Source organism: Euphorbia lathyris, chromosome 7 (assembly GCF_963576675.1).
Source record: "Euphorbia lathyris chromosome 7, ddEupLath1.1, whole genome shotgun sequence".
Lineage (NCBI taxonomy): Eukaryota > Viridiplantae > Streptophyta > Magnoliopsida > Malpighiales > Euphorbiaceae > Euphorbia > Euphorbia lathyris.
In genome coordinates, this window is record NC_088916.1 from 58,366,631 (window position 1) to 58,438,719 (window position 72,089).

Sequence of the window (72,089 nt, forward strand, 5' to 3'; positions counted from 1 at the left end):
AGGTGCTTGGATGCGGGAGAAGCCCGTGAGGTAATGGAGTCAGTACACTCAGGAATTTGTGGAGCCCATATAGGAGGGGCGGTATTGGCAAAGAAAATCATAAGGCAAGGCTTCTATTGGCTCACCATGGAAAGAGATTGTAACGAATATGCGAAGAAATGCCATGATTGTCAAATCCACGGAGATTATAATCATTTACCAGCTATGGAACTGCACGTGTTAGCACCCATTTGGCCGTTTGCGGCTTGGGGCATTGATATTATTGGAGAGGTGAGGCCTAATGCTTCAAACGGGCACAAATTCATTGCAGTCGCTATTGATTATTTCACCAAGTGGGTGGAGGCAGAATCATTTAGCAAGTTGGGGTCTAAACAGATGAGGAAGTTCATTGAAAAGCACTTGATCACCAGGTTCGGAGTGCCTCATCATATGATCATGGATAATGGGGTCCAGTTTCAAGGAGAAGTGAAAAGTCTATTCCAAGAGTACGGTATTGAACATCATAGGTCTTCTCCGTATCGTCCGCAAGCTAATGGCGCAGTAGAGGCAGCTAATAAGAACCTTAAAAGGATACTCGTAAAGACAGTAGAATCGCATCGGAACTGGCACGAACAGCTTCCGCTCGCTTTATGGGCTTATCGCACGACAGTTAGAACGTCAACTGGGGCAAGGCCGTTCTCCTTGGTATACAGCGCAGAAGCCGTTCTCCCGATTGAGGTTGAAAGGCGATCGTTGAGGATCGCAGTAGAAGCAGAGATTCCCGAGACGGAATGGGTGAAGAAGCGGTATGAACAGTTAGCATTGGTGGACGAGAAAAGGATGGAGGCCCTTTACCACGTGCAGTTATAACAGCGGAGGATGGCCCGAGCCTTCAACAAAAAGGTCAAGGCCAGCCCTATCAAAGAAGGGGATATGGTGCTAAAACAGATCCGTGTGACGCACACCGACCCGAGGGGCAAGTTTAGGCCAAAATAGGAAGGGCCGTTCTTCGTGAAGAAGATACTAAGCAAAGGAGCGGTGAAGTTAACTACTATGGACGACATGGAGTTCTCCGAACCTACCAATCTGGATAGGCTTAAGAAATACTTTTCGTAAAAAAAAAGAAAGAAAAATTCCCGATAGGTTGAAAACCCACAAAGGGCGGCCTATGCAACAATAAGGGACATCCCAATGGGTGAAAACCCGAAAGGGCACTCATTTGAAAATTCCGGGATAGTAAAAGGAGAGATGAAAAATCGCCGGGATCTGAAAACTGAAAAAAGGCAGGTCCTGGTAACGGTAGTTATATCTTGAGCAATTACAAAAATAATGTATAAGCGGCTAAGTATTTCTGTTGTTTGTAAATAAACAAAGGCATGAATATATTTGAAGAGAATGATTGGAATCGTTATAATCTACTGAATGCATGGTAATATGAATCATGAGTTATACATTTCTTACCTTTCTTTTCACAATAAAAAGCCTACGCACTATCTACCCCACTCCCTATACACAAGCTATACATCGGGGCAATTCTAATAAAAAGCTACGAAGCTGTACATAATAAGCTTAATAAGGAGGGAAATTCTAGTGAGCCTCAAAGTCCATCAGATGAGACGCCCGCTCCGCAGATAGGGTCTCCTCGACAACTCGAAGTCTCTCCTCGGCGGTAAGGCGCCCCGCAGTCTCCTCTCGCGCTCTCTCCTCGGCGGCAAGGCGTCCCGTGGTCTCCTCCCGCATCCTCACCTCGATAGCAAGACGTCCCTCGGTCTCAGCTCGCATCACCATAGACCAATGATCGTTCCTCTCCCGATACACCTGGCCGACCCTGGCATCGGCCTCCCGCAGCGCTTCGCTCCATCTCAGCTCATGTGCACGGAGATCACTCTGTAAAAAAAAAAAAAAAAAAAGAAAAGAAGAGAAAAAAAGAGAAAAATATTCATTCATAATCATGTGCATACATATCACTACACTAGGTCATACCATAAAAATATTCACCAGGTGATGGGCGTGACTCAAGTCAAGCCGCATGCAGAAATACTCGGATAGCTCCAAGAAATCCGTGCGAGTTTAGGCAGGCTCCGATAGGTAAATTAAAATTCGATCAATGGGCACAGGCCCCGCTATGGATTGTGGTCTACGGCATTATCAATGGGCACAGGCCCCGCTACGGACTGTGGTCTACGACATCATCAATGGGCACAGGCCCCACTACGGACTGCGGTCTACGGCATCATCAATGGGCACAGGCCCCGCTACGGACTGCGATCTACGGCATCATCAATGGGCACAGGCCCCACTACGGACTGCGGTCTACGGCATTATCAATGGGCACAGGCCCCGCTACGGACTGCGGTCTACGGCATCACCAACGGGCACAGGCCCCGCTACGGACTGCGGTCTACGGCATCATCAATAGGCGCAGGCCCTGCTACGGACTTCGGTCTATGGCATCATCGACTCCGGTCAAACGCAGATGATCCTGGTAAAAAGAAGCGACTACGGTCACAAACTCTCGGACGAGTGATAAAGCCCAAATATCAAAGCGACTGCGGTCAAAAACTCTCGGACGAGTGATAAAGCCCAGCTATCATCAACAAAGGACGCCTGTAATCGATATAGAGATTAGGGTCGAACGGTTGATTTGGAGATGTGCAAACGAAAGGACGCCTGAAAATCGATGTATAGATTAGGGTCGAATGTTCGATTTGGAGATCTACAATACAAGAAAACGCCTGCAATCGATGTAGAGATTAGGGTAGAACGATGGATTTTGAGATATGCAAAACAAGAGGACGCCCGCGATCGATGTATAGATTAGGGTTGAACGGTTGATTTAGAGATACGCAAAACAAGAGGACGCCCGCAATCGATGTATAGATTAGGGTCGAACAATTGATTTGGAGATATACAAACGAAAGGACGCCTGCGATCGATGTATAGATTAGGGTCGAATGTTCGATTTGGAGATCTACAATACAAAAAAACGCCTGCGATCGATGTAGAGATTAGGGTAGATTTTGAGATATGCAAAACGAAAGAGTACATGCGGTCGAGATAAAGACTAGGGTCGCTAGAAAAAGCAACTTTACCTGCGGTCCAGATAAAGACTAGGGTCGCTAGAAAAAACAACTTTACCTGCGGTCGAGATAAAGACTAGGGTCGCTAGAAAAAGCAACTTTACCTGCGGTCGAGATAAAGACTAGGGTAGCTGGAAAGAGCAATTTTACCTGCGGTTGATTTAGAGACTAGGGTAGCTGGAAAGAGCAATTTTACCTGCGGTTGATTTAGAAACTAGGGTAGCTGGAAAGAGCAATTTTACCTGCGGTTGATTTAGAAACTAGGGTAGCTGGAAAGAGCAATTTTACCTGCGGTTGATTTAGAGACTAGGGTAGCTGGAAAGAGCAATTTTACCTGCGGTTGATTTAGAAACTAGGGTAGCTGGAAAGAGCAATTTTACCTGCGGTTGATTTGGAGACTAGGGTTTCTAGAAAGAGCAACTTTACCTGCGGTCGATTTAGGCTAGGGTCGCTAGATAGAGCTATATACCTGCGGTCGATTTAGAGACTAGGGTCGCCGGAAGGAGCGTTCGTCTGCAGTCGATTCAGAGGTAAGGGCAGGACAACCGAAGCGAAGATCGAAGACGAAGCCGGAGCATGCGGCGTGGAGATCAGGTATTCTTCCTCCTACTCTATATGTGTCTTTTACTTTAATATATTTCCATTGCATGTGCCGTGTTAGCAAAAAACGTTTTCAAAACACACACATCACTGTCAAAATAGAAAAGTAGGGGCAACTGTAGACACCGAGTCGGAGGACCTGTGACGAAAACCTGTAAACAAGACGGTCGAAGCGGTTGATTCCGGAAGTTTTAAAACAAAAATATATAATAAGAAAAGAAAAGTTAATGTGAGTCGCGGTCGTCAAGTGGACGGCTCACGAGTGCTCAGCGACATGGTGCGAGCGCCTAGCGGCAGCCGACGCGTGTCCGACGATAGTTGGACGCACGCCCGGCAGCGCGGGGCACACGCTCGACGTCCGTTGGGCGCGCATGCCCGGCAGCGCGGAGCGCGCGCGCGCCCGACAGCGCGTGGCGCACGCCCGATGGCCGCTGGGCAAACGCGCCCGGCAGCCGCTGGGCAAACGCGCCCGGCAGCCGCTGGGCGAGCGCCCAGCGACGTTGGGCGCACGCCCAACGACCGTTGGGCGAACGCCCAACGTCAGTTGGGCGCGCACGCCCAATGCTGGTTGGGCGCGCGCCCAACTGAAGTTGGGCGACGCCCAATTTTCTTCAGGCGTCGCCCAAAGTTTCCGGGGATCCGTTGCCTATATAAGGCACGGATCCCCATGCATTTAGAGGGGGGGATTTTGGAGAGCTTCTCACACTAGAACATTTTCTAGAGAGAGAAAGTTGATTTTTTTTTGGGAGAAAACATTTTTTTTCCTAAAAATTGAAAATCTCCAAAAAGTTAAATATTTTATCAAAAACATAAAAAATACACCGGAAAATCACAACTCGTGGAATCGACCGACTTCGACTGTCAGATACCGAACTTGAGGTATTATCCGAGGACTAGACTCGTTTTATTTTATTTTATTTATTTCTTTTATTTATTTATTTTTATGTTATAATTTTATTTATTTAGTTATTTATTTATTTATCACGTTTTATTTAATTTTTTGTATTTATTTAATTTTCGTCTCGTATTAGATAAACGTTCGGTTTTGTTTTTAAAATAAAAACCTCGTTTTAATATCCCAATACGAACCGTGATCCGATTCAAATGTAGTTCGGGTATTAAAAACGTTGTAATTATAAGTTTTAGAAATTTTTTCTAAATAACGTTTTAAATAAAAAACATCGTTTAAGAACCTCCGTTATAGACTATGATCCATTTTTGGTAGTTCGGAGTTCCAAAACGATAGAATAGATCTAATTTAAGGTGTTTGGATAAATCTGGAAATAGTTGGAGCAGTTCTGTAATTTTCCGTTTTCTGTCGCTAAAGGCTGTTTACCGACGGATTTTCCGTCGGTAAAGCTGCTGAAATGTAAAAAATGCTGTTTTGGTCCCTCTTTCTCAACTTTTAGACCTTTGGTCCTTTATATATATATGTATATTTATGTAACACATACTTTCAAGCTATTTTTAAATACTTTGTACATATAGTTATTTAATGTGCTTATATATTATTAATTTGATTTAATAAAAGTATATGTATATATATATTTTTTCCTTTTTATTCATTTAAACTAGACCTATTTGGGCATTTTGGGGTCAAAAGCTAATTTCTCATTATTTGGGGATATTATTATCATTTTTATCTATTAATCAAAGTCTTTATTTTTTATCTTTTAAATATATATGTATAGTATCATTTCTATCAAAATATGTATACATATACTTTTCTTCTTTTCCTTTCAAATTTCTTATATATATATTATTTGGGAAAATGTTTTGATGGGTTGGATTTGAGATTCAATTTATCATTTGTTGTTATTATATTCAAGTAAGGTAATTGAGTGAAAAAAGGGAAAATAAATCATAAAAAAAGAGAGTTTAATTGGTTGGTTTAAATTAAAGCTTTTTAGATGTTCTTAAGGTGTAAATAAAAGGTTTTCTTATCGCTTTAAACCGTTTCTAAAACATCACGTTTTAAAACCTTAATTCGTTCCAACGACGGATTAAGCGAACCTTGTAATTAAAACCGTTTCTTAAATTGTACGTAATGGAGTTTTGAATTGTTTTCCTAATTAAATGGTTTTTGTACAAAATAAATTGACTTGTATGTTTAATCATGTTTTCTAGTTAAAGCTTTTATCTCAACATTTTCAAACGCTCGAGTCGTTCCAACGGCGATTCGAGTGAACGTCATTAACAGGGTTTTGAAACGTACCTAAATCGTTCCAACGGCGATTAAGGTACGAACCATGTAAATAAACTCATTTTTGGGAAGTGAGTTTAGTTTAGAGTTAGTGTGTAATACGAAGGATAAATCACATTGTAAACAAATCAATTCTTTCTTCTCCCCCCTCTCTCTCCTATGTATTTTGAACTGATGTAAATGGGTGATTCTTTACCAAAATGGCTTTCGATAATATATGCTCAAAACGGTTTTCAAAATGAGAAAGAAAAGGTTTCAAATGAATTTTAAACTTAAAGAAATATGCGATTAGTCCGTTATCGCCTAACACGCTGAGTAGGAGGCCGGTGGTTCATAACCGGGCGATGTCGGGGTGCCTAGTAGCCTTTCTCCGGAAAGGAGCTAGCCTTCTCGGCTCGTACCTAAGTTTCCCGAACCCTCACCGGTCTCCCGCAAGGGATCAGTGTTCATTTTCCCATTCGTGGGTGGCGACTCTTCCATACTCCGAGCTCCGGTCCTGTCGAGCAGTTTGATTCCACGATTGGTTGCTTTCAGTGCCAATCAACGCTTACGTCGCCATGAGGTGTCCACCCCCCGGTCCGCCCGGGAGATTAGGCCGCGGCACCTCGTCTAACAGCAGGCTTCACAAAATGTGAAGCAACATCATTCTGTGAAGTTATTTTCTAGAGAAAATACTACTTCAGAGGATGATTTTGCTTCGCATGCTTCACAAAATGTGAAGCAAACTCGTTTTACGAAGCCATTTCTGGAAAGAGAGAAAGATGAAATAGGAGAAATACAATAGATACTTACCTTATTTTTGCCTTTTCCATTGAAATCGACAATAAACATATGATAAACACAGAAGAACGTCGAATAACGATGCCTTCGATTCGCACAAGAGAAAACAAACAAAGAGACAGAGAAGAAATATGAAGATAAAGAACCATGTCTTCACAAAAACAGAGAGACAAAGAGAGAAAGAAGAGAAATGATGATGAAAAAATGGAGGTGATTCGCATAATATAAAGAAAGAGGGAAGATGAAACGATAGACATGAAAGGGGAGATGAAACGATTAAACCGATAGAAAAGAAGGGGGAAGATGAAAGGTTTGGGGTATTTTGGATAATTGGTCTAAATATGTAAATGGACCTCCTATTTGACCCAGTTTTGTAATTTTTCCTAATTTTAATTGAATAGTTAAAATTATTTCACGATATGTTTACTTAATTAAATACTAAAAGTTACTCCCTCATTACCTTATATAAATAATTCTAGCAAATTAGTTTTTTCCCCCCAAAATGGCACACTTCATCCCGTGCCGTAAGACAAATGATGACACGACGATTGCCAAGTTGTTCTTCCGGAAAGTAGTAAGGTTGCATGGTGTTCCTAAAATCATAGTATCAGATAGAGATACGAAGTTTATTAGTCACTTTTGGCGTACTCTATAGGCTCTTCTCAGTACTACTTTGAAGTTTAGCACTACCGTACAACCGCAAACTGATGTGCAAATAGAAGTGGTCAACCAAACCTTGGGTAACCTCTTGAGAAGAAAGTGTAGGAACAAGTAGAAGATGTGGGATTATATATTGGCCGAAGCTAAGTTCACTTATAATGCAACTGTAAGCTCAACAACGGGGAAGATGCCTTTTGAAGTGTGTACACTAAGACCCCGAACCATATGCTTAATATTGGGGACACCTCAAATGGAGAGAAGAAGAGCATAGCAGCCCAAACCTTGCCAATGACTATTACCAGATGCACCAAAAGGTGAAGCAAAGCATCGAGGAACAGAATAGCAAGCTAAAGGCTAAGGTGGATGAACATCAGAGAGATCTCCAATTTGAAGCCGAGGATGAGGTAATGGTTCATCTAAGCAAGGAGAGGCTTGCTAGCGCCACGAGTAGTAAGCTCAAACCGAGGAAATATGGCCCTTACAAGGTAACAAAGAAGGTGAATGCAAACGCTTATCATATAACCCTTCCAATTTCCAAATTACCTAGGGAAAATGTTAACTTCATTCAATATGCCGGATTTACGCCTATGGAAGCTGGATGGTCCACTTGTGACTACCAAAGATGAGTCAAAGTCCAACTTCTTTTAAGAAGGGGAGAATGATGCCACAAGCAAAAATTGGACCCTGACTCGTCCTTGGTAGTCACAAGTTGGACCATCAATTGAGTGAGCTTCAGTCTCAACTTTCAGTTAACATTTTTGCTTTCATTGTTAGTAATCATTCTTCTTGTTGTCCGACGAGTATGAGTCAAAGGCTGTGAACTTTCAGTCTCAACTTTAACCAGCTCTTGTGCATTTCCAAGTTCATCGAGCCCTTCAACATTGTGAAGAGCTTGGAGAGCATCAGCCATGGTGACACTAGTCAAGTTGGCTCGGATCGTGTTCTTTTTGCAGAGGGACTGGAGATCTTTCCTAGCAAGGCTGTGAAAATCCATTTCGGATGGAAAACAAAGAAACAGAAATCTCCGAAAGAGGTGAGGTGTTGAAGGACTATTTGTTGCTGATGCAAACAACACATGTCATACACTTATATTTACCTTACTTAAAAAAACCCTCCAAACAAACGAATATGTATATCGTAATCCGTCATTCGAATCCTGATTGAGTGCTTTTGTTCTTAAGAAGTCTGTCTTCTCTGCTGTGCTTGATCGAAAATGCTCTTCTTCCTCCTCTTTTCTTTTAGATTACTCACTCTGATTCTTTCTTCCATAGGATAGAGGTCGAAAATGTACAAAACAAGGCTGCAAGAGTTGTGCCATCAAAAAGTGTGGAATTTGCCTGAATACCATAAGCAGGGATGGCCCTGATCATTGTGCTCGCCTAAAATGGGCGTCCTGCCCAATTGGGTAGGCCGTCCATTTCAGTCGGACACCCAAGTTGGAAGAGGTTTTTGAAAATATTATATGCGTATACATGTTTGCTTGGCTGTTCGTATCCCCCTTAAACGATGGAAGAAGATTAAGTTACAATCCGGAGATGCCAAAATTGTTCAGTTTAAGTATGAAATATTAAGGTCCAGTCCTATATGTTATTTATGTGGCGTTTTAGGCCAGGTTTTGGATTCTGATGGGGAATTAAAGCTTGAATGGGGACATTGGATTCGTGCGGCTGATCGCAGACTTGGTGCTAGTGGCGGTGAGAGATGGCTAAGGGAGGATCATGAGTTAGGTAATTCTCATGGAAGGAGGAAGGAAGTGGCAGTGGACATGGATACTAAAGGAAGTGTTACCATGGATACTAAAGAAAGGGAGAAGGACTAAGGCCCCAGCTTCCCGAAAAAGAAAAACTGCTGAGACTCCTTCCAAAGATGTTGAGTCTCCAGCTAAAAGGCAGAAGTCAGCTGGTAAGTCAGCTGAGAAACGAAACAGGCAAGGTGAGCCTGGAACTGAGGAAACTACTGAGCAACCTCAGAAGAAGCAGAAGCCTTCTACACTGACTCCCATCGATGCCATAACTACTGACATCGTTGTACCCGATAACTCTCACTTCACCCAGTGTCAAGGTACAGTAGCTGAGCATGACGAACATGAGGTGCATTTGGATGATCATTTCATCTCCCAAGTAGAGGAAGAACTCGATGGTGACAGTACAGAAGAAGAAGAAGAAGAAGAAGAGGCTAGCGGTCAGGATGACGCTGAGGACACTGAGGAGACAGCCAGTGAACATGAGACTGAGCAGGCCAATACTGTGTTGGCTACTGGAGAAGAGCAAGTACTTGACCAACACAATGTTGATCAAGTCCAAGTGCAAACTGACCAACCTAATGATGAGCAACACGAATCTTCTCCTTCCCACTCAGGAGATGCTATTCATGGTAACACTCCACCACGAAGAAGAAGAAAATTGGTTAAGGCCAGTGAGAAGACTGTCAGTGAACCTCATGTGCCACCACCAACTCTTCTTGACTTTGTTATTTCAAAGCCAACCAAGGACCCCTCCACAGTTAAGCTCAAATTTTTCAAACGCCAACCCACTTCTACTGCATTGGCGTCCTTAGAAAAGCAAGCCTCTGTTTCTTCCCAACAGGAACATGCCAACCAAAATGCTTCTGCCACCTCAACCAGTCAGGTTGAGCCGATTACTGTGAATGCTATTTCTTCAAGCATGGTGCTGACTCCAAACACTTATGCCCCCGTCAGCACAGACAGTATTCATATTACTACTTCCCCAACTCATCTATCTGCCGGTCAATCAACTATCCCAGAACCTCAAGTGCAGATTGGTACAACACTTCCAGTCACTGACCATGTCACTCCTTTCACTCCTCTTCCTACCGGTCACACTGATGTCCCTGAAGGCTCTCAAAGCTATATGAATGCCACTGAGTCCGGCAAAAGGATAATTGACTCAGTACAAGCGTTGATCAGAGACCTTCAACAATCCACTCCTCCTGCTGCTGGGTCTTCATCTATTGAGACTACTCAGCTCTCCCAGGTCACTCAGCTTCTCAACGAAGTTAAGGGACTCAAGGACCTGCTGAACATCATCATTTCTTTTCAAGCACAGCAAGCTAAGCAGGATTCAATCGCCAAGCTGGCTGAGATCTAGCTGACAACTGTGCAACACTTGAACTCTGTACACCAACAAGTTCAGAACTTGTCAGTTGTGAACCCCGACTATGCCACTTCATCTGAAGTCAAGATGCTCTTTGCTCAGCTTCACACCGAGCAACTCAAGACCAATGAGCAAATGGTTTCTTACAATCAGTGCTCAGTAGAGCAAATTGGTGAGGCTATTCGCTTGCTGAATCTGAATAAGCAAGAGATGGATACTGACGCAATGAAACAGAATGAGATGATGTCTATCACACGACAAACCTTCAACCACATTCGTCATACCAATATTCAACATCAGTATTACGACACAGCCCTTTTAAAGACCTTTCACCAAGTCTTTGCTGGTCTTACTGAAGCACTCATCTGGCAAGGCAAAGCTCAGGCGTTTAACGTCAACATGATCAGTGCTGCTGAACTCAACATACTCGAAGAGGTATCCACTGATGGAGTTGCAATTTTTTACGGCATCAATGAAAGCGCTGAGAAACTTAAGGCGCTGTCCCAAGAACTGACTCGAGCTGTCTTAACTGATGCCTTCAGACTTCCTCCTCCTGATGCTGACAAAACGGGGGAGAAAGAACAAGCAGCTAGAGCTCAGCATGAGCGTAGTCAGTCTCAGCAAAAGAAAAAGAAATAGAGATAGGCTAGAACTAGAACGTTTTTTTTGCTATCCCTTGTACCTATTTCTGTTATTTCTAATGCACTGACTACTTATATAATTACTTGCATCGTTCATTATATGAGTTATGAGTTATTTTACCTTGATGCCAAGTATTAAGTCATTATGTATCTTCAATTAATCAGCCATGTTTAATACTTATAAAACTTATTGATTGAATCAAATGCTGATAACATGTTTGACATTGACCTATATGTTTATAAAACATTGTCTTATAAAACTCATTGAACCAACAAATTACTCAGCGCACTCTAAATGATTAAACCTTCCGCTTAATACTGAGTAAATAGAATATGTTGAATAAGCTGACCTATATCTGAAAACTGACCTTAGACTTACTCGATCAAACCGTTAAATGTTTAGAGTAAAACTAAGTCAGTAGCTCAACCCTTACGGGGGAGTTTGCTAAGTTATACTAGGTCAACTATCATGGGGGAGCTCAATAATGAGTTCCTCGCTGAATAGTTTTGCCAACATCAAAATGGGGGAGTTTGTTGAAACACCTTTCCACATAATTTTGATTTGACAAAATTGTTTAAGTATAATTGAAATACATATTCTAAACACACTAAGTTTAAATGCTTTGATTTATTCTACTAATGTGTTTGTTCAATGTTGAGTTAAAATTGTTTATAAGACACAAGAATTAAAAGGCCCAAGCCCAATACGGAAGTCAAGGCCCAAGTCAAACAACTCGGCCCGCGTTTGTTAAAACGTTGTCGCTTTGGACAAAACGCAACTCAGCAAGAGAAGGATCTAGAAGACCTTCGGGAACAACTTCAAGATGAAGCTGCTGAGTAGACTCGACAAAGCGTACAAGACAGCAGCTGGCTAAGGAAAACTTCCAGACAAAGTATTTCTACTTTGGGTGAAGTTCAGACGACACAGTATGTTGTCTAGTTGACTTTACCATAAAAGGAGAGACAGTCTGTTGAGCTGATCGAGGACAGAAGATACACAAATCTGATTGGCCGAGAGCTCTGAGCAAGTCAGGATGACAACGATAGGAAGTCATTTCCCTCCAACGGTTATTTCGAAATTCGAAATGACCGATGCCCAGACGTCTCTATAAATAGGGCCATCAGAAGCTTCATTCAACACAGAACTTGATCAAGCCATTACGCTGACCAAATTTCTACACAAGTTCTGCAAGCAAAGAAGCAAAGCAAATCTTACACTACAATTCATACATTTGTGTAAAAGTCTAGAGTGATTATTTCAATCGTCTAAAGTGTCTTAGCAAATCATTGTATAGGACAAAACACTTATCATTTCTAGAGAATAGAAAGGAGAGGCTGAGTACTCGGTTATAGTACTCAGCAAGAGATTAGGATTGAGTAGAGGTATAGAGGAAGGTACTCTTGTCATACTCAGTTACTAAGATTGTAAAAGGTTTGAGGCTCTACCTTTAAAGAGCTTAGTAGAGGATTCGAAATCTCGGAACGTGTTCTAGGGATAGGACGTAGGCTTAGAAGAAGCCGAACCTGGATAAATCTGCTGAGTAAAGTATTTCTTACCTTTAACTCCTTATATATATTGCTTGCTTAAAATAACCAAAAACTGACCAAGTAAAGAGGTCAAGTTGAGTTGTGCGTGTTGAACATCTGAGCTCAGGAATAGACTCTAAGTGCTATCTCCTGACTCAAGCTAAGAAACTGACCTAGTCACCAGTTGACTAAGCCAGTATCTTGCTGTTTACTCAGCGCCGCTGTTAAAACCTTTTTCCTTGGAAAAAGAAGTCTGCCCTAGTTGCGAAAAAGTTTAAATAGTTCCTAACCCCCCCTTGGAACTATACTTGCAACCCTACAAGGGACCAACAAGTGGTATCAGAGCTTAAAAGCTCACTGTAAAAGGTCTAACAACCTTGAGCTGATCCCTACCATGGGCGAAAACAGCACTCGGTTTCTCCTTGGAAACCAAACAACTCAGATATTGCCTGAGGGGCTGTCCATTACTAGGCCTCCCCTATTCTTTGGGTCAAACTATACCTTCTGGAAGAATAGGATGAAAAATTTCATTCAGGCTACAAACATGAGTGCCTGGCTATCTATAGTCCAAGGCCCATTTGTACCTGTCGAAGTTGTGGCTGGCCAAACAGTTGTAAAAGCTGAGGCCAAATGGACAGAGGATGATCTTAAGAAGCTTCAAAATCACACTTCGGCTATCAATATGCTTCACTGTGCGCTCGATGCTGCAGAATATAATAAAATCTCAGGTTGTGAGTCAGCGCAAGAGATCTGGAAAAAGCTGGAAGTCACCTACGAGGGAACCAATAAAGTAAAGGAGTCCAAGGTGAATCAGCAGATGAGACTGTACGAGCTGTTCGAGATGAACAATGATGAGGGCATTTCAGACATGAATGCAAGGTTTACCAACATCATTAATGAGCTCAAGAGACTTGGGAAAATCTTCACTGAGGAAGAACAAGTGAAAAAGATACTCAGGAGTCTTCCTAAAGACTGGCAAGCAAAGAAGACAGCTGTTGAGGAAGCTCAGGATTTAACCACCTACAAATATGACGAACTCATCGGCGCGTTGCTGACCCATGAGATATCTATGAAGAACTTCAAGGTGAAGGAAAAATCTGAAGACAAGAAGCAGAAATCTCTTATCATGAAAGCTGACTCCACTGACGGGAGCTCAACTGATGATGAGGAGATGGCTATGTTCACAAGGAAGATGAAAAGGCTATTCAGGAAAAATGACAAATACTCTAAGAAGCCTTACAGAAAGTTTGATAAGTATAAAGCTGACTCAAGCGACAGCAAATACAAAAAGGACAGCTCAAAGCCCATTACATGCTTTGAGTGCCATCAAACCGGCCATATTAAGTCAAGCTGCCCCACACTGAGGAAATACAAGAAGAGCGGCAAAGAGGCAATGGTGGCTACATGGAGCGACAGTGATGAGTCTTCATCTACAGAAACTGAGGCCACCGAGTCAGCGAAGATTTGCTTCATGGCTGACGAACTTGCTGAGCCGTGCGTCTCTGAGCATGCTGACCTATCCGTTGCATCAGATGACGAAGAGCAATCAAATGAGGTAATTACTCTTCCCCAGCTCAGAAACGATATGGTTAATGCCCTGAGTGATCTCTACACACTTGTCAAGAAGTGTAATAAGAAAGTTAGAGCACTCAACAGGCGCTGTGACGAAGTGGAAGAGGTCGAACTGAGTGACCTCAGATTACTTCTTCAGGACAATTCAACTCTGCATGATAACATGAAGATCATACATGAGTCTGTCTCTGAAGTCCAATCAGTTTCAAAGAAACTGAGAAAGGACGTCACAACTATCCAGAACCAACTAAAGGTTCCAAATAAAATAAACTTTCCTCTGAGAACTCAGTACCAAGGTACTCAGCAGAGATGGAATCCCCAGCGAAAAGTCCAGTGTGACTTTTGTGGGAAGAAAGGACACACCACTAAGGTGTGCTGGCACGCTCAGCACTGGGGTGCTGACAAGTCAGTGAAACATCCTAAACAGAAGGTCAACTGTGACTTCTGTGGAAAGAATGGCCATACTGTCCAAGTATGTCGCCATAAAATAAAATATGATGCTTTACCTATTGCACCTAACAAGCAAGGACCCAAAAAGAATTGGGTACCTAAAAGTAACTAGTTACAATGCAGGTAAGCCTGAGATGTGCCGAGAAGTCAAAGATGTGGTATATTGACAGCGCATGCTCAAGGCATATGACTGGTGATGAAACTCAGTTCATCACGTTTGAGCGTAAACGAGGAGGAAGTGTAAGTTTTGGAGACAACAAGACATAAATCTACCTAAAGAGATAAGGATTCCAAGAGGGCACTCAGAAAGTGCAATCCTTGATTCTGCTGGGAATACCCTGATGACGAGGAATCAACTCAGGAAGTACCTCAGCAATGTTGCTTTCGTCTCAGTTCAAGAACCGAAGAATTTCGCTGAAGCTGAGTACGATGAATTCTGGATGAACGCATGCAAGAGGAGCTCGATCAATTCAGAAGAAACGATGTATGGGAGCTAGTGCCTCATCCAAAGAGTCAAAAGACCATTGGAACAAGATGGGTCTTCAGGAACAAGATGGATGAACAAGGAAATGTAGTCAGGAATAAAGCAAGGCTTGTAGCTCAGGGCTACAGTCAGCAAGAAGGTATTGACTACGGTGAGACCTTTGCCCCAGTGGAAAGGCTAGAGGCAATTAGAATTCTATGTGCATATGCATCTTACATGAACTTTAAATTATTCCAAATGGATGTCAAAAGTGCATTTCTTAATGGAGTTATAAACGAGGAGGTTTATGTTAATCAACCTCCAGGTTTTGAGGACCATAAGTTCCCTAACCATGTTTACAAACTCAAAAAGGCTCTGTACGGCCTCAAGCAAGCACCACGTGCTTGGTATGAGAGGCTGACCAGTTTCCTGCTGACTAGAAATTACGTCAGGGGCAAAGCTGATACAACCTTATTCATTAAGAGAAAGGGTAAAGATACCCTGCTGGCCCAAATTTATGTTGATGATATAATATTTGGTGCAACTAACGAATCAATGTGCAAGGAGTTTAGCAAACAAATGCAGACTGAGTTCGAAATGTCCATGATGGGAGAACTCAACTTCTTCCTCGGTCTTCAAATTAAACAAGGAAAGAATGGCATCTTCATCAGTCAAGCCAAATATGCCAAGGAGATATTAAAGAAATATGACTTGGAGAATTGCAAGCCAATATCCACTCCTATGGGCACTGACACTGTCCTCTGCGCTGACGAGAATGGTAAGTCAGTAGACAACAAATTATATCGAGGTATGATAGGCTCTCTACTTTACTTAACAGCCAGTAGACCGGACATTCAGTTTTCAGTATGCTACTGTACTAGATATCAATCTAACCCTAAGGAATCTCATTACATTGCTGTAAAAAGAATCCTTAGATATTTGCAAAGCTCAGTAAACGCAGGTTTATGGTATCCCAATACTCATGATTTCACACTCATCGGATACACTGACGCTGACTATGGACGGGATAAGCTGGAACGTAAAAGCACCTCTGGAGGATGTCACTTCTTAGGAAGCTGTCTTGTATCCTGGTTCAGCAAAAAGCAGGCGTCAGTAGCCTTGTCTACCACTGAAGCTGAGTACATTGCTGCTGGTCATTGTGTTGCTCAAGTCCTATGGATTAAGCAACAGCTTGAAGACTATGGTGTTCAAACGAAGACAATTGAAGTCAAATGTGACAACAAAAGTGCAATTGATCTTTCAAAGAACCCAATTCAACACAGCAGAATGAAGCATGTCAGCATCAGACATCACTTCATTAGAGACCATGTACTCAAAGGTTAGATCAACCTGACCTTTGTCCCAATGGACGAGCAGCTTGCGGATATCTTCACGAAGCCACTGGCCCGTGAGCAGTTCAGCATACTGAGAGAAGCTATTGGTATGTTTAATCCTCTTCAGTAAATTCCTGAACTAAATGAATATGCATGCTGAGTGAATTACTATGCTGAATGATTGTTTTTTGCTGTGTACTCATTGAAATCAATTAAACAGCAAATACTGAGTAAACTTGCACACTGAGTTAGTTAGTCTTAAAACTTAGAAATCATCCCTTTATGCAATACTGACCACTCAGAATATCAAATGCTTGGCATTCTAAACGCTGAGTGTTAGATCCGTTAGAATAATTGCAAAAGCACGCGTATAGCCACCTAGGATGACGTACGCCGAATGTGTCATAAATGCCAGGATTATTGTTGGTTCACAATCCCGAGGCAAAACTGACACATGGATTCGATAAGATCCATTCCTCACCTCTATAAATAATGGGTAATTCCCCATTTTTATTCTTTACGCTTATCGAACTCTTTGGCAAAGAAATTCTTTCTCTCTAAAAACCCCTCTAAGCTTTCCCATCCTCAACTATGACTAAGGTTTCCTACAACATCTCCGGTGCCGGCCACCAAAAGTCCAGCTCCGGTGAACCTACAGGGAATCCTCCCACACCCAGCAAAGGAAAAGCTGGCCATTCCCCTTCTGGTAAGGGCAAGAATGTCAGGACCTACACAAAGGTCTTCAAAAACGTACGGGAATGGAAGGTTGAGCCCTCCAGATGGGTATCTGAAGCCTTTGTACAGAACGAACAACCCTTCTGTGAGTGGATTTCACAGAATGGATGGACTGAGCTGTTTTTTATTAGGGATTACACCTATCCTGACCTGGTAAAGGAGTTTTACCACAACCTCCGTGTTGCAAATGACAATCCTGACTATCTGTGTACAGTGGTGAAAGAGAAAACCATCTTCATCAACCCTCTCTACTTAGGAAATCTGCTCAAATTAAAAACTGAGGGAGCAAGGCTGAGGAGATCTGGAGATCAGGATGGAACTGGGTATGCACTAACTTCTGTAAACCTGAGGGTCACTCAGGAGAAGTCTCAGCTTCATCTATGGGTCAGCACCAGAAGATGGCTCATTACTTGCTGACCTACTTCATCTACCCGAAGATCAACTGCACTACCTCAGCAACAAACTTCGAGCAATGCTTTATATGACATATGCTGACGTACACACCAATCAATATGCCAGTCTTTCTTGTCGCTGGCTTCCTACGAAGTACTGGTACGCTGAGGCTAGGATCAATCATCATAAGAATCCTCATTGACCACAAAGTTGATCTTGTCGATGAGGAGATGACTCGAGGATCTGAGATCACAGCGGCTTCGCTGAGAGCATTAAAATTCGGACAGCCTTTGAAGAAAGGTAAAGCTGTTGCTGCTGCTGGACAAGCTGAGGAAAATGCTGTCCCAAAGAAAGGGAGAAGGAATAAGGCCCCAGCTTCCCGAAAAAGAAAAGCTGCTGAGACTCCTTCCAAAGATGTTGAGTCTCCAGCTAAAAGGCAGAAGTCAGCTGGTAAGTCAACTGAGAAACGAAACAGGCAAGGTGAGCCTGGAACTGAGGAAACTACTGAGCAACCTCAGAAGAATCAGAAGCCTTCTACACTGACTCCCATCGACGCCATACCTACTGACATCGTTGTACCCGGTAACTCTCACTTCACCCAGTGTCAAGGTACAGTAGCTGAGCATGACGAACATGAGGTGCATTTGGATGATCATTTCATCTCCCAAGTAGAGGAAGAACTCGATGGTGATAGTACAGAAGAAGAAGAAGAAGAACAAGAAGAAGAGGCCAGCGGTCAGGATGACGCTGAGGACACTGAGGAGACAGCCAGTGAACATGAGACTGAGCAGGCCAATACTGTGTTGGCTGCTGGAGAAGAGCAAGTACTTGACCAACACAATGTTGATCAAGTCCAAGTGCAAACTGACCAACCTAATGATGAGCAACACGAATCTTCTCCTTCCCACTCAGGAGATGTTATTCATGGTAACACTCCACCACGAAGAAGAAGAAAATTGGTTAAGGCCAGTGAGAAGACTGTCAGTGAACCTCATGTGCCACCACCAACTCTTCCTGACTTTGTTATTTCAAAGCCAACCAAGGACCCCTCCACAGTTAAGCTCAAATTTTTCAAACGCCAACCCACTTCTACTGCATTGGCGTCCTTAGAAAAGCAAGCCTCTGTTTCTTCCCAACAGGAACATGCCGACCAAAATGCTTCTGCCACCTCAACCAGTCAGGTTGAGCCGATTACTGTGAATGCTATTTCTTCAAGCATGGTGCTGACTCCAAACACTTCTGCCCCCATCAGCACAGACAGTATTCGTATTACTACTTCCCCAACTCATCTATCTGCCGGTCAATCAACTATCCCAGAACCTCAAGTTCAGATTGGTACAACACTTCCAGTCACTGACCATGTCACTCCTTTCATTCCTTTTCCTACCGGTCACACTGATGTCCCTGAAGGCTCTCAAAGCTATATGAATGCCACTGAGTCCGGCAAAAGGATAATTGACTCAGTACAAGCGTTGATCAGAGACCTTCAACAATCCACTCCTCCTGCTGCTGGGTCTTCATCTATTGAGACTACTCAGCTCTCCAGGTCACTCAGCTTCTCAACGAAGTTAAGGGACTCAAGGACCTGCTGAACATCATCATTTCTTTTCAAGCACAGCAAGCTAAGCAGGATTCAATCGCCAAGTTGGCTGAGATCCAGCTGACAATTGTGCAACACTTGAACTCTTTACACCAACAAGTTCAGAACTTGTCAGTTGTGAACCCCGACTATGCCACTTCATCTGAAGTCAAGATGCTCTTTGCTCAGCTTCACACCGAGCAACTCAAGACCAATGAGCAAATGGTTTCTTACAATCAGTGCTCATTAGAGCAAATTGGTGAGGCTATTCGCTTGCTGAATCTGAATAAGCAAGAGATGGATACTGACGCAATGAAACAGAATGAGATGCTGTCTATCACACGACAAACCTTCAACCACATTCGTCATACCAATATTCAACATCAGTATTACGACACAGCCCTTTTAAAGACCTTTCACCAAGTCTTTGCTGGTCTTACTGAAGCACTCATCTGGCAAGGCAAAGCTCAGGCGTTTAACGTCAACATGATCAGTGCTGCTAAACTCAACATACTCGAAGAGGTATCCACTGATGGAGTTGCAATTTTTTACGGCGTCAATGAAAGCGCTGAGAAACTTAAGGCGCTGTCCCCAGAACTGACTCGAGCTGTCTTAACTGATGCCTTCAGACTTCCTCCTCCTGATGCTGACAAAACGGGGGAGAAAGAACAAGCAGCTAGAGCTCAGCATGAGCGTAGTCAGTCTCAGCAAAAGAAAAAGAAATAGAGATAGGCTAGAACTAGAACGTTTTTTTTTGCTATCCCTTGTACCTATTTCTGTTATTTCTAATGCACTGACTACTTATATAATTACTTGCATCGTTCATTATATGAGTTATGAGTTATTTTACCTTGATGCCAAGCATTAAGTCATTATGTATCTTCAATTAATCAGCCACGTTTAATACTTATAAAACTTATTGATTGAATCAAATGCTGATAACATGTTTGATATTGACCTATATGTTTATAAAACATTGTCTTATAAAACTCATTGAACCAACAAATTACTCAGCGCACTCTAAATGATTAAACCTTCCGCTTAATACTGAGTAAATAGAATATGTTGAATAAGCTGACCTATATCTGAAAACTGACCTTAGACTTACTCGATCAAACCGTTAAATGTTTAGAGTAAAACTAAGTCAGTAGCTCAACCCTTACGGGGGAGTTTGCTAAGTTATACTAGGTCAACTATCATGGGGGAGCTCAATACTGAGTTCCTCGCTGAATAGTTTTGCCAATGTTAAAATGGGGGAGTTTGTTGAAACACCTTTCCACATAATTTTGATTTGACAAAATTGTTTAAGTATAATTGAAATACATATTCTAAACACACTAAGTTTAAATGATTTGATTTATTCTACTAATGTGTTTGTTTAATGTTGAGTTAAAATTGTTTATAAGACACAAGAATTAAAAGGCCCAAGCCCAATACGGAAGTCAAGGCCCAAGTCAAACAACTCAGTACAACTCGGCCCGCGTTTGTTAAAACGTTGTCGCTTTGGACAAAATGCAACTCAGTAAGAGAAGGATCTAGAAGACCTTCGGGAACAACTTCAAGATGAAGCTGCTGAGTAGACTCGACAAAGCGTACAAGACAGCAACTGGCTAAGGAAAACTTCCAGACAAAGTATTTCTACTTTGGGTGAAGTTCAGACGACACAGTATGTTGTCTAGTTGACTTTACCATAAAAGGAGAGACGTTCTGCTGAGCTGACCGAGGACAGAAGATACACAAATCTGATTGGCCGAGAGCTCTAAGCAAGTCAGGATGACAACGACAGGAAGCCGTTTCCCTCCAACAGTTATTTCGAAATTCGAAATGACCGATGCCCAGACGTCTCTATAAATAGGGCCATCAGAAGCTTCATTCAACACAGAACTTGATCAAGCCATTACGCTGGCCAAATTTCTACACAAGTTCTGCAAGCAAAGAAGCAAAGCAAATCTTACACTACAATTCATACATTTGTGTAAAAGTCTAGAGTGATTATTTCAATCGTCTAAAGTGTCTTAGCAAATCATTATATAGGACAAAACACTTATCATTTCTAGAGAATAGAAAGGAGAGGCTGAGTACTCGGTTATAGTACTCAGCAAGAGATTAGGATTGAGTAGAGGTATAGAGGAATGTACTCTTGTCATACTCAGTTGCTAAGATTGTAAAAGGTTTGAGGCTCTACCTTTAAAGAGCTCAGTAGAGGATTCAAAATCTCGGAACGTGTTCTGGGGACAGGACGTAGGCTTAGAAGAAGCCGAACCTGGATAAATCTGCTGAGTAAAGTATTTCTTACCTTTAACTCCTTATATATATTGCTTGCTTAAAATAACCAAAAACTGACCAAGTAAAGAGGTCAAGTTGAGTTGTGCGTGTTGAACATCTGAGCTCAGGAATAGACTCTAAGTGCTATCTCTTGACTCAAGCTAAGAAACTGACCTAGTCACCAGTTGACTAAGCCAGTATCTTGCTGTTTACTCAGCGCCGCTGTTAAAACCTTTTTCCTTAGAAAAAGAAGTCTGCCCTAGTTGCGAAAAAGTTTAAATAGTTCCTAACCCCCCCTTGGAACTATACTTGCAACCCTACAAGGGACCAACAGTGTGTTTGGAGATTTTAATGATCTTTTATTTACTTCTGATAAACTTGGGGATGCTCCGCATCCTGAGTGGTTATTTAGAGGCTTTCGTGATACTGTTTCCTACTGTAATCTATGTGATTTATCGCTGCAAGGCTATGACTTCACTTGGGAAAGGGGTAGAGGCATGAAACACCTGATTGAGGAATGTTTGGACATGTGCATTATGGATCCGAGGTGGGTGGGTCTCTTCCCCGAGGCTTCTCTACACTGTTTATTTTCGAGTGTATTTGATCACCACCCAATTTTAATTCAAAAGTCAGCTCGAAAACATTACTGTGTTCAGCCTCATCGTTTTAGGATGGAGAACGCCTGGCTCCGTGAGCCTGAGTTTATGGATGAGGCGACAGTCACAACTGATTGTGTATGACTATTTTGCTAATTTATTTATGGATGAGGCGACGGTCACAGATTTAAATCTTGATTTTTTACCAGAAAAGGTTACTTCTGAGATGAATGATCAATTGCTTGTCCCATTTGATATTGAGGAATTTTTTGTTGCCGTGTTTTCAATGTATCCGGATAAATCTCCTGTCCCTGACGGTTTGAATCCAACGTTTTTCTAGAAATTTTGGCCATCTATTAGGCAGGGACTGTTTGATCAATGTATGGAATGGCTCTCGTCTGGGGTATTTCTTTCTCATCTCACTCAGACGGCGGTTGTTCTTATACCAAAATTTGATTTGCCAGATAATATGAAGGATCTTCAGCCTATATCCTTGTGCAATGTGCTTTATAAAATTTTGGCCAAGGTCTTAGCTAATAGACTTAAGCGTATTCTCCCTGATATTATTACTGAGGAGCAATCTGCTTTTGTCCCGGGTAGGGCTATTACTGATAATATTATTGTGGCTTTTAAGATTATCCATTCTATGTGAAGACGACAGAAAGGAAATCATGGGGACGTGGCTTTTAAAATTTACATAAGTAAGGCCTATGACCATGTTAGGTGGCCATACCTAAAGGCTATTATGACTCGGCTTGGCTTTAGCAGTACTTTTGTTAATTGGATTATGATGTGTTTGTCTTATGTGAGTTAGAGATCCTTCTGAATGGAGATTTGATTGGCCCAATTATCCCGCAACGGGGTCTTAGACAAGGGGATCTTTTGTCTCCCTATTTAGTTATTTTGTGTGCTGATGGACTGTCTTGTCTGATTAAAAGCGGGGAGCAACTGATGCGCCTCCCGTAGAAGGCTCACTAAGGGATAAGTGTACCTCATCGTTATCAAGTAATAAAATCTGGACAAGTCTAGGTATCGAATCCACATGATTTATTCCTGCAAGTATCGAGCTACTTGGTCTCAGGTGTTATCTAGGATATGGGGGGTTTGAATTGGTTTTGATTAAGTTAACATACTCCTAATTAAGTTACTTATACTCCTATCTAAGTTATTCTACTCCTAAGTGATCTTTTACCAAGGTAATTGCCCGAAGGTACATGAGGTGATACGATAATAATGAAAATAGATTATTTAGACAACGGAATTAAAACCTAATCTAAGTCACTTGTGTCCGAGGCGATTAACCCTACCTATCCTCCTGAGGTACCTAGTTTGTGATTCCCTTGTAAGGCCGAAACTAGCTCTAAGGCTCAGCAATTTGGGCTTAACCTTCTATAGGGTCGTCAATCCTATAGGCACTGACTAGGTCAGATTCAGCTCGCAATATGAGCCAACTTAATTTTGGGATTATCGAATGAGTTAAACCAATTAGACAAAGCGTAAGACAAAGATTTAAGCAATAGAACAATTGAATAAACAAAACTATAATATATATTAAAGATGAAAAGTATTGTCACGAAGATACAATGAGCCTAGGATTCATAACATGGATCAAAGGCTAGACAGAATATAAAAGAAGAATAATCCCTTTCATGGAACCTGTCTACCAATGCAGGCGTCTTCCTAGGACTTAAGGATGGGACTTGAGCAATCCTCGATGAACGGAGCTTCGGAGGTGTCTTGAATGGAGGTTGAAAGAGATGGAGGAGGTGGAGAGGGTTTCTCAAGGTGGAAGCTAAGAAAATTACAAAGATAAAAGATATAAATAATTCCTAACAAATGGAACTATTTATAATGAAAAACTAAAACCTATTCCTGATGAAAAACTAATTAATAAAACCTATTCCTGATGAAAAATTAATTAATAAAAAGTTTTCCTAACGAAAGACTAATTAATAAAGAGATATTCTAATGGAAAAATAACTCTCCAATTATTATCTAATAAAAACTAATTTATCTTTGGGGATAAAAAATCTAATTATTTAAATACAAAAAGCCCAAAGATAATCCCTAAAAATTTGTCAAAATATTCTGCATGACTTTTATTTAAATTTCATGCGCTGAGTGGGTCCTTGATTCTGATCCTTAAAAAACTCCATTTTTATCTCTAAAAATCTGCACATAATCTCATAAAATATTATTTAGATAATTCACCAAAATTAATTAATTAATTATCCTACCAAAAATCCTTTTTAATTACCAAGTCAAATTTGATTTATTTTTTGTAGGTTAATTTCTTAATTTTGGGTACAGATAAAGCTCAAAATAACACATAGAGATTAATTTATTAAAAGTGACAAAATACTTGACAAAAGTTAGAAATATTTAATAAAAAGCTAAAAAGTAATTTAAAAACCTAAAATTGACAAAACAATAATAAATTGCTATTAAAATAAATAAAAATAAAATAAAAGATACAAAATAGTCCCTAAAACCGTACTAAAAGATAGGAGTTTTTGACCCCTATCAGCAACATGAGGCTATTCATGGGTGTCAGGTTAATCGATACGCGCCTCGTGTGTCCCACTTACTATTCGCTGATGACGGTCTTCTCTTCTTCAGAGCTTTTGTTGATGAGTGTGTTGCCATGAATTCTATACTTGATCGCTAGGAGGTGTTAGAAGTCTGGAATCATGTTTAGTACTAATGTGAAGCAGGATGTTAGAAGTCATATTCACGGTACTCTCTAGGTGTCTTGCCTTCCTATGTTGGGAGAAGGAAAGCTAGTATCTTCAGCTGTCTTAGAGAAAGAATGTGGAATAGAATTTTTGGTTGGGGAGGTAAAATGTTATCGCAGGCAGGGAGGGAGGTGCTTCTGAAGTCTGTGGCCCAGGCAATTCCGGTTTACTGTATAAGCCTGTTCAAGCTTGCTTTGTCTATCTGCGATGAGCTACAGAAGATGATGAACTCTTTCTGGTGGGGTTCGAAGCAGGACAAAAAGAGGATCTATTGGTCGTCTTAGGATAGGCTGTGTAGTCGTAAGGAATGTGGGGGCCTTGGTTTCAGACATCTCGAAGCCTTTAATCTGGCTCTCTTGGCAAAGCAAGCATGGATTTTAGTTTCTGATCAAAATGCTCTCGCTAATCGTGTTATCAAAGCTAAATATTAGCTTCATGAGAATTTTTGGACAGCTCAAGTGGGTCATAACCCGAGCTTTATTTGGAAGAGCATTATAGAAGCAAAGGCCATTATTGTTGAGGGAAGTAGGTGGAGGATTAGGAGGGGTCTGGGAATTAATGTCTGGCGTGATCCTTGGTTACCGGGAGAGGGAAATTATAAACCACAAACCCCAATGAGGGATGGATTGGATGATTTTAAGGTTAGTGACCTGATTGCGGAAAATGGAGAAGGATGGGACTTGGATAAATTGCAGGTGGTCTTTAATCCTCCGGATGTTGCAGGGGCCTGGACATCTTGTTGGAATCTAAATCTACCTCCAAAAATCAAACTGTTTATGTGGCGTGTTGGTAGCGGAACGCTTCCCAATCGGCTTTTGTTTAGAGGTCTCCCTATCTCTCAAGACTGTGTCCTATGCCATCAATCAGAGGAGCATGAGTTTCACCTATTCCTGGATTGCGATTATGCTCGACTGTCGTGGGAGGCAGCAAATATCACTATCGTCAATTTTGACGTTGCGGTTTTCCAGGACTGGCTATCTGAAATGATAACGAGTTTAGTGTTGCGAGGGGAGAATGAGAGGTTCTGTATGGTTTTGTGGTGAATTTGGAGAAATCTCAATGAAGCCGTGTGGAATGGTTCCTGCAAAGCGCATGGGATTGCGGTTCGTTTGGCTCTGGGTCTTCTCTTTGAGTATGCTACTGCTGCGGGTTGTTATCGTAATATTCCCAGAAATACACGTGATGTTCGCTGGAAGCCGCCGGGTAAGGGGTGAGAAGAAACTTGATTTTAAATATATAAAAGAAAACTCGATTTCACATATACAAACGCAAGAAAGAAGAATAACAATTTCTTAGCTTTATGTTATTATTATATGACTTGAATTGTTAGTTACTATTTATTATTTCTAAAATAGTATTAAATTTAGATATGAAAAAAAAGTACACAATGTGCTTAGGGCCTCCAAAATACTAGAGACGGCCCTGGGTTTTGGCTGTGTTTGCAGAGATTCTCTGGGCCGCATTATCGCATGTTGGACGAAGGTTCATACGGCTCGCTGGTCTGTTGTGGTGGCTGAGGCGTTATGTCTAAAAGAGGTTCTCTCTTGGCTGAAATCTGTGAATTGGCATGGTGTTACTGTCGAGTTGGATGCCCTGCAGGTGGTTTCTGCTATTTCTAGAAATATGCAAGATAAGTCTGAGTTTGGAGGAATTATCAGGTCGTGTAGGAATATTTTGAGGGATTGTTCTGGGATTTCTGTTGTGTATGTGGCTAGGCAAGCAAATTATGTGCCTGATACCTCGGCAAAAAAATCAGTCATTTTCCCGAGTCCGTCTGTTTGGTCCTCAGCTCCTCGTTTTGTGAGGGAGTTAGCTAAGTTGGATTTTATTGTTTGATTCTTTTTTTATATATGATTCTGGTTTGATTCAAAAATAATAAATTTATTTCTAACGTTATAAATCGTATGATTATACTCTTTATATTTAAAGCCTAGACAATTTAATATATTAACCGATAATACATTTGCATGATTAGCACCCGCGTCGCGCTTAATTTTTTTTATCTATTTAACACTTATTATAATTATAGTAATTAGAAAGGGATAAAATTACTTCAAGATATATGATATATGCACGGTGTTAATGAATAGGATATACACTATTATATATATATATAGTTGCTTCAATACTCAGGTTATACATTCCATTAAAAAAAGTATGACCTGCTAAACATTGCCGGAACTGGAGCCGAATCTGGAGCCGAACTGGGACCTGAAGCCGGAGCCGGAGCCAGAGCCAGAGCTGGTGTTGCTGTAGGTGATTTTAATGATTTTAACGAGCTTGGGTTTGTTGCACTTGACGCTAACCCGTAGCCTCTGATATCAAAACCAATTTAAAATTTTAGTTAATTTACAAAAAATATTAGAAATAATGTATTAATTTAGTTTAATATAAAATAGTGTAATGCAGTGATAAAAAAAAAATAATAATCTATCCTTATTAAAATATAGGTGAATGTTAACTTTAATATTGCAATGCATAATTTTGCGGTTTGATGTCCACTGTATTATGGAACCGATTTTTATAGTTAAGGCCCAATGATAAATTTTATATTAATCAATGACACCCCCACACGCAAATGTCCAGCGGACTTGCAGCGCGTACAACACAGACTCATCCCACTATTTGTTTTTAATTTCATAAATTAATGAGGTTGCCAAGATTCGAGCCTTCAACCGTTTGGTCCAAAAGACTTTGATATTAATATCGTGGAACCAATTAAATTAAAAGCTCAAACTTATACTCATAGATCTTTATATTAATATCTGACACATTCAATACTACCTCTTCCGAAATGTATCTAGAACATTTCAGGATTGCACCAATGGTATAGATGTACATAATGGGTCATGATGAGTCTAGAAACAGCCCCAAGAGGGAAACTGTGACAGTGGGTCCCACATTTCCCTCGAGTACAGGGATATCTCGGGTGGGGTAGATTCCTCCCCCACCGGATGCTCCAGTAGGCTTGTTTCTTGTCAACAAGCCGAGGTTTGAAATAGTTCACAGGATAGCCGAGTACTTGAGAAACATATCCTACCATCGAAAGTTAACAAGGCAAAACTTTAAATAATGCGTTGCTGATATGATGGCCATATAGATACAACCGGTCCAGTTATCATGAATCATCAAAACAACAACAACATGTAAAATCCGCATCGACCTTTTATGTAATAAATGCATCCCTTCTATCGAAAAATGCGTAATAATAAAAAATAACAATAACCTTAGCAAATTATTCAGCGCATTGGTGTTGGCGTTGGCATTTACGCTGAGCTCGGCCATTCCAGACCTTAAATCCTGGGTAGCTTTGCCAATTTTATCAAAGAAGTTAGGCTGGGTAGCATCAATGGGAGATGAACATAACACCATACATACAGCCACCACAATAGTAGCAGAATTAATTTTCCCCATATTAATTCTGCTTTTTTATATAATCGAAATTATTCCTAATGCTCATATAATAATAAGATTATGAGTTTGCCTTTGTATTTATATACATTTTATGTTTTATATTGTGTGGCTGAGAATTAATTGTGGAAATTCATAATCTATTTTTAATGCTTATTTCTATATATGGTTCTTTGAAATGTTCAATAGTTGTATTTTATTTTTTTAATAATGATTTTTGCTATAAAGATGGTAAAAGTTTAGGATTCTGTTCAAATCGATGTTATTAATTAATTCTGTTTTTTTTTTTTTTGAGAAAAAATTAATTCTGTTTTTGATTGGTTGCTAAATTTCATGGTAATTTTCTAATAAAGTGAAAATTCTTTAGTGCAACTTTAGAGAAATTATTGTCAACATTTGGTGAAACTTAGTATTACTCTATGAAACTCAGTGAAACTTCATGAAATTTTAAGGACATGAAATTTTAAGGAAACTCAGTGAAATTTTGATATAACTTTCCAACATATTGGTGAAACTATGTGGGACATTGATGAAACTATATGACACTTGGCGAAACCTTTATGTAACTTGGTGAAACTCTTTGAAATGTTGATGGGACCTTTGTGAATTGATAAAACTTTAGGGAAATCTTAGTGAAACCGCTGTATAACGCGTTTATGATTAAAGGAAGTACTTGCCTTTTTATATTTAGGAATAATTATAATACTTTACTTATACTGAACATTAATCTGTGTAACTAACATTAATCCACTGAACGATAGTTTGTTGGCTGAAGAGAGGGCTATGAATAATTTTTTGAGGTAACTAATGTGGCAAGAAGAAGCTTTCTATAAGCAGAAGGTCAGGATTGATTGGATTCCGCTTGGAGATTGTAACACAACCTTTTTCTATAAACAATGTCAGCTCAAGAAGTCTAAGAATAAAGTTGCTAAGATTAAGGATAGTACTGGCAATATTATTAATGATCGGAGCTGCTATAGTAGATTTCTATAAGGATTTATTGGGGACTCATAAAAAAAGAGAAAGCATTGCGATGTTTCAGTATTTTCGTTTGGAAATTATATTCTACCTGAAGAGGCTCATTCAATGATTCAGGAGATCACTATGGATGAGATTAAAGATGCACTTTGGAGTATTGGAAATGATAAAAGTCCAGGTTTGGATGGGTTTAACAGTTTATTCTTTAAAAAAGCTTGGTCATTTATGGGTTCAGACATTTGTAAAGCGGTTCAAGAATGTTTTGTGCATGGAAAATTCCTCAAACAGATTAATTCTACGTTGTTGGTTATCATTCCCAAGGTACCTAATGCTGAAAACTTGTCTGATTTTCGCCCTTTATCTTGTTGTTCTGTTCTTTACAAAGTTATCTCTAAAGTGCTTTGTAATAGATTAAGTTTGATTTTGTCTCGCCTTGTTGCTAAGAATCAGTGTGCGTATATTAAAGGGAGAAAGATTACTGATAATATTTTAATTGCGCATGAGTTGGTCAAAAATTACCATAGGCATACTGCCAACAGTAATTGTGCTTTAAAGATTGATCTAAGAAAAGCTTACGATAGTATTTGTTGAGATTTTTTAAAGGAAGTTTTACTTGGATTTCAGTTTCCTAGTAAATTTATTGGGTGGGTGATGCAATGTGTTAGGAATGCAACCTATTCTGTGGCGCTTAATGGGCAATCTTTTGGTTATTTTAAAAGAACAAATGGTTTAAGACAAGGTGATCCATTATCTCCGTTACTATTTGTCTTAGTTATGGATTACTTATCTCGATTATTGTCTGCTAAGATTTCCTCTAATTCTCAATATCATTGGGGGTGTAAGCAATTGAAGTTATCACATTTACTGTTTGTAGATGATTTGTTTTTATTCTGTAAGTTCAGATTGGTTCAGTGGGGGAGTTGGTTGATATTTGGGGTTTGTTTAGTGATATGTCTGGTCTTCAGATTAATAAAATAAAAGTGAGATGTTTGTTAGTGGGTTGAATACTGCTCAAAAGGAAAGTTTGGTGCAGAGGGCTAAGTTTAAGCTTGGGTCTCTTCCGGTGCGATATTTGAGGTTACTCTTAGTGTCTTCGAGATTGTCGAGAACTGATTGTCAGTTGATTGTTGTCCAAATCAGTTATTAAAGATATTGATGCTAAATATCATAATTTTCGTTGGAAGGGGAAAGGAGAGATTAGTTTGGGGGCTTTAGTGGCTTGGAATGATATTTGTTTTCCAAAAAGGGAAGGAGGTTTAGGTATTAAAAATCTTGTTATTTGGAATAAAGCTGCGATTGCTAAGCATATTTGGGATTTGCTTGTGAATAAAGAGTCTTTGTGGGCGATTTGGGTTGGCCGGATTAAACTCAAGCTGCTTAGTTTTTGGGGTATTTTACGTCCATTTGATTCTAGTTGGAGCTGGAGATGGATTAATAGGATAAAAAATGAGATTAAGCCGTTATTGGGTTATAAGTTAGGGAATGGTAGATTGTTTTCATTCTGGTTTGATCCTTGGTTCAAAGGTGAAGTATTTCTAATTGATATCCTCAGTTGATAACTGAAGATAGTGACATTTCTTGGCAGGCCACTGTGATGGATATGTGTAGAAACTATAATTGGCGGTTGTCTGATCCTTGTTCTGAGTTAATGGATAGAGATTGGCAAAAGATTCAATTAATACAGGTACATAATGATCGTGAGGATTCAATTTTTTGTCTTGGTAACAGTTCTCATATATTTTCTATTAATTGTGCTTATAATGCTTTGAGGGAGAAAAGGCCTCATGTGACTTGGTGGAAAATGATTTGGGGTCCCTCTCATATTCTGAGACAGAGTTTTATGGTTTGACTTATTTTGCAATGAAAGATTGTTGTTCGAGTTCATTTAAAGAAGTGGCAGACTACTATTAGTGTTACTTGTGGTCTCTGTAATAAAAAACCAGAAATAATTGAACATTTATTTTTCAGGTGTGATAAAATCAAAGGGATTTGGGCTGTTTTGTAAAATCGTTGTTGTATTCCCAAAAGAATTGACATGTGGCGCCGTATTGTCAGCTGGACTTGCCGAAATGCTGTTGGAAAAATGATTCAAGCTCGGATTAGAAGAATTGCTATTATTGCTGCTGTCTATTGGGTGTGGTTAGAGAGAAATAAGTTTTAGTTTGCCAGGAATATTTTAGTGTTGAAAAAGTTTTGGCTCAGATTTCTCTGACGGTGAAGAACCAATTGTGTTATAGGTGAGGTGTTAGATGTAATCAGTATTTTAATTGGAGTGCTTGATCTCAGATGACCTTTTAATGAATTTATTGTATTTGGAGTTCTTTCTTTCAATCTAAGATATATTTAAAAAAAAAAAACTTATACTTCCTCCATGAAGGTATCAAGAGAGGGAAGGGGGACTTAACAGAGTTCGGTGCTGTCCTAGAATCAATACGTAGTTTCATGAGTAACCATCCACATTGGAGGGTGAATTTTGTTCCAAGGTTAGCGAACTGTGCCGCCCATACTATGGCGCGGAACGCATGTTCCTATGCTAATTCTTTCATTCATATTATTTGTCCTGTTTTTCTTAACAGTATCCTCATTCGGGATGCGTCACATTCAAATTAATAAAGAGGCGAGATGTTTTTCCTTCAAAAAAAAATAGATGTTGTAGGTAAAAAAACTTGTACCAAAATAAATAAAGTTTCAGAAACCAAGGGTATTTTTCTTAACAAAAAAAAACATTTTTTAGCTCATTCCATAAATGCACAACTCCCTAATCTTAATGATTTTTTGAAATCTTCAACGTTGATAAATTAGTCATTATTAGTTGTAATAAATTGAGTTTCTTAATTCTTGAGGAATCTTCTAAAACGTCTATTAAAATGGAAATGAGAGAGTAGCACTTTACATGCGAGAAATATCATCACATCAATTTGAGAGATGATTGCAAGCTAAAATGTCATGAGAAAAAAAAAATTATTTCTCAAACCCAATAATAATCTTATGTTTACTTTCACTGAAATTAGAGAGAGAAAAGTATAAAAATAAGAGCATTAGTAAAGACATACTAAACTGAGTAATGAGTGAAAAAAAAAAAATGAAACGACATGAATATCATTTGACCTTTGACTTTTATTGGCATTTTGACTTTTTCTTTTAACATTGTTAGCGGAGATTGTTCAAGTTGGAGTTGATTCCTCTTACTTTAACTACAAAGCGGGCCATAAAGAGGTCCTTAAGGAGGTCGGAGTCGATGAATTTAGGCGCCAACCCCTTGTACCATTCTTGTGCACTACTGGACAGAGTTATGGAGAATACTTTGCACATTATGTCTTCATGTTTGGAGCACAGATTAATGGCTCTCATAAAGGAATCTACGTGTCCGTTGGGATCCTCTGTGCCCGGGTAATAGATCAACTAGAGTTTTTTCCCATAGAGAAACAAGTCTCTCTGATTCTCTAGACCAGTAGGGTCTGGCTAGAGGTGACTTTGTCGCCCAATACCCCGTGGGCTCTCGTGTCCAAGGACCCCCGAAAACTTATATTATAGCATTTCATCGACATATAGAACGACGACAAGCCCAAGGGAAAGGGTTGTTGCTGTGGGGAGAACTGGTTGCACAACTGATAGGGTTACCTCAGTGACTGGCATTGGTACCCAGACCCGTGCCGCTGGTTGGGCTGAAGTGGAAGTTTGTTACTCTGCGGACATCTAGGACCTTAAAAACTCTCAAATCTTTTTATTGTCATCTCAAAGGGTTTGCTGTTGATCAAGTCGCTTTATTTGTGTTGTAGTTTGAATGGATTGAGTGGTTTGGAAGCTCCTCGTCATGTTGATGAGTTGTCTCAATGATTCTGTAGTTTCTTCGTCTAACATGGTTTCTATAAGCAGGGGACCAAAATTCTACTATGGCATTTCATGTCCCTGAAGGTTGTCAGCAGAGGAGAGCTCGTGCTTAGGTTCAAGGGATTCACAATTTCCTTTACTAGAGTAGAGATTACTTGAGAATCAGCCATCCATTTTGAGAGAAAACTAGCCGTTGGAAGGAAAAGAGTTTGAAAACAATACGAACAGAGTCTTATACTACTCCACGCTTACCGCACCATTTATTGGTCCACTAAATGCACTCTAACATCAAGTTAGTTTCGAACAAAGATAAATAACCGAGTAATATTTAAATTGAGAGAAAGAGTGAGATTTCAATCCCTTTACCATTAATGGTCTTTCCAATTTAGAGAGGTTGGATATGTAGTGTAATGTCTTTTATGCCATTGGCTTTTTGGTTAATTGGCCACGTGAACCTGCTCTTTGTTGGGCCTGCTTTTGGGCTAGTAATGCACTCATCGGATACTATTAACAATAAACATAAATTGGAAGTGAGCTTTTTTGTATAATATAACAATGAGGTATAAATGCTCTCTTATTAGAAACAAATCTTCCCCTCATCACATGAATTCACCTTTTTATATTAAATATGAGTAAAAGCAAAAACCGAATCAGAACACTCAACCAATACCAGTTCAAACTGGTTACAATTGACACAATCAGTTTGAACAGTTCTATCCGGTTTTTAGAGACATAAAAATTTAGCACCAACCAGACCGGTCTAATCCAGTTTTTAAAACACTCTTGTCAATTGACATTTTATCAAATGGCTTTGGAAGTGAGATGCCAAAGGAATTTTTAGAACCCAGTTTCTTATGAGTTATGCTAAAGAGTGCATGTATGTTCTTAATGGGAGAGTGACCAATACTGCTTACAAGTCTATTTGGCTTAAAAATGAAATTGCTAATTTTAACAACTCCTTCAGTTCAGTTCAGTCTAACTAAATAATAAATCATATATAAGAAGAGATGCTTCAAATGTTTCTGACAGTAAAAATGTGGTTCTACTTATAATTTATAGTACAAAACCAACCACTAAAACATTGAAGCTCTTAAACTCTACAACGTTCCTGTACGAGATTTTTGACGACAACACATTGTTTTTATTTAATCTCAAACCAACTTAAGACAAAATACACTTCTCAACTCCATCACTAATCACTACTACCTCTTCTTACCTTGCTTTCTTTGTCAAACTAATTGCTGGATATCAACAAAATTCCTCTTATCATTGTCCCCAAGCACAGGCCCTGAATCACATCACATTAAATAACGTCATCACATCAAAATAATTAACACATTTCTGCAGTCTAAATTCTTCCTGTACCATCGTAAGACTCGACACGCTAAATAAAAATAAATGGGAGTTCTAATTTCTGGTGATCGGAAACCACATTGCAAATTAAGTAGATTCGTCCTGATCTTGTATGCGCTATTCTCAATCCACAAGAGCCCCAGATTTGAGGAGTGTTGTATATTAATTTAATGACATTAGGTTGTTCCCTTGACCGCACTTAGTAAACTTCCAATCGGAAAGGGTAATATTGTAAAGTATCACCACTGTTTCAGCTAGTTTGATTAAGGTACTACTTGTTAGTATCCTATTTTCTTTCTTAAACTTATACCGCATTTATCTAATGATTTATTTAGGCTGAACAGTCAATTTTATCACAGTAAAGACTCGCTGCCCTCCTATTTGTGATAGCTGCTAGCAACACCTAAAACTATACTCGACTCACTTTTAGTTTTAGCCTTTTAGGTGAGTGAGGATACTAGATTTTAAACTTCTTTGGCCTCCTCATTTCTGTCTATGAAATGGACTTTATGTTCTTGGCTAGACTTAAAACTAGTATAAGCCAAAGGAACATTTGTACTTGAACAAAATAAAATTAAAAATTCTCCAAAATTGAGCAGTGTGAAGGACATCATCATAGAACAAAAATTACATACAAAAACGGCAACAATTTGACAGTGATATATATAAAATATTTGATGCATATCTTGATCAGAAATTAATCATGAATCTCCATTACAAAATCACCCATATGACAATGTTCAACTGTGCATTGGGGATCACATAGATAGACAAATCATCCTATCTCCTATACCCCACTTTAAATGCCATTCAGCAATTTAATAAGAACATTGCAACTTAAAAGACAAAACTAATAGGCAACATCAAAGCACCTAAAGCTAAAAAGGGCTAACATAGATCCCAATAAATGATTGTGATGAAGAACCTTGTGCAAGTTAGGATAAAAAAAAAAAAAAAACGTGAGTAGCCAAATACCTCCATGAAGTTATGTGCACTTCCGTGTTAAAGTTCTACGATAATCGATAATAAAAATGAAGAACACAGGAGACTGCTTGCAGTCTGTATGAAAATGCACATGTTACTACAGCTACAACTCCTTAATGAACTTATTATTTTAATCTAGGGTGCCAAATGAATAAATATCTTCCTTATTTTGGATTCTAAATGACCATTTATTTGCAATGGACAGTCAGTAGATATTGTCAAAGCCTTCATCTTGTTGGGGAGTTTTAATGATTCTTAATTTGATTAGCTCACTATTTGACAGGATGACTTTGGAATAACATCATCTAGCAAAAAGAATTAATATATAGTGGATGGGATAAAGATAAGAAAATGTCAGGCAAATTAATTTGAAGTTGACAACTTTGTTGGTGTTTCAAAAGAAAATGCAATGCAGAAATTGTTATTGGTCTTAACAAAAAAAGAATGACATCCAAGGTGCCGTGCATTACTGTGTCTTGTTCAAGGACAAAGACAAGAAACTGTAATGCCCCTCGACTAGGCCTTTTCTTTTCAACTAATAAGTGTAAGATAACATCACACATTCATAACTTCTGCTTTCCTATTAAATAGTTAGAAGAACATCACACATTTCGATATTCATTTAACTCTTTATCACACCATCCCCCAAGTCAACGGAAGAAATATAAATTACAGTCAAAATGTTGTAATTACCACCCTAAGGCTATGTTTGGTTCAATTCCTTTGTGGAATTTCATTTCATTTAGAAATGAATTTAGTGATAGCACTCATTTTCAAATGAATTTTTTTGTTTGTATTGCCATATATAAAATATGGAATTCATTTCAAATGAAATGAAATTTTGTTTGGTATAATTGTGAAATCCATTTCATGTTTATTAATTTCCGCTAGCATTTTTTCTTGTATTTATTATATAATATTAATAACAGAAATAGAAATATTATAATCTTATATAAATAACACTATTTACTTAAAATTTCTAAATTACAATGCAAATAACTAAATTATAGATGAAACACGGAATATGCAAGAATAACTGGTTAATACAACCATAAACAACTAGCAATTAAACCAAGGAACAAGTTGTTTACCAATCAGAATATAGCAATTGAATTAATTAAATATTGGCCTATGCTTCTATGGGTTCTCACTCAACAAAACAAATTGAAATGCTAATGAAACCAACGGATGGAAACCAGAAAATGCCACAACATAGCGAAAGAAACAGGCTTATAAGGCTGACGAAGAAAATGGTAGGTGTCCATAAAAGAAAAAAAAAACAATTTATAGCTAGACAGCGTATGAGCAGTAAACAAGCAGACTAATTATGGCAACCATGGTACATAGAGGAAGAGCACCAATGAAATGCACATTGAAAATAGGGTTTTAATTACCTTGATGATTGTTTTGTGCAATCTAATCGTTATATTTCTGTGATTGTTTTTCTTGGTTCATATTATTTGTCACTTCCCCTTTGGGGTGAGAGAATAAAAGACCGTGTTGGTTTCTGAAGCAGAGGAAGAGAAAACGATTTATATCTAATTCATTCCGAGTTCTGATCAAGTTTGATAGAATTTGAACTATTTATATCTAATCCATGGAATGGAATTCATATTAACAAATTCCAAATAAATTCTACGATTTGTATTCATTTATACCAAACCAAGGGCAAGTAAACAGCATCCATAAAGGTTTGATATTCTTGTGCACTCAATAAATGTAATGGACAAAATGACATACAACCAGCACATTGTTAGAGGGCGAGTGTAATGTGGGGGGGGGGGGGGGGGGGGGGGATTTGTTGTAACAATAAACATTGTAATGGGGAGAGTGAAGATTTTGTAATGGGGGAAAGAGTGCGGGGAGTGGACTTATGTAATGGGGCAAAGAGTGGGGGAGTGCGCCAAGGCATTTGGGGCGATGGTGAGTGAGACGTTGTAACGTCCACTGCCCCTGTGAGATCTATAAAAGAATAATAACTCTATGTAAAAAAAAAAATCATTTTTGGGTTTGCTCCCATTGACGCCTGCGGAAGAGAGCTCCAACTGCAATTTTCAAGCTGTTTGTCGAGGAAGGAGAGAAGATGATTAGATCAGGTATAGTTGTAATTTTTTTTATTTCTTTACGACATCGTTTTGTCTAAAATAAATAAAGAAAAGTACAATTACACCCTCGGGCTCTCACTCTCTCATTTTGTCGAGCTACACAACACTTTGGGCTCTCATCATGATCCAATCTATTATTTGGGTTTAAAATTAAATAGGGAGCAAACCATATCAGTTTTTATTTTCTTTCTAAAAAATTAGGGAAATTTAAAGTTTAAAATTTATATAGAAAATTTATAGCTATGTCAAGTCATAATTTTGAATTATATCAAACTAATAAAATTATTATTTTTAAGATTAAAATTTATAAATTAAGGGTCTAGAATATATTGTCAAGAGTTTGAGATTTATGAATTGGCGTTTAAACTTTTTAAATTAGGTGTAAAAGCATATTTTATTTGGTATATATAGAAAAAAATGACATATTGAAAATTAAGTTTGATAATATGATTCAGGATAATTTTGTAGTCAATTATGATATTTATGTTAGAAGACGAAAAAATTACATCATAGAGTTTGATCTTATAGAAAATATTTAAGCTAAAAAAAACAGAAATCGTCTTCAAATTAGGATTAAATTAAGGTTTTTATTTGTGTTCCTAAGTTGTTTCGTTACCTGCTGAATTATGGTTTAAATTGTTTGCTGCAAATTGTAATTTCTCGTAATTTACTTATTTAATATTTTTAATATAGCAATTTAGCAATATAGAATTCATATTTAGGAAAAGTGTGTACCAATTTAACAATTTAATAAGAGGTTGAACCAATTTAACAAACTTAGCAATTTAACATTAATTGTAGTTTGTATATATTGAGGAATGATGTACATATTTAATGCAATTTACTACTTCAGTAAATTAACATTAACAATTTGGGAGATGATGTATATATATTTTAATGCAATTTAGTAATTTAACATTAACAATTCGTAAACTTATTATATACTTAACTAAGTTCGTAAGTTCGTAAACTTATTTATCAAAAATTGATTCAATACAATTTGTTCATTTCTCACATTTATCGTGAAGGAAATGCGGTTGCTGATTCTCTTGCCTCTTTTGGTCCTATGGTGGATAGTTTACATTGGTGAGATATTATGCCAGATTTTTGTTGTTCGGTTTGTTTGCATGATCTGGAGATGCGTGGTTCTTATCGCTTCTCTTGATTTGGTTTTGTTTTGAACTTTTGTTTTTGGATATTTGTAACTTTTCTTTTTTTCTTTAATAATGTTGGTTCGGGTTTGGTGTGATTTTCAGGGGTGCCAGCATAGCTGGGATGTCTGTTTTTTGCACTTTCTCTTTAACCAGCCTTCAATAAAAAAAAAAAAAACTAAATTATATGTTTAACTAACTTATGATAAGTTCGTAAATATTTATATGAACAAACAATTTTTCTTTACACTAGATGTATAGTTTGCCCCCACTGTCTACAGATCCTGGATCCGTCCCTGGGGAGGGACTATCCTCCCCGGGACTTGACACTAGGATAGGCCTAGGATATCCCCGTCTTCCACTACTGCTACTGATAGGATACCTAGGGTGTAATATTGTTGCCTTATGATTAATAAAATCAACCGTGCATTATTCATATAATGTGTCTTTCTGTGTTATGTTACTGTTGCTTACTGTTATATATGATTGGTGTGGATTGTCTGTGTGATGTTATTGTGAATGTTTGTCCCTTTTTATCTGACCCGGTATATAGCTTGTCCCTAACCCATATATGTGCCTATTGCAGATATTGTAAGGCGTGAATCTTGGTTGGCTTATCTTTCGGGGAAAAAGTAAGCGCCACACGGTGTCAATAGGTTGGCCCCGTGACACACATCGCGCTTAAAGAAAAGATATTAATTTTATTTATTTACGCCATAGCAGTTTTTTTATTTGTTTAGGTAGGGACGTGTTTATTTTTGAAATATTTGTCTGCTAGGAGGTTTTCCTAAATAAGGAATCATTCCTTTTGTAAGTTGATCCACATATCTAATTCATTTCCAATTCTGATCAAGTTTGATAGAATTTGAACTATTTATATCTAATCCATGGAATTCGTATTAAGAAATTCCAAATAAAGTCTACGATTTCTGTTCATTTATACCAAATCAAGGGCAAGTAAACACCATCCATAAAGGTTTGATATTCTTGTGAACATCAATAAATGTTTTGGCCAAAATTACATACACCCAGCACATCGCGCTTAAAGGAAAGATATTTATTTTATTATTTACGTCATATCGGGTTTTTTTATTTACGTAGTGACGTGTTTATTTTTCAAAAGTTTGTCAGATAGGTGGTTTTCCTAAATAAGGAATCATTCCTTTTGTAAGTTGATCCTCATCTCTTTTGAGAGGCATACTATTTAATAGAAGAACTATGAATAAGTATTGTAATCTCTTATGAATCACCATCAAACCCTAAAAGGGAGCATAGTTCTTCTATTAAATAGTATGCCTCTCAAAAGAGATGAGGATCAACTTACAAAAGGAATGATTCCTTATAATCTCTTATGAATCACCATCAAACCCTAAAAGGGAGAAACAAGGGAAACTAAGCAAAGGAAACCAAGAAGATTTTCCGTCAACTGACCTCTGACAAGATCCTATTTGTGGACCTTTAGCACAAAACTGCCAAGTTAAATTTACTCCTTGACACATAAATCTGCACTCAACATAGTCCTGTTTTTTTTTCACACTTCAATATTCTCTTTTTGTTCCATATATATCAAATAACCCCTTCAGTCATGAAGAATGGTAATTTTGTTTTTCTCTCCCTCCAATACACGGAAGAAATTGGACATTCAATGTGATCTACCAATAAATGTCTAATACTAATACTTATATTTTCCTCCACTAAATCACAAGTGTCGCAATCTTTTGGGGGTGCAATTCCTACTTCCCTAAGAGTAACCTAGTTAAGAACAGAAGTAACTATCCTAGAACTATCTCCGCTCCTTCCAAAAATTTGTATCTAAAATTAAATCCATCATCACATATTTAAGGAAGAACTAGACTAGTAAGTTTCGGTGGAGAACTGTACTAGAGAAAGAAATATTCTAATTTATCATCAGCATGATCAGCTAGTAAAGCACAAAACTTTCAGAGAAATTATAAAATGCAGGATGAAAGGGAAACATATAGAGACTTGTAACAGATAAAAATGTCACTCATGGAGAAGATCATGCATACCCAAGGTTGAGAATACTATTTATCGGGTCAAGAAGCTGAGGTTGCTGCTGCTCCTCTTTCTGTTGCTGAGTCAGACCAACACCGGTTGCCACTGCCACTGCACTGGAAGGTGACCCGTTTGCCTCGACGAATCTCCAAAGGTACCAGGACGCCACTGACCTGTATGGCCTCCATTTTTCACACAATTGATCCATTTGTGACGGACGGGGCAACTCCTCCAAATTGTACAGCAACTGCACCCCTTTCCTCACTCCGAGATCATTAATGGGCAACACATCTGGTCTATGTAGCGAGAAAATCATAAACATATGCACAGACCAAGAACCAATCCCATTAACCATAGTAAGCATAGTAAAAAGAGACCTATCATCCATATTTACAATTGCGGCATCAGACAATATCCCATTGTGATACTTCCTAGCAAGGTCATGAAGATAACTGGCTTTCCGCCCCGATACGCCAATTTGCCTAAGCTGTTGGGGAGTCAAAGCAAGAACCGTCTCGGGGAGAACACCGGCCTCTCCTCCACACAGAGAAATAAAACGAGTGTAGATTGAAGTACCGGCTTTAAATGCTAACTGCTGATAAAGAATGCTCCTGGTCAAAGCTAGAAACGGAGTGTGGAAAGTATCGAAGGTAGGAGGATTATGGAGGTCAATTAAGGATGAGATAAGAGGATCGGCGTTGCGAAGATGACGAATCGCGTTATCCACTTCGCCTGGGCAGGAAAGCGATCTAGCTACAATACGCGGAGGGGCAACGACAAGGGCTCGCGATTGCGCAGTTTTAGTTTTGGTGGATTTGGCAGTTGTTTTGGGGGTTTCGCTGGGTGTGGTCGTTATTTGAGAGGAATTAGGGTCGTTGGTGGTGGTGGCGGAATCGTCGGGGAAGAGTTTCCGGACTTTACGAGGACGGGAAGGAGGGATTTTAGCCGGAGGACAGGCAATTTGCTGAGGAAAACCAGTGGTGGAAGTAACGGAAGCGGCGGGGTCATTGGGGGGCAGAATCTGAACCTGCGTTTCGATTTGAGATTGGGGCTGGGGTTGCGGTTGCGATTGCGGTTGCGGTTGAGGCAGTTCTTGGTTTTGTGTTTGCTCTCCCATGTGCGATCAGTAAAATTGCTAATGTCGGAGGCGGGGATGATGTCCGGTGGTGGTTGCGATGGTTTTAGGAGAAGGAAGTAGCGGCCATGGGGTTTCGGGAAAACGGTGGTCTAAATCTTCAACTCCGATATGTGCGAGTATCGGAACTGGTTTAAGAGACAGAGAGTGACTTGGATTATGATACTTTGATTTTTCATTTTTCATTTTTTATAACTTTTTGTTGAGAGCGTGTTGAAAGATTTTCACAAATGCACGGTTTCGCTTATAGTAATAAAAAGATATCGATTCTATAGGGAACGTTTTTCAACAAAAACTTATTTATGTGTAGATAATCGTTATTTGAAATTGATTGAATAAGAATTAGGTTAGAAAATGTAAAATGTTAGAAATCAATTCTGTTTTGAATATGAATTACAAAACAGAAACGTTTAGTGTCTAAAATAAGAGATTTATTGTGTTCGTTTGCATTAAGCAAAGAAAACAACTTTAAACTTTGTATAAATTATAAAAGTGTAATAACGTAAACTCCTTCAATTAAAGGGCTTTGAACCGCAGACAATCCTCCTACGGTCGGGTTAGATTGTTACCTTAACCAAATTAATTCTCGAAGAATGAATTTGCCTAAGTGTTCAACAAAGTTTCCTTGTAAAGATATTGAATTTAACTACGTTTTAATGAAAACACCAGGATTCACTTCGGATCATTTACAGAAGTGCTACATAAAAAATATATTGAATTGCATGAATTTTATTAGATGAAGTGTGAATTTCATACAAGTTTACAGAGAATAAAAAGCATGGAAGCATTCAAAATGACATGAGAGTTCCGGGTCGTCAATCCTTTCCTCAAACCTCGTTAGAGTTTGTCAGGCTCCGGGGTCGAATCCGCTACTTAATCTTCTCGCTGAATCTTCGGAATAGAGATGGTTCTTCTACTACCAAAATGTAAACTAGTCTGAACAGATCTTAATCTAAATCTAAATGCTACTGTGTTTGTAATTAATGAGTAAACAATGTTTGTACATCATATCGTTTTTACAAAATCGAACTTTTAACTCTGAATCGTTTGACTCAGAATTTCTGCATAAATTCTGTACTAAATCTTAACTCTCAATTGTCATCTTTTCAACTCTGAATCAACTCTAAATTTATAGATGTTGAAGAGTCGTGTCTAGGGGACGTGTCTGCTGCGAAGAGACGTTTCTATCCACTCGAACGGACGCGTATCTTTGAAATCGAACATGTGTAAGATGTGCTGCCTGAAAATCTGAACTTACCGAGATTAGGGGGGTAAGTTTTCAGTCTTCAGAACGGAGGAGAGAAGTGACTGGGCGACGCGTTTCGCAATCGAAAATAGGGAATCTCGGTCGTGACACGGGTGATTATTCCCGGCGTCGACTTCGTTTCGGTGCGTTTTGATTTTTTTTCGTCTTTAACTCTTTTCGTAGGGTTTTTCCTTCGTTTCTGACCTTTTTCGCTCCTATTTGGATTTTACCAAATATTTAGGTACCTTGCATGAAAGAAACATATTCGGACGTAAAAGTACTCTAAATAGATATAAACATCACAAATTCGTAGTAAAATTGATGTAAATAATGATGATATTTTAGGTATATTTTGGGCTTAATAAATCTCCACACTTAATCTTTTGCTAGTCCCAAGCAAAATTTTACTGAATTTATTCTTTAACTATCCTCTTTATGAAAATAAAACATATATCTCTGTATTACGTTTTAAATTAGTTAAGCCGAAAAGATTAACTTTGTATGGCAAATTTATACGCAAAATATCAAACTAACTAGTGTAAAAGCGATATATCATTCGTCTTGTATTTTCAATTTTAAATTGAAGTATTCGGGACGATGTAAGCACACATGTTATTGAGTCTTTCGTCTCAAGGCATTTCAAAGCATAAAATTTCCTTTCCCAAACCTAAACTATTATATGGAATAAGAAATGAATAAGTACTTAGGTTAATTTTTTTGCTTAGTTACGCCCGAGATAAGGGTGGTCTCGATCGTAACTTTATATGCATTTTATTTGTGTTCACTTAAGAGGTATCGACCATGCCATGGGTGGACGCAATCGTTACGTTAAACTTAAACACGCTTAATTTTTGCTTTTAATGTTCCTTCCATACATCGATTGTGATAAGGGTGGTCGCAATCGTGGCCAAAAGTACCGTTTACTTAATTATTTCTTCCCTTTCATACCTCGATTATAATAAGGTTGGTCTCAATCGTGGCCAAAAGTTAAGAATACGACTAATTGATTTGATTAACACGAGTTGTAAAATTAAAATTGTAAATTGGGGAAAAGAAAAATAGCACATTCATCCTATATTGACTTAAAATTCAATATGTATTATGGCTAAAGTTTCCTTAAAAACTTCAATTGGTATTAATGTAAGACGAAAATCAAATCGAGCTAAAAATTGTTAGTTCAATTTAATGCCTATAAACCTATTTGAAAATTTAAAATAAGATGTATTGTATCATGAATTGCATGATATAAGATAGAGATTAAAATAAAGAATTTTTACTTAAATGCATTCACTCGAGACAATTTTTTTTAAAATTGTTTCGGAGATTTATGAAATATTTGAAAAATATGCCCGTATAGAAATGTTATTTTCTATCGATAATGATAACCTACAAATAATCATAAGTTCAATTATATATTTTTAAACATATGAAAAATAATGTAAGGTTTCATAAAACAAATAATGTAAAATTATATATAAAATCAAAATAATGTCATTGTTTTGAAAAAGTGTTGCAAAATGTGTTGCATTTGTATAAAAGAAATGTTGCTTAAATTTTTTAGTATATGTTTAAAATGGATGTCATTTTATCTTTATTCGTTACATTTATTCGTACTAAAAGAAAATGATATATGTAATATCTCCTCCCACACTTAATTTGGACCATGTCCTCATTGGTGCAAAAATTGATAAAACACGAAAAATTATACGAAATAACGCATATGAAAGAAGATGGAAAAATCACGAAATAAAGTCATCCAACATTAAAAATAAAATAAAAGCATTCAACATTAAAGAAAAATAAAAATGTACCAAGCATAATTAAAAAGATTGTACCAAACTTAAACTTAAAAACAACAAGAGAAATGATAAAGATAAAGATAAGATAAAACCTATGCACGAGAAGGTGAATCCGGAGGAGATGGTGAAGTTTCAATATTTTGGCGACGGAAGAATGATAGCATCCGACGGTGGGTGGACTTATTCTCCCTCCTCAAAGTGGTGATATTGTTGTTCATCTCATTGTTGCTCTCAACCAAATCATCAATTCTCAAATTCATTTGTCTATTGTGTGCATTAATTTGGTTCAATATCCTTCTCAAATCGATAGGATCATCATCATGGGGCTCTTGAGCTTGTGGTTGGGTTTGTTGTACATTGTGTGGCTCGTTCGCCGCTTCCTCCTCCGCACCGCCCTCGTCGGTACCTATAAATTGAGAACTCGAGGCTCCCCCTCCCGTATTACCACTAAGATGGGCAATACGTGATTCATACGAAACAAAAATGGGAGGTTGAAAACTAAGCAACAAATGGGCTCGGTCAAGAGCCGCAATGTCCAAAAGAGGGACATAGCCTTGGTAGGAAGTGATGTCAAAATCTGCTAATTCCCCACGTGCACCCATCACTAAGCCGGTAATAAAATTTCCTAGAGGCACTTGCTTAGTGTGTGACTTTGAAGCACGGTATAAATTTTCAAATAGCATTCCAATGCTATCAACCCTAAGACCTTTCAATAAGCAATCCAGAACAAACAAATCTCGAACTAGAACCTTGGAACTTTCAACCCGGCCAAACAATGAAAAACTCAGAAACTTGTGAAAATAAAACAGACAGTTATCCCGAATCATTTTGCTAGAAGTGTTTTTGGGATTAAAATAGGCTTGACCCGAAAGGGCATTCCAAATAGTATCAAAATCAACATCCTTAGGCTTATCAATAAAACCACTCGTAGGAAACCCGAAAATATTCCCCATTGCCTCATAATCAATAGTATAAGTTACACTATTGTTCCTAAAGGTGATAAAATTCTTCTTCTTATCAAATTTCAATGTAACTAAAAATTCCACAATGAATTCAGTATTGTTAGGGAATTTCATAGAAGCAAAGGTATTCCAACCTAGAGTATCAAGGAATGCATTAATCCGATTAGAGAAAGATGACTCTCTTACCGAATCAAAATAGAGGAAAGGCATGTCTACAAACTCCATCTTTGTATTGGAAAAATGAGTAAACCGTTGGCATTCTTCCTCGGAAGTAATATCGAAATAAGCTCCGCAACGAATACGAAGACGATTGGATTCGGTAACCTTTAGCTTGTGGCTGGCAACTTTGGTTCTAGGCATGATGTTGGGTTGGTGTTTTAGGATGAAGAAGAAAAAGTAGAGAGAAAGGCAAAAGCTTGAGGTGGGTGTGGTAATGGTAAGGGTGTATGAATGAAAGAGAAGGTAGAGTGAAAGGGTAATTGATTTGGAATAGGGATAGGATTAATTGGGAAGAATAAAAGTCTTGTGTTGGGAAGAGTTTAGAGTGATGGATTGGGTAAATTTGGAGGTGATTTGATGTTTATGTGAGGGTAGGTATATATAGGTTGAATATAGGGGTTAATAGGTAAAGTAGGAATAGGAAAAGGCTTAAAATTGGTGCCAAATTTCGGACTCCATCGGCCATACAGGTCGCGTGTCACGATCGAGAATCCAGAATCTCGGTCGCGACACGGCAATTTCTGGGAGAAAATCCCTTTCGAAATTGGCTGTTTTCGCTGAACTTACCGAGAATTTGCAATATCGGCCGAGATTCTGCTCCTGGAGGCTGAATTTCGCGCGTATTAACTCCGTTGGTGCAATTTTCTAGGTAGATATGTCCGATAAATGAATAAATGCGTACCTGAACTTAAAAACACAAAATTAAAACATTAAATATAAGGAACCAAAGGTTTATCCTTATTAAAGGCTGAGTAATGAAACATTAAGTGCATTAAGTTGAGTTAATGGAACAATTAATGTGCATTAAAGCATATAAGTTAAATGAATCATCTTTAATGTAATTAATGCAAGTTCATATAGGTATTAAACATTAGAATTCAAACAAATTAATGAATTATGATATAGATGTGGTTTAGTTCAATTAATTTCATAATGATATACGAACAATAAACATTAAAGAGTATATAATTAAAGAGTATATAAGTTCATTAGATCAAGTAACTTTAAATGGTTTGTAGGAAAATGGATGAACTTATATTATTTTAGGAAAATGTATTATCATGTTCTTCATTCCAATTTATAAGTCATTAATATTAAAATAGATTTATATAGATTAAGTGGTAATCATAGAAAAACTAGAAAATATAAACCAAAAATAAAAAACGAAAGTAAGAAATGAACTAAAATTTTATTCTTAATTCATATATACAATAAAAAAACATATATACAAAGAAAAATTAAAATCAACAAAACACAAATTATATACAAAAAAACCTAAATAAACTATACTAATCTAAATACTCATCCCGTTGAATCGGGATTCGCATGGCCCTATAACGATCGATCTTCATCTACACGAAGATTTGTCTTTCTTCCGCAGAAAGAAATCACGGGCCGACCCTAAAGATACGATTCACGAGGCCCTCACTTTCCAAGAATTCATAATCCAATGTTGGAAAGGATTCAACATCGCTCCAAGGAACAGAAATAGTTCTCTTGGCCCCGAGAATTCTTCCACAGATGATATTTCCAAAACCAATCTTCTTGTCCTTAGATCGAGAAGCGGCAATGAGACCTTCCATCAAAATTTTTAAAGTATTGACGGTCTTCCCTTGGAAAATATCACCTAAAACGTACAAGTCTGTGTCTTGGACAACACTGCTAAAAGTGCGCCCAAATAAATTGTGGCACAGAAACTTGTGCAGATACAACATGGAATTGGAGTTGATGGATTTATTGTAGGCGAGACGTGGATTGAAACGCCAGAAACCGGTTAACATCCTCCAAATGTCTCTGGATGTCATATCTCTGCCAGGATGATAATTGGTTGTATCCCTTGGCAGAAAACCAAACCAGGCATGTAATTCAGGGTATCCGAATGTAAAGGTTTTGCCATCCCTGCGAAAACTCAGACGAACCCGACGTTTGTTCACGAAGTGGACAGTGCAGAAAAATTCGAGAATCCAGTCTCCAATTATAGGAAACTTCATCTGAACAAACTTCGACCAGCCCAAATTTCTCAAGTAGCGATTCATATCCTCGCTAATTCCGAGTTCATCATTTAAGAACTCGTCCATATACAACATTCCTACAAAGAATGTGTAGTGAAGTTGATAATAACGGCGGCCTTCATCATGATTATGAATGGGAAATGGTGCACCGTAGCGTTCTGACAAGTCAGGACGCTTATTACGTGCAGTAGTGATCTTCTTGGAAGATTGGCGCTTAGAAGTCATGGAGTTGAATAGAGAAAAATCTCTGAAACTCTTAAAAAAGGTGTTTGAAATAACTTTGAGAAGAAGACAGAATTGTGTCTGATAGAGATGAAAAGAATAGTAAAAAGTGTCCTACTTCTCTCTGATTATTTATAGGAATAAAAGAATGAATTAATGTGTCATTTTGTTGCGAAAAGGCATCAAATTAGACCTCTTGGCATTGAAGAAACTTAATTTTTCGAGTTGAACAGCAATGGTGCATGAACTGAAGAAGAAAAAGGAAGAGACAGGTCTGATACGACCCGTGTCGCGACCGAGAATTGCGAATCTCGGTCGCGACACGCTAATTTCCTCTCGGAAATCAGGCGTCGAAACCCTAAAATGTTGATCTCGGCCGAGAATTTAAAATATCAGTAAGATCAGATAGGTTTCCTTACTTGTCTTGAATATTTGGAACCCTGAAATCTCAACTGAGATTCCTGAAATCTCAACCGAGATTTCTGAATTTTTCCAAATCACATTAATTACCTAAAAACTAATTAAAAACATGACTTAAATATATGTTTATGCAATTTAAACTTGATATACACTCATATAAAAACTGAAAATCATAAAAATGAAATGTGTAAAAATAAATAAAACAAAATAAAATTAAAAATAAAAGCTAAACTTAAAAATAAATAAAAGTGAAACAAAAATGTATGAAAATTAACGAATTAATCTTCATAAAATTTTGTTACAAACTTAATTTCCTTAATGGGAGCGTTTTCATAATAAATTTTGCATCTATTACCGTTAACCTTAAAACGAACTCCATTAGGTCCTTCAAGTTCTAAGGATCCATAGTCGAAAGTTTTAACGACTAAGAATGGTCCTGACCACCTAGACTTAAGCTTACCTAGAAATAACCTGAGTCGTGAATTAAACAACAGTACCTTATCTCCAACACTAAAGCTTTTGACTTTAATTTTCGCATCGTGCCATTTTTTCACTTTCTCTTTATATATTTTTGCATTCTCGTAAGATAAATGACGTAATTCATCCAACTCGTTTAAGTCAAATAAACGTTTCTTACCTGCTTCTTGTAAATCATAATTAAGTGCTCTAATAGCCCAATAAGCTTTATGCTCCAATTCTACTGGTAAATGACAAGTTTTGCCATACACAAGTCGGTACGGTGTCATTCCTATAGGTGTTTTAAATGCAGTACGGTATGCCCATAACGCATTGTTAAGTTTACTAGACCAGTCTTTTCTCGAAGAAGAAATTGTTTTCTCTAATAGCCATTTGAGTTATCTATTTGATATCTCCGCCTGACCATTCGATTGAGGATGGTATGGCATAGATACGCGGTGGTGTACTCCATATTTTCTCATAAGCGATTCAAAACTTCGGTATGTGAAATGGGTACCTCCATCACTTACCATAACTCTAGGGACTCCAAATCTACAGAATATGTCATCAAGAAACTTAACGACAACCTTAGCATCATTTGTCGGGGTTGTAATTGCTTCAACCCACTTTGAAACATAATCTATGGCTACTAAAATATAAGATTTACCAAAAAAAAGGGGAAAAGGACCCATGAAATCGATCCCCCACACGTCGAAGACTTCAACTTCTAACATATTTGTGAGAGGCATCTCATCTTTTCTTCCTAAATTCCCGGTTCTTTGACATTTGTCACACCGAATAATAAACGAACGAACGTCTTTAAATAACGTAGGCCAAAAGAATCCACATTCTAATATCCTAGCTACTGTTTTACTAACACCGTTATGCCCTCCATAAGAACTTGAATGGCATTCTGACATTATAGACTCGTATTCATTTTCACTAACGCATCTCCTAATTATACCATCACCACAAGTTTTGAACAAGAAAGGATCTTCCCAAAAATACTTTTTAATATTGGAAAAGAATTTTTTCCTTTGTTGGAAACTTAACCCTTCTGGAACAATGTTAGCTGCGAGATAATTGGCTATATCCGCATACCATGGTGACATGACACTTTTTATCTGATAAAGATATTCATCGGGGAAATCATCTCGTATACCAACAGTTTCACCGATAGGACCGTTTTCATCTTCAAGTCTTGATAGATGATCAGCGACAAGGTTTTCTACTCCCTTTTTGTCTTTAATTTCTATATCAAATTCTTGTAATAACAAAACCCATCTAATCAGACGCGGTTTTGCATCTTTCTTAGCAAATAGATACCTTAAAGCTGCGTGATCGGTATATATAATACCTTTAGATCCTAGTAGATAGGACCTAAACTTATCACATGCAAAAACTACCGCTAGCATTTCTTTTTCAGTTGTGGTGTAATTTAACTGTGCACCGGACAATGTGTGACTGACATAATAAATAACATGAAGCTTCTTATCCTTCCTTTAACCTAAAACACATCATACGGCTAAGTCACTTGCATCACACATAATTTCAAAAGGTAAATCCCAATCGGGTTTGGCAATTATTGGTGCACTGACTAAAGCTGTTTTCAACGTTTCAAAAGTTTTAACACAATCTTCATTAAAATCAAAGGTTGAATCTTTCATGAGCAAATTAGTAAGTGGTTTGGAAATTACAGAAAAGTTTTTAATAAATCTTCTGTAAAAACCTGCATGTCCTAAAAATGACCGTACTCCCTTAACAGTAGTTAGAGGGGGTAATTTCTCTATCACTGAAGTTTTTGCTCTATCCACTTCTAATCCTTTTTCAGATATTTTATGACCTCAAACAATTCCTTCGTCAACCATGAAATGACATTTTTCCCAGTTTAAAACTAAATTCGTTTCTTCACATCTAGACAATACTTTATCTAAGTTTTTTAAACATGCATCAAAAGAATCTCCATAAACTGAAAAATCATCCATAAAAACTTCCATGATATCTTCAATGAAATCGTTAAAAATTGCAGTCATACAACGTTGAAATGTTGTTGGTGTATTACATAGACCAAAGGGCATTCTCCTATATGCAAAGGTTCCATAAGGACATGTGAAGGTTGTTTTATCTTGGACATCCGGGTAAATATATATTTGAAAGAATCCGGAATAACCATCAAGAAAACAATAAAAAGCATGACCGGCTATCCTTTCGATCATTTGATCAATGAAAGGTAGAGGAAAATGATCTTTCCTGGTTGCTTTGTTGAGGTTCTTATAATCTATACAAACCCTCCAACCGGTGGTGGTTCGCGTAGGTATTAATTCACCTTCGTCATTCCTTACTACAGTTATACCTCCCTTTTTAGGTACACAATGGATTGGACTAACCCATTCACTATCTGATATAGGATAAATGATTCCATTGTCTAAAAGTTTAGTGATCTCATTTTTTACTACTTCTTTCATGTTCGGATTTAAGCGTCTTTGCCTATCCGCTTTAGGTGGCTGATCTTCTTCTAAGTGAATTTTGTGCATTACAATACTAGGATTAATTCCTTTTAAGTCTGAAATTTGTCATCCCATACTTTCTATCCTATTTCTAACAACTTCTTTTAATTTCTCTTCTTGATCATTAGTTAACTTGTTAGAGATAATTATAGGTAGAGAATCGCCTTCGCCTAAGAAAGCGTACCTCAAATGGTTTGGTAACTCTTTAAGTTCTAATTTAGGGGGTATTACAATTGAAGGCAGAACTGGTCCGTTTTCTCGAATCAAAGGCTCTGGGTCCTTATCTTCTAATTCTTCTCCCATCTCAGGTTCTATTATTTCTTCACTTTGAACAATGTCATTAACACATTCTTCAACCAATTCTAGTTTCATACAAGCGAATTCCTCCATAGGATATTTCATCGCTTTGTTCATATTAAACTCGATCTTATCTTCACCTATCCTTAAAACTACTTTCCCTTCCGACACATCGACTAATGCACGTCCCGTGTTCATTAATGGTCTACCAAAAATTAGTGGACAATTAACGTCGTATGCAAAGTCCAATATAACAAAATCGGTAGGAAAAATAAATTTATCAACTTTAACTAAAACGTCCTCAATTATACCATATGGTCTCTTAGTGGTTTGATCCGCTAATTGCAAAACCATATTGGTATGCTTGATATCTTCTTCTAAACCTAACTTATTAAAAATAGACAACGACATTAAGTTTACACTTGCTCCTAAATCACAAAGACAACTTAGGAATTCAATATCTCCCAACTTACACGGGATGGTGAAACATCCGGGATCTTTGAGTTTAGTGGGAAAATTGCTTAACACTATTGAACTACAATCCTCAGCTAGCGAAATGGATGAAATTCCTTCCCAACTGATTTTCTTTGAAATCAAATCTTTTAAAAACTTACCATAGTTAGGAATCTGTGTAATCGCATCCATAAACGTCAAATTAATATGCAAATTTTTAAGTTTATTCAAAAATGTTAAAAGTTGTTTGTCATAGTCCTTGTTTCGGACTTTGTGTGGAAAAGGGGGTTTGGGTATAAATGTGTTTGTATTTGAGTCAATAGGTGAACTTTTTGCATTTAATGTATCTTCTTTGGATTTCGTTGGTAAATCAGTTCCTTGTAAAGTAGAATCTCCGGGCATTTCCGGACCTAAGTAATTTTTCCCTGAACGAAGAGTGATAGCCTTTACATGCTCTTTTGGATTTTCTTCTGTATGGCTGGGAAGACTTCCATCTTCTCGGGATGGAATCGATTTAGCAATTTGTCCTATTTGAACCTCCAAATTATGGATGCTAGATGAGTGGTTTTTAATAAGCTGGTCGAATTTATTCTCGATCCGTTTAAAACTATCATCGTGATTACTTATTTTTCCACCAATAGCATCTATAAATTTGTCGATTTTAGAAGATAAAGTGCTAATCGTATCTCTTGATTGATTTTGATAATTATTGGTACAATTTTGATTAGCATTGGTATTATTATTATTATCTTTCCAATTAAAGTTAGGATGATTCCTCCATCCAGAATTATAAGTACTAGAGTAAGGATTATTAGTTTGGTTTTGCCCTTGGACAAAATTTACCTGTTCAATCTCGCTCATACCTTCATAATCCACATCCGTTTGGATTGGATTACCATTGGTATTGCACGGTGCCATAAACCTATCAATTTTGTGCGATAAGGCAGAAAATTGGGCTTGTAACATCGCGACTAGATCAAGATTCACTATACCTTTAACGGATGATGTGGTTGAGGATGATGGTTTCGCCACTGGTATGTGTCCACGTTCTGCGGGCCACATACTGTTGTTGATTGCCATTTCCTCTAAAAGTTCTCTCGCTTGGGCAGATGTCTTCTTCATAAATAACCCTCCCGACATAGCATCTAATGAACCTCTAGTTGTAGGATTGATCCCATTATAAAATGTTTGCATTAGAAGTGCATCGGGCAATTGGTGGTGTGGGCATAAACGTTGAAGTTCTTTAAAATGTTCCCAAGCCTCATAAAGAGTTTCATTATCATTTTGAGAAAAAGATGTTAACTATTTTATGACTCTTGCGGTTTTTGCTAAAGGGAAATATTTTGATAAGAATGCTTGGGCTAAATGTTCCCAAGTTGCAAATATTGCACCTGGCATAGAAGTTAACCATTTTTTGGCTCTATTCTTCAAAGTGAAAGGAAAGAGTCGAAGTTTGATTGCTTCAGCAGTCACATCTGGTATTTTAAAAATGTCACAAATTTCAAGGAAATTTGTCAAATGGGTGTTAGGATTTTCGTTAGGTAACCCATAAAATGTTACATTATTTTGCAACATATTAAGCAAAGCTGGCTTAATTTCAAATTGGTTTGCGGTGATTCTGGGTCTAACGATACTATTGGTTACTTCGGCCACCCCTGGCCTAGCGTAATCCATAAGTGTTGATGGGTCTGCCATATTATCAGACTCGGTATCTAGTTTGTTTTTGTTTTTCTTGTCTTTCTTTTTCTTTTTAAGTGTCTTTTCAATTTCTGGGTCAAGCGACTTTGGTGGAATGCCTGAACTTCGAGAACTGCGCATGAACTTGAAATTATGCACGAACCGAAACTACCTTCAAAACAGAATTGAAAAATAAATATATTAGTAAATTAAAATAAATAAATTATAAAAGTTAAAATAAGTATGTATAAACCTAGATTCGAAATAAAACACGAAAAATCTAAATTTTTGTTAAAAAATTTGGCGTTCCCCGGCAACGGCGCCAAAAACTTGTTGAGTGATTTCCGCAAGTGCACGGTTTCGCTTGTAGTAATAAAAAGATATCGATCCCACAGGGAACATTTTTCAACAAAAACTTATTTATGTGTAGATTAAATACGACTTAAGGTTAATAACAATAGATAATCGTTATTTGAAATTGGTTTTGAAATTGATTGAATAAGAATTAGGTTAGAAAATGTAAAATGTTAGAAATCAATTCTGTTTTGAATATGAATTACAAAACAGAAACGTTTAGTGTCTAAAATAAGTGTAACACCCTGGTCCAATACCATGTAGATATTGTCCGCTCTGGCCCAAATCCAACACCTTGGGCCTCACGGCTTTAAAACGCGTCTGCATGTATTGGATTCACATCTTACTAATAAGCCCCAATCACTCTCTCTCCATTTCCGATGTGGGATTCAGTTCATTCCTGCCCCCATCGCCATCCCTTAGGGCCGCTCCTTGCTCAGGCCTTCTTACCCCGGTGCCACCCACTCCGAACCGGGTCGTTACAGGCCCACCAGCTTCCGCCTGGTTCGTCCCCAAACCACACATCGTACGTGGAGAGTCGGCTCTGATACCAATTGTAACACCCAAGTCCAATACCATGTAGATATTGTCCGCTCTGGCCCAATTCCAACTGTAACGACCCGATCCGGAGTGGGTGGCACCGGGGTAAGAAGACCTGAGCAAGGAGCGGCCCTAAGGGATGGCGATGGGGGCAGGAATGAACTGAATCCCACATCGGAAATGGAGAGGGAGTGATTGGGGCTTATTAGTAAGATGTGAATTCAATACATGCAGACGCGTTTTAAAGCCGTGAGGCCCAAGGTGTTGGATTTGGGCCAGAGCGGACAATATCTACATGGTATTGGACCAGGGTGTTACAATTGGTATCAGAGCCGACTCTCCACGTACGATGTGTGGTTTGGGGACGAACCAGGCAGAAGCTGGTGGGCCTGTAACGACCCGGTTCGGAGTGGGTGGCGCCGGGGTAAGAAGGCCTGAGCAAGGAGCGGCCCTAAGGGATGGCGATGGGGGCAGGAATGAACTGAATCCCACATCGGAAATGGAGAGAGAGTGATTGGGGCTTATTAGTAAGATGTGAATCCAATACATGCAGACGCGTTTTAAAGCCGTGAGGCCCAAGGTGTTGGATTTGGGCCAGAGCGGACAATATCTACATGGTATTGGACCAGGGTGTTACAATTGGTATCAGAGCTGACTCTCCACGTACGATGTGTGGTTCGGGGACGAACCAGGCGGAAGCTGGTGGGCCTGTAACGACCCGATCCGGAGTGGGTGGCGCCGGGGTAAGAAGACCTGAGCAAGGAGCGGCCCTAAGGGATGGCGATGGGGGCAGGAATGAACTGAATCCCACATCGGAAATGGAGAGGGAGTGATTGGGGCTTATTATTAAGATGTGAATTCAATACATGCAGACGCGTTTTAAAGCCGTGAGGCCCAAGGTGTTGGATTTGGGCCAGAGCGGACAATATCTACATGGTATTGGACCAGGGTGTTACAATAAGAGATTTATTGTGTTCGTTTGCATTAAGCAAAGAAAACAACTTTAAACTTTGTATAAATTATAAAAGTGTAATAACGTAAACTCCTTCAATTAAAGGGCTTTGAACCGCAGACAATCCTCCTACGGTCAGGTTAGATTGCTACCTTAACCAAATTAATTCTCGAAGAATGAATTTGCCTAAGTGTTCAACAAAGTTTCCTTGTAAAGATATTGAATTTAACTACGTTTTAATGAAAACACCAGAATTCACTTCGGATCATTTACAGAAGTGCTACATAAAAATATATTGAATTGCATGAACTTTATTAGATGAAGTGTGAATTTCATACAAGTTTACAGAGAATAAAAAGCATGGAAGCATTCAAAACGACATGAGAGTTCCGGGTCGTCAATCCTTTCCTCAAACCTCGTTAGAGTTTGTCAGGCACTAGGGTCGAATCCGCTACTTAATCTTCTCGCTGAATCTTTGGAATAGAGATGGTTCTTCTACTACTAAAATGTAAACTAGTCTGAACAGATCTTAATCTAAATCTAAATGCTACTGTGTTTGTAATTAATGAGTAAACAATGTGTGTACATCATATCGTTTTTACAAAATCGAACTTTTAACTCTGAATCGTTTGACTCAGAATTTCTGCATAAATTCTATACTAAATCTTAACTTTCAATTGTCATCTTTTCAACTCTGAATCAACTCTAAATTTATAGATGTTGAAGAGTCGTGTCTAGGGGACGTGTCTGCTGTGAAGAGACGTTTCTATCCACTCGAACAGACGCGTATCTTTGAAATCGAACATGTGTAAGATGTGCTGCCTGAAAATCTAAACTTGCCGAGATAATAAAATCTCTACCGAGATTAGGGGGTAAGTTTTCAATCTTCAGAACGGAGGAGAGAAGTGACTGGGCGATGCATGTTGCGATCGAGAATAGGGAATCTCGATCGCGATATAGGTGATAATTCCCGGCGTCGACTTTGTTTCCCGTCTTCGTTTCGATGCGTTTTGATTTTCTTCGTCTTTGACTCTTTTCGTAGGGTTTTTCCTTCGTTTCTGACCTTTTTCGCTCCTATTTGGATTTTACCAAATATTTAGGTACCTTGCATGAAAGAAACATATTCGGACGTAAAAGTACTCTAAATAGATATAAACAGCATAAATTCGTAGTAAAACTGATGTAAATAATGATGATATTTTAGGTATATTTTGGGCTTAACAAAGCATATTTTTATAACTTGTTTCTCCTTTTAAAAAAAATTATTTCTATATGGATATACTTCATTATTATCAACAAAATTCAATTTTCGAGTTTCGGGTCATATCGAAACTCGAAACTTTGGACGGGAACAGTGGATAGTGTGAAGGTCATGATGGACCGAGCGGAGCGGACAGTGGCAGAATGGCGGGCAGCACAAATTATTCCAAAATAAACGTAGCAGGGGCAATAGGAACGGAACGGAGTCGATGGAAACCACCAAGTGTTGGAAGTTTCAAATGCAATGTCGATGCAGCAATATTCGCTGGTTCTGCTGAATTTGGAGCTGGAGCTGTTGTACGTGGCAACTTGGGAGATTTTTTGACATGTTTTAACTATGTTAATTATGTATGTCCATAATATTGTGTTCGAGTCAGATTCGAAGAGCCTAACGGAAAGGATAAATTCAGTGTCAGTAGGCAGTACTGAACTTGGAGAGGTGGTTGAGGATATTCGGTTATTATTGTCGGACCGCCAAGATTATTTTGTGGCTTTTGTTCCTAGATTAGCGATTTGTGAGGCCCATTCTATAGCACGGCATGCTCGTTCCAATGCTAATTGTTTCAGTGGTTCATCAATTTCTACTTATTTACATTCTGCTATTTGTAATGATTCTATTCTTTTTTAAATAAAGTTTGAGTTTTTCCTTTTAAAAAAACAAACTTTAATTTTATTAAGTATAATTGATGTTTTATTCAAGGAAAATGAAATATTCATTGACAACTTGAAGCAGTTACATCATTAATTATAGGAGTCTTTAAATAAAGTTGAACTTGAGATTAAAAGAAGATTATCATGAGATCGAAATTGCCATAATTAAATTGTGAAAGTACATTATCATCTTGATTGAAAGCATTAACTACTAAAAGCGAATCCATTTCAAGAATAACATCAGAAAGTCGTTGCACTTTACTCCACGATAAAGTTTCTTTTATACCAAGAATCTCAACGATCGAAACCCACTTTTTTTTAAATATATATATTTATCGTCCCCATTTTTATTAATTATAAATATTTAGAGGACAACAAATTTTATTTAATATATTGTCAAACCATTACATACAAAAGCTAAACATCTAAAAAGTGTTGTTTGGGAAAATAATTTTCAACTAATGTATGATTTGGGAAATACTTCCTTAGAAATGTTTGTTTTTAATCAAATAGTTAAAATAGCTTTATTACGGCAACTTCATTGCGATAATGAGGAATAAAGGAAAAACACTCTACTATTACATAAGCTTTTTTTTATTCTTTTTCTTTTTCTTTTTCCATTTGTGATGCCATAATGAAATTACAGAAAGAGCTCCTTAAATTTGATTTTGTAGAAGCTAAATGGTCTCTACCAAAATAGATATATATTTTTCTATATAAAAATATATAATTATTTTATATATATATTATTTTTATATATAAATATAATGTTAAATTTAATAATTATTTTAATAATTTAATTATCTTGATAATATTTATTATGTACTCATATCGATTTTAAAATTATGTCGTGTCGGAGGTGAGAACTTCGATAACGGAATGGTGAACCACTTTGTTCAAGAGTTTAAGAGGAAGAATAAGAAAGACATCTCTGGAAATCCTAGAGCTCTTAGAAGATTGAGAACTACCTGTGAGGAGGCTAAGAGGACTCTCTCATCCGCTGCTCAAACAACCATTGAGATTGACTCTCTATTCGAGGGTATTGATTTCTACACAACCATAACCCGTGCCAGATGGATCTTTTCAGGAAGTGTATGGAGCCCATTGAGAAGTGTTTGAGAGATGCCAAAATGGACAAGAGCAGTGTCCATGATGTTGTTCTTGTTGGTGGTTCTACTAGAATTCCAAAGGTACAACAATTATTGCAGGACTTCTTCCATAGAAATGAGCTTTGCAAGAGTATATCGGTAAAATATAAAAAGTAAGATTTCAATAATAGCCTAGGAAAGGAAAGGTTCAATGTGCTCTTACACAGGTCAGCCAAAACCAGTACTATATCATAGTAAAATATTCACATATTCGTTAAAAATGATTAAATATCTAAATTATAATTGGTACTAGTTGCATATCCGTGCGTTGCGCGAGTGTATTTTAAAAGGTTTTTTAAGAACTGTGGTGCAAGGAGAATATTAAAAATTTATATATATTATTGTTAACAACAAAATCTAATTTTAGTTATATTCGATAGCTATTTTGTGTATATTATTAATTTTATATAGCTAATTATTAAGAATGAAATTTTGTTTTCAAGTTTCTTCATTAAGAGTTTTTCTCTTAAATATTTTATTTTGGAGATACAATTTTAGTTTAATTTATCTCATATGTCATGAAATTGAGATTAAGAACTCAAATTCATAATACTCAAATAAGCTTCTTTTTTTAAGATTTGTAATTTATTAATAACTAATTGATTTTATTTGTTTTTTTCATAATTACTTCACTTAATTTGGTCATTATGACATTTAGATGAAAAGGTTCAATAAAAATTTCATTAATTAGAGATACTATAATTAAATAAAGATAATTTCTATTAATTAAAAATTTGTGAAAGTAAAACAAAAATGTAAGTTTCACTTTTATACATTCTAAAAATAGGAAGTACATAATAAAAATAATAATTTAGAAAAAAAATATATGACCGATGCAATTATCTGTGCATTATCATGCAGATGCACATCGTCAGGGGCGTATACAGGGGGGGCCTGGGGGTGCCCGGGCCCCTCCGGCCGTCGGAACCACCATGGTCACGGGTAGTTTCGGCCCCCTCAAATATTAGTGTATATACACTATGTGTAGTAATATTTCATTGTTTAAAGGTAGATGAGATGGTTAAAACACTTACTTCTTTTTAAAAGGTCCTAGGTTCAATTCCCTCTAACCTCAATTTACTTTAGAAAGTGTTTATTTACTTAAATTTTAAATATAAAAATGTTATAAATTTTTTTTAAAACTAATATTGAACTAATAAAAAAAATTAAATATATTCCATTACGTGTTTAGCTGTCCAAAATTCAAAATTTCTAATTTTTTTCGGTCTGTTAGGCATTTCTAAATCCAAATTTCTAATTTTTTTGGCTTGTTAGGCCTCTATAAATTCAAATTTCTAATATTTTTTTTGGCTTATTAGGCCTTTCTAAATCCAAATTTTTTAATTTTTTTTTGGCCTGTTAGGCCTTCATAAATCCAAATTTCGAATTTTTTTTGGCCTCTTAAGTCTCATTAAAATTGGTTCTTGATCATTCAAATTATAACACGTATGTATACAAAAAAAAATTAAGCAAGTTCGAATTAGCAAAAAAAAAATTTCCCGAACACACGTGTAAAATCGGCCCCCCCCAACCGACTAATCCTGTATTCGCCACTGCACATCGTATACTCATATCCAATAATATACAAGAAATATACATTTACCTTTTATTATTCGCTTTGTTTCTCATCTGTTTTTTCATTTATAGTACATAAAATATTGGCAACTATCTTTTCTTAGTAAAAGTCCACCTCTACTTCTCATGTATGTTCATCTTTCTCATCTTTATACATTCTTTCCTCCTTAAATTGGGTTTAATCTCCAAAACAAAGAGACAATTAATTTAAATGGAATGTCATTTGTAACAGTTAAGCATGCTGACATTGAGAAAATAAAATAAAAAGAATTAGAATACTATAAAAAAATTACAATCACGAGCAAATCTCAATACAAAAACAAATAACAATTAAGACTAGAAAAACAAAACAAAATTTATATATAATAAGACAAATAACTTTATCTTTAAGCATTTCGTATCCGAAAAATAGATAATAAAAGAGCTATGAAAAATGCTTCAAATACGTGTACAAAAATGACTTGATAAAATGGTTTAGTGGACTTTTTTTTATGAAAAAAATGGTTTAGTAGGATTATTTAGTAAGGGTGATTAATGAGTGAGGAAAAACGAAAATAGAGAATTGGATTTAGAAAATTGATAGAATTCCAAAAACTTACTTTTATGGCGAAAGAAATTCAAATATGTTATTCGATATTTAATCAAGATTAATCATGCAATGAACAAACATGTACTGAAGACATATTTATGAATCAGATATTAGAAAGATACCAATTTATCTAAAAACTTTGGAAAAGATCGCCAAAATTTTAAAGAATAAACAATTTCATGGTTTTGTTGAGATGGTTCTTAGAGATTTGAACTAAAAAAAATTCTATAATGTGAGTATGGAAAAATAAAATTGCAATAAATTAAGATAGAAATTTAATTGTTGTTTTCAAATAAATAGATTTTTTTGAAGAAGGAAACATTAATGGTAAATAAACAATAAGAAAGATGAAAAAAAAATTGTAATAAATTATCATGAATCTAGAATTAAATTATCATTAATCTAAAATTATAAAATAAATAAATAAAATTTTTACTAATTGACACCTCATCTAAAAACTTTATAGAATTATCATTATATTTGCTTTTGCTTTAGCTTTTATATATAGTATATATTTTATAAAATTAGCTTCTTCTTTTTTTTAAGTAATAAATTAGCTTTCTTGAAATATATTTTTAACTTCTAATTAACTTTAAAAAGTCACATTATATTAATTTGAAATGATAAATTAATTTTTATTTAAATTATAATATTAACAATTATAATATATACATTACTTTGTTTATTTTTATCACTGGATTGCAGAATATAAAATTAATCCAATAGTAAAAACAAACAAAGTAGTGGTTAATTTATCAAAAACAAAGTAACTATAGAATGCATCTATATTGGTAATAACCCTTGAATGGCTCAAAGTTGCAGATCAATGCTTTACTGATATTGTGCGTGCGCGAGCTATATATATATATATATATGATTTCCATATAAAAACGATAACCTTGTGTTTTAAAATATTAAAAAAACCTTTTATATTACAAAAAAAAAAACTACAAATACAATAGAATTTTTCATTTGTCACTACAAAAAATGTTCTTATTCTGTCTAAATTTCAAAATTACATTAAAATTTAAAAAGTACAATAAAAATATATAACTAAGTATTAATTAATTATTTTGTTGGATAAATACTTTTTATGGAGTTTATAATAAGTATTGAATAAATAATTTTGTTGAATAAAAAAATATTAATTATATATCGGATATCAAGTCTTCTTAGCCCTTACTAGATATCCATGACTTGATCCGAGAAATCCAATACTCGTCTTGCTCTATCCCCAATTGGTGAAAGGATAAAGGGACTTACTGTCTGAAGTGAACATGGTGGACACAGCAATGGGCATAAATAGAACAATTCATGTCCCTGGGGGTGTGCTTGTGCATAAAACAGGTTGAAGGGAGTAGATTGACTTTACGATGTGGCAACCCGGTTTGTTCGGTTCTATGCAAGCAGGAAGGTTGAGGGTTGTATAATAAAATAGACAAGCCTAGACGCAGCGGAATAATAAAATTTTGTCTATTTTATCTATTTCCCTTAAATCTGTTAATTGTTATTTCATACAAAGAGGGATAGAATGAAATACCTTGTCTGACGAACTATCTACAGTTGCAAATGAAGTGTCCACAACTTCTTAGATTTAATTTGTGAGCCACGAACGATTTGATTAACACAGAAAAGAAGAACTGTTAGTAATCAACCTTAATAATAGCAATCGCAATGACTGCCTCTAAAGGAATCGATACAAGATCAAAGAGAGAGTAAGAAAGATGTAAATTAGCCGGGATGATTTCGGAACGGTTCCTCTAGCTACCTTCTATGTGTTGGCCGAAATTCCTAGAGTGAGTGTCTATTTATAGACTCCTCAAATCCTAACCCTGTTTGTATTTATAGACTCCTCAAATCCTAACCCTGTTTGGCCGAAATCAACTATATTTTGAGGTTTATGTATATAGATATATATAATCAAAGAAGTTACAGAAATTGATATTTGAAGGTTCTGCAGGAATTTTATAAAATTGGGATTTTTCACGATCTTGCTTTTATTGTGAAATTACGGTTCAAATGAAGCTATTGATTATGCTTCTATGTAAATTTCAAATTTTACTTGATTATGTTGATTTAAGGCTTAATTTGGTTGATTTACATATATACATATATGTTTTTGGTTTCAATATATATCTATATTGAACAAAATGAATTTGATGATTTCTTACGAATTGTTTTTGGATTGAGAAATCTGTTGCGGTTATTATTGTTATTATTTTGGATTGAAGTCCAAATATGATTTTTATGATACAAAAGGGCTAATTGAAGCCAAATGATTTATGGTTATGAAATAGTTTGGAATTTGATTGTGAAAGGAAATTTGATACGTTATGATTTTATGATTTTATATCCATCGAGAGTTATCCGGATCGGTGGTTTTATATTTGAAGACCATGTTCAGTGAGGGACATGGCATGTGTACACAGTCTGAAGACCTATTGGGTATGGCAAAAAAGTGTTGGGTAAGACTATATGGGATAGGCAATGTTAAGAGACGTCTCGACTATATATGTGGTTATGAATTGATACTTAAGGGGGGAAACTCGAGGATGGATACAATGTTTTAAGTTCTTTTGGATTATGTTTTCGGTTATGATTGATTTTGATATAAGGTTTTACGTTTGATTAAATACGAGTTGGTTTGATAAAACACTTATTTGATTACAATATTTTATAAGGTTTTGAACTCAAGAAGGGATACAAGATTATATGTTTTTATGGTTTTGGTTTACTACTTTGACTATATTATGAACTTACGTTTTGAGTATATTTTATAAGGTTTTGATTAAATCCATTTATAAAGGTATATATGTAGCTATGTTAAATAAAATTGGTTTTTATAGCTGATATTTTCTTATTGAGATTTTTGTCTCACGTTTTTTAAATGTTTTAATGTTTTTAGGTGAGAAAGTAAAGGATATAGAGAAGGTTACCGCCCGATTAGGCGAGGTTTGGAAGTTGGCTGCTTATTGTTAGAATTATGGTTAGAACTTTGGTATTGCCATTGTAATATAATGATATGTGGATAAATTGGAGACTCCTAAGTATTGATTATTATCTTTCTATTTCACGCCTGATGCCGATTGAGGTCATTTAGGACCGGGTGTGACAGTTTGGTATCAGAGCTCTAGGTTAAATTCTTCGGACCTAAGGTTGATAGTAATTGAGGAATATTGATATTTGGTAATACCTAATGGAGGAATATGAATATTTGGTGATAGCTAAGAAATAATCGATAGTAATTGAGGAATATGGATATTTGGTGCAAGCTAAGAAATAATTTGAAATTTTTCGAGGATTTAATGGTTAGTAAAATATTGGGTGTATGAAAAATAGTAAATTATTTGATATTTGGTGATATGGGTTATGAGTAAGTCATAACTTTGAGCTAGAGATATAGAGAATTGTCTATATAGGTGCGGCGGGAGAATCAGATTCTATATGAATCTTGTGATGCATTTTTCGACCAGATATAGGCCGAATCTGTCATGGAGTCCTAAATGAAAGTTCTTTATTATTATCTTACGATTCCAGAGGTTTTTGAATCGCCTTAATCGGACTCCGTATGAAAAAGTTATGCTGAAAACGGCATATGTTGGTCATTTTAGTTTTAAACCAGAATTTGGTTTTTGTTTTGATTTTTCTCCTTAGTATGACTTGGAATTGATATTTGAGAGTTTAATAGTTAGCTTAAAAATATACGTATCTCAGATGGGAAGTAAGGTTAAGAGACTTTGGAATGATATGATGAGTTTTGAAGTTAATATATATATGATTAAGAAAGCGAAAATGTGGAGATTTCAATTAATTGTTTTGGAAGTTGATTAATAATTGAGAGATTATAACATGAATTTAGTGTATTATAGAATCGTAAGTTGAATAAATGAGATCTGAAATTTAAATTACTATTTTGTTGGTGAACTTTATCAGATTGAGGTTTAGAATTATTGAGAGTTATATAAATGATGGTTAGAGAGATACCGATGTTAGTGATCAATGAGAAGGAAAGTGGGAGAATATATTAGAGTTCATGATTTGATGATTAAATATGAAAATTGGGTAAGCTTAAATAGTGTTTGAGGAAATAATTAAGATATGAATTTTGAGGATAAAATTTTGCTGATCTTAAGCACAGTTTGAGGTAGGAAATTAAGAGATAAATATGATATAAGAGGAGATATATGTTGATAATTGACATTTCGTAGTACATATATTGTTTTTTTTTTTGAATCATAGTACATATATTGTTAATAGAAGTTATAGTTGAAGTTTGTGTGATTATGGTTTAAGTTTATATAATGAGGATCAAATTGAGTGTTTATAGGTCAAATAAGAAAATCGAATGATATTATAGATTTATTGACTTTTATGGGTGTAAAGATATTATTTGGAGTTTGGAGGGGAAAAAAAACATTGATTATCGTAATTTAGGTACTCTATCTTTCTTGGTTATATGATTTGGAGAAAAGATTGAAGTTTCGAGGATTATAGTCTAAATTTACAAATATTGCTTGGAGATTTCAAAAACTTTCACATTGCGATTTAAGTAAATCGTATTTGTTATCCATATAGTTTGATAAGAAACTTAACTTTATTTGGAGTTATTAATGAGATGTAGGATGATGGGTATAAGAATGATCTATATTGATTTTTCTTATTGTAAGGATTTGATTATAGAGGTTTTATGAAAATAAATAAGTCAAGGTGATATTCATAGAGGAAATATGTTATCGATATAAGGTTTATATTTGATTGATGATGATGACTTGGAGTTCATATTCATCATGATTAGAGTGAAAAATTATAGATACAACTATTATTATTATGATGAAATAAGATTATATATTGATGCAAATCATTGATTCGAAATATTTGAAGTTTAAGAAAAATATAATATCGTACATATTAGCGGTTCAAAAGGGATATTTTTGAAGTCTATAGAACTTGGAGATAGGTGAAATATATTTGATATATATGCAATTGATGGAATCAATTGTGATTTCAATTTATTAAAGTGAGATTTGGTGTATGTTAGGAAAATACGAATATAAAGTATATCATATCATATAAAATTGAATATATGATATTTGAAGTTTTATTGGTGATAGAATTGACTGAGTTGAAATTTAGAGTTACTACGAGTTATGTATAAATAATGGTTACAGTGATGTCGATATTGATAAATGATGGAGTTAATGGAAGGAAACATTAGAATTTGTGGTCTTATGATTATGAGGACTCTTGATGATTAGAAATAACTTCGTGACCTTAAAGATTATTTGAGGAAGAAAATTTAGATTAGAGAACGTGAATTTCGAGGACGAAATTTTTTAAGGTGGGGAGAATTGTCACGTCCGTGACTAAATTTCTAGAATTTATATTTTGATATTAGTATATATGATAATTATTAGATGTGTGATTTTTATTTGGTGTTATAGGAAAAATTTGGAGTTAATTCGATGGGTTTAGGTGTAAATTAAAAGTTTAGGATAAGTTTTAAAAGCTTATATAAAGATGGAGGACCAAAATAGATATTTGCCAAATTTTTTTGATATAAATCCTAAATCTTTCCAGAGGTACGATTCATCATCATCTTCTTTGTTTCTTTTTCTTTTCTTTTTCTGCCTCTTCGTCATTTTTATCGTTCTTGAACCGTTTCTCCACCGTTTCTTTGATTTATGGAGATTCGACCGTCCGAATCACTTGAAATTTAAAACATAGTATCCTTATGCATAGTTCTAAGTCCTAACCGAAGAGTTTTTGAATTTCAGAAATGTTTGGAGGGAAAACGTCTTAGACATAATTTAGAGAAGAATCGATCGGGTCAATTAGTAGCCAAGGTAAGTAACTATCAACTATATTTTGAGGTTTATGTATATAGATATATATATAATCAAAGAAGTTACAGAAATTGATATTTGAAGGTTCTGCAGGAATTTTATAAAATTGAGATTTTTCACGATCTTGTTTTTATTGTGAAATTACGGTTCAAATGAAGCTATTGATTATGCTTCTATGTAAATTTCAGATTTTACTTGATTATGTTGATTTAAGGCTTAATTTGGTTGATTTACATATATACATATATGTTTTTGGTTTCAATATATATCTATATTGAACAAAATGAATTTGATGATTTCTTACGAATTGTTTTTGGATTGAGAAATCTGTTGCGGTTATTATTGTTATTATTTTGGATTGAAGTCCAAATATGATTTTTACGTAGTATATCGTCTATATATAGTACTAAGAAAACGACTGAGCTCCCACTTATCTTCTTGTAAACACAAGCCTCTTCAGAGTTTTGTTCGAAATCAAATTGTTTTATGGTTTCATCAAAACGTTTGTTCCAGCTTCTAGATGCTTGCTTGAGTCCATAAATGGACCTTTGAAGTTTGCAAACCTTGGTTGTATCCTTCAACGTGAAACCTTCAGGTTGCATCATGTATACATCCTCAAGCAGGTTTCCATTCAGGAAAGTTGTTTTCACATCCATTTGCCAAATCTCATAATCAAAATTAGCGACAATTGCAAGTAATATTCTGATGGATTTGAACATGGCTACAGGAGAGAAAGTCTCGTCATAGTCAACTCCTTGATTTTTGACGATATCCTTTCGCTACTAACCTAGCTTTGTAGGTACTAACCTTGCCATCCATGTCTGTCTTCTTCTTGAAGATCCACCTGCACCCAATGGGTTTTATCCCTTCGAGTGGATCAACCAAAGTCCACACTTGGTTGGTATATATGGAGTCCATTTCAGAATTCATGGCTTCAAGCCATGCTTTAGATTCTAGACTAGCAAGAGCCTCTATGTAGGTTTCAGGTTCGTCGTCCAACACGGGAACCTCTTCGTTATCTCCCACTAGAAAACCATATCTAACTGGGAGTTCACGAACCCTTTGAGACCTACGAGTGGGAAATGACACTTGTGTTTCATCTAGTGAAACAGGTTCGGATTCCATTTCCTCTTCTGCTGTTTCAGCAGGTGTTTCCTCTTGAACTTCCTCAAGTTCAACTACGCTTCCATTCTGTGTTTCTTCTAGAAATTCTTTCTCTAGAAACATGGTGTATTTGGACACTATTACTTTCTGATCATCTGCATGATAAAAGTAATATCCCACGGTTTCTTTTGGGTATCCAACGAAGAAACACTTGTCAGACTTAGGATCTAATTTATCTGACACAATGCGTTTAACATATGCTGAACATCCCTATATTCTCATAAAAGAGAAGATGAGATTTCTACCAACGAACAGTTCGAATGGCATAGAGCTGGCGGATTTGGTTGGAACTATGTTTAAAGTAAATAAGGTTGTTTCTAAAGCATAGCCCCAGAATGATTTTGGAAGAGATGCGATGCTCATCATGGATCATACCATATCCAATAAAGTTCGATTTCTCCTCTCTGACACACCATTGTGATATGGTGTATAAGGAGGTGTCCATTGTGAGCATATTCCACATTCATTTAGATAACTCATAAAATCTTATGAAAGATATTCTCCACCTCAATCAGATTGAAGTATTTTAATAGTCTTTCCAGTTTGATTTTCAACTTCATTCTTAAAGCATTTGAATTTCTCAAAAGCTTCTGACTTGTGCTTCATCAAATAGATATAACCATATCTAGTATGATCATCTATGAAGCTAATGAAGTATCTGAAACCTCCTCTTGCTTCAACTGACATAGGACCACATACATCTGAATGTATTAATCCTAGAGTGTCTGATACACGCTGAACTTTATTGCTAAAGGGTGTCTTTGTCATTTTTCCTTTTAAACATGACTCACATATTCCCCTTGATTCACAATCAATTGAGTCTATAAGCCCATCTTGATGTAGCTTAAGCATGCTTCTCTGGTTTATATAGCCTAAACGACAATGCCACAAGTAAGTTGGGTCATCTATTTTAAGTCTTTTGGTATCAATTGTGAAATCAGAAATCTTATCATTCAAAATATAAATCCCATTTAATGATATTCCTGAAAATAGAAAATACTATTTCTATAAAATTCGCAACCATTGTTCTTAATTGAAACATGAAAACCATCATCCACAAGACAGCTAATAAAAATAATGTTACGAGACATCTCTAGAACATACAAATAGTTCCTCAATTCTATTACAAGTCCTGATGGTAGGTGTAGAACATAATCTCCAATCGCGAGTGTAGCAACCCTTGCTCCATTTCCTACTCACAGATTTATGTCTCCTTTCTTCAAATCCCCAGTCTGCCTTAGCTCCTGCATATTTGTACAAATATGAGATCCACATCCGGTATCCAATACCCAAGACTCAGATTGTGAAATTGAATTAATTTCAATATAGAACATACCAGATGTTGAAGCACCGTTCTTTCCCTTCTTAAGAGAAGCTAGGTACTCCTTGCAATTTCTCCTCCAATGCCCGTCTTTACCACAGAAGTGGCATTCCCCCTTTGGCTTCTTCACTTGTTTTCCTTTGGCTTGGGCTGGTTTGGCTCCTTTGTTCTTCTTGGGATATTTAGGATTGGGAAAATTCCCTTTCCTCTTGTTGGATCCCTCAATGACAAGTGCGGGTATTGCCTTATCTTTCTTCATATTGGGCTCAACAGTCTTAAGCATATTGGTGATCTCTTCAAGAGATATCTGTAAGTCATTCATCTGATAGTTCATGATGAAATGGGAATAACTTTCTAGGAGGGATGTAAGAAGTAAGTCGACACTTAGTTCATGATCCATCACAAAACCAATATTAGAAAGTTTGGTAATATAGCCAATCATCTCGACACAATGTGTCATAACAGATGTGCCCTCTTGCATCCTGCATCGAAACAACAGCTTCGATATCTCAAAACGTTCGCAATGAGTTTGTTTCCCGAATGGCTCTTTCAAGTGCATGACAATAGAATAGGCATCCATCTCCTCATGTTGCCTCTGGAGTTCTAGTGTCATCGATGCAAGTATGATGCACCCGACATGTTCATCATCAGATCGATGCTTCTGATAAACATCAATCTCTTCAATGGGTGCATCATCAGCCGGAGCATCAGGTATCGACATATCCAATACATACCCTATCTTTTCGAACTTCAAAACGATTTTGAGGTTACGAAACCAGTCGGCAAAATTTGAACCATTCAGTTTATTATCGGTAAGGATATTTCTTAGATCGGTTTTCGACATGATTGTTTAGAGTAAGATTTGTTTATAACCTGAGAGTGAGAAAAAGTGACGGATGTTATTCATTTGTTTAATTCATTTACAATTTAAAAATGTAGAACTTTATTGGTTTTAAATTGCTCCCACTATTTTACCAAACTAATAACCCTCTATATTAATTTGAAGAATTTCACAAACTCTTTAGTGAGCTAGAATCCTAACTCCTAAAATTTTACTTTGAGTTTGCTCAACAAGCTAGTTTTATTTATTAGGTAGATTCATGCAATCAATCACATCAACCATGTGATTTCTAGGTTATTGGGTTACTAACCACATTAGTAACTGATATCTTTTGTTATCAATCCCAACCATATTGCCCATTAGGTTAGAACAACATGAGTTTGCTCATCCAATTATTCTAATCTAATTTAAGTCGTTACCCCATATTCGTGAAAATAATTTTCAATAATTCAGGTGTTACCCATACGACCCGAGCTTAAGTTTGCTCAACAACCCTAAGTCCCCAGATACTGCCGGCTGAATTATAATATTAGGGAGGGCAACCGATTTTTACAATAACTTGTTTATTGACTTAACTTTTGATTAGTGAGGAATTTTATATTTAAAGTCTCATAATCTAACCTAGTCTATTTGCATTAGCATACATCAGACACTCATACATTTTACATTGACAATTATGGACATATTTCTAAGTTTATTCCGTTGAGCCAAAAACGGAATAAAAGGTCAACCCTAGGGAAATACTAACTATTACATATTTCTCTTTGGGTCCTTCGTCTTCTCCTTGGCACCTTGAATTATAACAATATTTAATTTCTAAGAAACTTCAATTTATTTGAAGGGATTTGGATGAGAAGAGAAATCAATAGAGAGTAAAAGAGGCAGGACACGCAAGTGTTATTTCAAAAAATACCAAAAGACTAAATAACTATTATAGAGGGTCTAATATGTCCATAACGCCAAACAAGCAAAGACTCAATTAAATTAAATTTAATTGGTTGATTACATAAACTATTTATGTAATATTTAAGTTAATCTTTTTTTGATAGAAATTGGGACGAGACAGAACTTGGGCGGGGTGACCACCCAAAGCCCAAGAACTATCAATCCCGTAATATATTAATAAAAGAAAAGGTGAGGGTTTGAAAAAAAGAAGAGGAAGGAGAACAAACAAGAAGAATGGGGAAGGAGAAAAGTTTAGGAAAGGTCAAGAAAAACGCAAATGATAAATATTACAAATGTTATCATTGATAAACCCGTGGCAAAAAACAGGAGCTGAAGGCTAACATCTTAAATTAATTTCCATCCAATTTTAATTTCATTAATTTCGTATCCTTTATATTTAATCTAATCAAATTGTAGCAAGTACATATTAGATTAATATAACTTATACAAAATCAATATTATACATATCCCAATTAATTTGTATAATTCATTTAACACTTTGAATTACTTATATCAAATATTAGGTAAAACAAACTTTTAAATAAATTCATTTTAGTTTGATAATCAAACAAAACTTTTATATTCTGAAACGTATACATATATACATTTAAAACGACCCTATTTTAAAAACCCTTTTTAAAACGTGTCACCAATCGGGCCGGGCCGATTTATTAAAATGTTTTGATATCAGAAACTTTTAAATTTTCTGTATTATCTTTTAGATTTAATAAAAACAAAACATTTATTTATCTAACTATAAAACCTTTAGTTTTGTTTCAATGATTATCAATCAAATTAATTAGGAACTTTGCATAGTCAGTTTTAATTATCAAGTAATCAAAACTTATTTATCTTTAGATTAATTAAACAAACCAATTTATTAATTAACTTAACAATAAATATTCATTCAATCTGATTGAAAAACTTTTATTTTCATATATGAAATAACAGATTAACCTAGCTCTGA

General features: G+C 36.7%; 1 protein-coding gene, 1 long non-coding RNA gene and 1 other non-coding gene across 3 annotated transcripts; 1 reads left to right on the forward strand and 2 right to left on the reverse strand.

Annotated features, from left to right (window-relative positions):
• Positions 1–26,784: 26,784 nt before the first annotated feature.
• Positions 26,785–28,151, reverse strand: LOC136234969 (uncharacterized). Its single transcript, XR_010691582.1, has 2 exons — positions 27,932–28,151; positions 26,785–27,020 (listed from the first exon to the last, which is right to left on the reverse strand). It is a non-coding gene; the product is annotated as an uncharacterized lncRNA (long non-coding RNA).
• A 5,738-nt stretch (positions 28,152–33,889) lies between these two features.
• Positions 33,890–41,832, reverse strand: LOC136235411 (alkylbase DNA glycosidase-like protein mag2). The gene is made up of 2 exons (XM_066025070.1): positions 40,549–41,832; positions 33,890–34,213 (listed from the first exon to the last, which is right to left on the reverse strand). Exons 1-2 carry the CDS (start codon positions 41,649–41,651, stop codon positions 34,192–34,194), a joined length of 1,125 nt encoding a protein of 374 aa, XP_065881142.1. The 5' UTR covers positions 41,652–41,832; the 3' UTR covers positions 33,890–34,191.
• Positions 41,833–53,472: 11,640 nt separating this feature from the next.
• On the forward strand, positions 53,473–53,579 carry LOC136201665 (small nucleolar RNA R71). The gene has a single exon (XR_010674010.1). It is a non-coding gene; the product is annotated as a small nucleolar RNA R71 (small nucleolar RNA).
• Positions 53,580–72,089: the final 18,510 nt, after the last annotated feature.

Bases quoted from the DNA above. Each gene is read 5' to 3' on its own strand.
- LOC136235411 (XM_066025070.1), bottom strand. From the start codon at position 41,651: ATGGGAGAGCAAACACAAAACCAAGAACTGCCTCAACCGCAACCGCAA. The intron at 34,214-40,548 runs GTATGCATGATC...GATGTGATTCAG, and splicing joins AATAGTATTCTCAACCTTGG to GGCCTGTGCTTGGGGACAAT.